This window comes from Protopterus annectens, chromosome 3.part1, assembly GCF_019279795.1.
Source record: "Protopterus annectens isolate FY-2018-M chromosome 3.part1, PAN1.0, whole genome shotgun sequence".
Lineage (NCBI taxonomy): Eukaryota > Metazoa > Chordata > Ceratodontiformes > Protopteridae > Protopterus > Protopterus annectens.
The window spans coordinates 1,168,924,487-1,168,996,575 of record NC_056732.1 but is presented as its reverse complement, the minus strand read 5'-3'; positions in this window follow the sequence as shown (position 1 = coordinate 1,168,996,575).

The window sequence follows — 72,089 nt, the reverse complement described above, 5'->3', positions numbered from 1 at the left end:
ATTTTAATGTTGAAGGTGGAGGTATCTGTGACTAAAATACCCCCTCCCTTGTCATGTTTCATAATCCTCCTTGAGTTATCATTTCTCAGCTGAACAAGGGCCTTTTGCTCCTCCTTACTTATGTTGTAGAATATCTTTATAGGAGGTTTGCCTAGCAGTTTTTGAATGTCCATCTCACATTTAACCTCAAATGCTGCTAATGTCTGATTTACAAGTGGGAAATATAATCTTGGCCTTTGTATAGTCTCCTCAATTGGTTTCTTCTCAGTGGGTTTTTTGTCATGGCATATCAGTTTTGGATTCACTTTCCTGACATACATTTTTAAGACTATTAAGGTCCTTGCTGTATCACACCTGATCACTGGAATAAAAGTAAGTCCCTTTTGAAAAACACTTTTCTGAGTGTCAGTTAGTTCTTTTTCTGAATAATTCCATATTGCAGGATACTTCATTACTGTCAGTGGTCTCTCCTCTTGTTTCTGGGTCCCAGCTTGTATTCCTGGTTCTCTAGCTGTTTCAGGTCTCTGACTCCTCTCCAATGTTTCCCTCTCCTGTCTCTTCTCTGTTGTTTCTGGTGGTCTTTGTAGAGTGTCTGGTTATAGGTCTGATCCAAATTGTCCTACTTGACCCTCTGAGGGCTGTAGTAAGATCTAAGTGATGGGCCTCTCTGTGGCTGTGGGACTAAGTCAGTTGACATTGGGTCTGATCCAAATGATCCTGCCTGACCTTCAGAGGGCTGTAGTAAGGTCAAAGTGATGGGTCATCTCTGGGATTGTGGGGCTGGGTTTGTTGAGTTTAAATATCTTTAGCATAGTCTGTTTACAGGTTTTGCTGTATCCAGATCTGCTTGTGTGATTTCTGCTTTTCGTGCTACAACTTCTTGTGTTGGCTAGGGCCTGCCTGCACTTAGTGGGAGTAAATGAACTGGTTGGAACTACTCTGGCATAGGGTGTTTATCTAAGCACTCCAGGACAAAGGTTGATTGGTCAATTCCAGTGTTTCTATTTTACTTTCATTTTTGTGGTATTTAAACCCCATGTTTGCATGGGTTTGTGCTTGTTTGCCAGAGATGGCCTTCATCTGTCTCACCTGGGCTTAAGACTTCTGGCAAAGGCTCTTGCCTCCCTCATAATGCCTTTTTTAGGCAAAGTCATGAGCACAAAATTACCAACATGAAAAATTCTAAATGAAATTTAAAGATCATGCTACTAAATGCTAGGAGTCTTAGCATGAAACTGCACTCACTGCAAACATTCCTCACCCTGGAGGATGCTAACATTTGTGCAGTCACTGAAACCTGGTTCAAAGCTGCGGAGTGCACCCCAGCCTTACTAGGTTACTCATCCTACCATACTTTCAGACCCCAAATGGAGGGCTACAAAGCTAAAGGAGGTGGAGTTTCAATATTTATCAAAGACATACACACCTCCATGCTTGTCAAACAGTATGACATACAGGAGACACTCCAAGTGCAGTTAACTGCTGACAAAACATTTATTGAAATCGTAGCTAGCTACAGACCACCAAACATGACTCAGGACAGCCACTCCACCTATTTGGACTTACTTGAATCCCTCAAGATTCAACCCTCTACCCTGATCCTGGGTGACTTAACTACTCAACCATAGAGTGGAAAACCTATTCTAGCCCAAACATGAACGCTCAGAAATTCCTCAACTTGGTCAACGCCAATGCATTGGATTAGCTGGTTGACACCCCCACAAGAGATGAAAATATCCTGGACCTGGTACTAACCAACATGAGTAGCCATTGTAGCACCCCTACAGCATCATTCTCCTTGGTAAGATCTGATCATAAAGCAATCACTTTCAAAATCACCATCTCTTCTGACCCTGCCCATCAGGGTCAAACAAAACAACTTTTCCAAAGCTGACTACAATCTCCTGTGAGCAGGTATAAGCGGCTTCACAGCCACCATCCCTTCAGTATGAACTAGCACTTATGTTCAAGCCTACACCAAAAAACGATATGAGCACCTACATAGCTATATGGACGCAGCAGTACCTGACAAGACCACATCATCTCCTCAAGGAAGAGTAAACTTGTCTAGTGGACAGCAGCAATAACAAGCTCTATAATAAAAGGAAAATAATTGCTGTCTAGGACCAAGAAGGAGCAGGTGCCAAGTTGGAAGAAATCTCTCCTTTGTCTGAACAAGCAAATAAGGTCACTGGTGAATTTTTCTCTTATTTGAACACCAGCACCTCCCTCTTAGGATTCACTATGGAGGTGAATACAGAGAGTATTAGTTACTTAGACATCCAGATTAAGAAAAATAAAGAATTTAAAAAGTATACATCTACTATTTACAGGAGACCAACATACTCCAATACTCTACTCCATTTCAATAGCGGCCACTCCCTGCATCAAAAAAGGTCCCTGGTTAAGACTTGCAAGAATGGTTAGTGAGTAAGATACATTTTGTGATGAAAGAGTCAAATTGTTAGGTATGGTGGAAAAAAGGGGATACCCTCAGGGATGTGTAAAACCTATACTAAAAGAAGTTACCCAAAAAAGAATATCAGGACATTTATATCCTTTGTCGAGTCTTGGCAATGGAGGTGGTACACAAGGTGCAGTCATGGATGGTAGTGACAGCAACCATGGTGTGTATAAGAAAGCTATGATCCTGACATATACCCCACAGTATTCCCTATTTAGGGATGTCCTTTTTAATAACTGGTTTATCCTACAACATGATGAACAACTAGGTAATGCAGTAGGTAGAAAACCATTAGTGATATATAAAAATACACTAGTCCTAAGAATATGTTAGAAAGGGATAAGGTGAGGGCAGGAACTCACACTAGTAGATACACCAGGAAATGTGGACAATGTTCCCAGTGTAAATTCAACTTAGAGGGTGATAGAGCGAACATTCCTGTGTATGGTATGGTGAAATCAGTACACAGAAATAATTGTGGTACCAAAAATGCAGTCTATATTGCACTATGTTAAATCTGCAATAGATTCTACTTTGGTAAGACAAAAAACTCATTCAGATTGCAGATATAACAGCATAGGTATGACATTGGGAAGGGAAATGTCAACAATGCCCTTGCTAAGCACATTACTAAATTTCCAGAGCATTGTTTTAAATTTACAATACTTGAACATCTTGAATGTAATGAGAGGGGGGGACCAACTGACCTATTCCTAGGGTTTAAGGAAATGATGTGGCAACTAAGGGTTAATGCCACGAGCCCCCCTGGACTGAATTACGTAGTTTCTCTATCTAGTTACCTTAAGTTAAAATCAGATTACCATTTGTAATAAAAAAAACACATTTAGTTATGTGTATATTAGTTATTCTGACTCAAATCTTGTTTGGCTATCTTTATAGTTTTTTAACGAAATTTCCTTAATAATTGTGGAAAAATACTTTTTATATGAATTGCTTTTAGGGAATGTGTACATATATATCAAATATAGGGTTTGTATTTTTGTAATGCAGCTTAATATTAGTCTTCAATTAATAGGGTTATGGCTTTAAAAAGGTTTTAAAAATGTTATTGGAGGTTGGGATAAGTTAATTGATGTATTGATTAAACATGTGGTATTATATAAGGTGGTTGTAAAGTGTGTTACAACATTCTGAAGAAGTCATTGTTTTATTAAGAGACGAAACCTAAGCGTGTGACCTGTTCTTCTAATTTTGCTTTGTTTGAGCATTTTGTGTTTTTTTGCTGATAAAAAATTTGTACATAGATTTCTCTCTTTTTTTTAATTTGTTTTGGTCCCTTGGACCTCGAACTATCTGCCTAGCACCAGTGCTCCACGTCTACATCAAGTCTATTAACCAGGGTCTATATCAGTTCATCGAAACTTCTGAAGTTTGAACACCATGTGTTTGAACTTCAAACCACGAACTGCACAAACATCAAAGTCTTAGAACAGTGATTTTTTTTCCTAGGGAAAAAAAATCACTGCTCCACGAAATACACACACACACAACACAAGCACACCAAAAAAACATCAATCCACACACATACACTCAAAATCCTACATCTAACCCTACACTAAACTGTACATACACTACCTATCCACTTACCTTAACCCAAACCCTAACCCTAAGGTCCATCACTATTGCACACTCACCTGACCCGTGCCCTAACCCTAACTCACCTATCCTGCCCTAACCCTAAAGTCTTTCACTATCGCACACCCACCTCACCCGCACCCTAACCCTAACTCACCTAACCTGTGCCCTAACCCTAACATCCACACAATTGCACACTTACCTGAACCCTACCCGTAACTTCCCACCACAGTCCTGATAATTGCGAAGCCACAGAAATGGCCCATGGAATTCTTTCCCTGGGAAAAAATTCGGTGTCCTGCGGCTTCGCGATTATCAGTGTTCATACTTTACAGTTCGAACATCTGGTATTCGATATTCAGCTGTTTCGACGGACTGATATAGACCCTACTAACCATCTTCCCACCTGCAAGACTGATCCAGTATTACTGGAGCTGGTCATGGATCCTAAGGGTGTCCTGAGGGCTTGGCCTTCTGTCCTTTCTTCCAGGAGGGCTCTTTTTTTATATATCTACCCACTACCTTTCCCCACCCCCTATACTTGTAGACTACATCTGAGGACAAATCCCCTAATTGAATGATGTCTCCCCTTAGGGAGCATCACCAACAAGCTGCTTCCCAATCAGGGTGGACATGTTCATCCCTCCTTGCTGCTCCATCAGTCATCAGAAATGCGAATCAATCCCAGGTCGTCTGGGATGTAGTCAGGTCTTTACTCCTCTATGCTTGCATTTCATATTTCTTTTGTGAGCAGATTGTATTACCTTTTACTGTTGGTTGTATTTGTTACATTTTTGCTAGTATTTTGAAAGCAACTCAATCTCAGCCTGCAGTTGGTCGTGCTGTGATTAATGGTCTATCTGAGTAACCAAAATATAAGTAAAATTGCCTCTCCAGTGGCATAGAAGGCTAGAGGCTTGATTATACTGAACCTGGATACAGCTAGGGGCTCAGGTAACTGATGGAGCAGCAGGGCATAGATGGGTGTGTCCATCTAAGAGGAATGCCTATTTGGGTTAGTGAAGAACATTGCTTTTCAGACATCATAATTTTATTCCATAATGAATGGTTAACTATGCTTTTAAGAAACTTGATGCTTTCAATGTACTTAATTGTTTTTACTTTATGTTTTATTACACAGTGCTGAGCAATAAGCAGCAAAATATTTTAAGATTAGAGAGACAAACCACACTTTAACAGTGTCAGACAAGCTGCAAAAGATCTGAGGATCATCCAGAAGGATCCCATAAACCACAATTTAAAAAAAGAGACGTCAGATGGCAGTTATTGTTAAATGCAGCTAGTTATCCAGGTATTAATGGCAGTGTTACTATAACGCCAGTCTTAGAAATGAGACAATAGAAGACAAAAAAGTCATGGCCTTTAGCACCCTAGAAGTGTTGCTGTGGCTCAGAGGATAGAGCGTTAGATTTTAGATCTAAGAACCAGGGTTCTATCCTGCGTTATGTCTTTTATGGAAATGTGCCATTTTACACTTTTTTCATGTTTATTGTGCAGATATTGGCAATAGTTGGGTTTACATTATGTTCTTGTGAACAATTTTATTACTAATAGCAAATATATGTTTTTACATATTTTAGTAAGGTCAATGTGAGTTGTATGCAAAGAAAATTATTGTAATGAGTTTTACTTCTGTTTCTTTAAATGACAGATTATTTAAAATTTCAAATATAACTGTTAGAGTGATTTTATTGGTTGTAAGTAACTATATAAGCACACTTAATGACATTTCTTATCAGATTCTGATGAAGTCTGCAGTTTGCAGATGAAAGCGCTTAATCTATGTGTGACTACTAAAGATTCTTATCTGCATAGTGAGTTTCTTCACTTTGTTCAGGACTGCTGCAGGGGAGTACAAGTGCTATCTGCATTGACCCTTAATTGTTTTATCTTGGTTTAGTTGTTTGGGAGCGCGGCATTTTTTGTGTACCTTTGATCTCTTGCCATAAGGATGTCACTAACTACCCTACAAAAAGTTGTCTCAGTCCTCTTTTTTATTTATGTTTTACATGCTATGTCATCCCAGGTTAAATATAAAACCAGACATTTGCCTTTCTTAGTGTCTGTATCATTCACTTATATGGTTATAGGTGTATTTATATTATTTAGATGCATAGTTTTGGAATTATATGGCTGTCTGCTCTAACTATGTTATGCTTGATTTAATACTATTTAGTCAAGATATATATATATTATATAATAATTCTCATTGTCTCCCACATTCACCAACACACTATTTTATGAAAGACAAAATAATTAGTTCATATTTTTCATCTTCATTAAAAATCTTTTTAGAATCTTTGACATAAATAATTGTTTTACTGTATATTGCATTCTATGTAGACAAAAGAAAAAAAAAACAATTATCCAGACAGACGGTGGGCAGTCACCTGCATTCACATTCACAATGAAAGACACATATTTTCCTTTTTTGAAAGATCTTTTTTTTTATTCTTTTGCCAGCAAAATTTTTATGAAAGCCTGGTGGAATGTATGAACCAGCACAAAGTGTTATTAGTGTCCCACTAAAACAAAAACAAGCAATGAAGTACTTGAATTTACATGATTTAATTTATGTCAATGCATTGGATTGCATTTATCTCAATGAAATACATCCAGCAATATTTTCAGTCTGGAGTGGAAATGCAAGAAGTGATATTTTACTGACTGAAAAATAAACAATTTAAAATATACCCATAAACTGCATGTTTTTCTTAACTGGTTCTGTAGACATAAAATAAGGAGAAGAACATTAAGAAGATGAAGAGACTGGTACTGTGTGCATATAATCTAGGAAGGACATCTCTCAGCCAAGCATAAATATTTTTAGTTTGATAGAGTGTGACAAACAAATTCAGCACAGAAAGTAAAGGCAGCCAGTTAGTGATACATTAGACATGATTCAGGAACTTGATAGAGAGAAACAACTTCAGTATAAAGTGAAAACAAAACACTGGCAGAGCATGCCAGCATGTAGTGATGCAACTATGAAAAATCTAGCAACAGAAACAAGACCCACACATATCATGCAGAATACTGTAATCTGTGCACACTTGGTGAGTAGCTCAAAGGCCATATAGAACTATATGATACAGATAAGTGGAATGGAATATATATACATCTTTAAATTCAAGAAAGGATTCATTCTAAAATAAGCAAACGCTAATGGGTATGATCATATTACACTCTTCATGGATGAAGAGTAACATCATGCTGCCATGGATACCCTAACTGCAATATGAACTCCCCTAAAACATAATAAAGCAAAATTTCTCTTTACAAATACTCCTTAAATATGGTGACATTAAAACTAAGTAATGCTGCCAATATATGTATATATATATATATATATATATATATATATATATATATATATATATATATATATATATATATATATACACACACACACACACACACACACACACACACACACACACACACACACACACACAGTTTACATGTACAGCATAGCGCCTAATGGTAAAGCATAATGACATCCAGAAATGATAACTGCAGGGTATTTAGACAGACATTAAGTAGTCCACAGAGAACCATATTCTGAATCAGCATTACAAAATTAATCTGCAGTATAATGGATCTTGTCTGAACCTCCTAAAATCCTTTACTACTTTATGTGATGCAAAGTCTGGAACAATCAGTGCATTCCCTCTAATGCATTACTGCATCTTAATACTCCATGCATAAGTAGAGAGGCTCATCTGCAACATATATTTCTGAATCACAGCAAAAATAGTTGGGAGTACAGCAGTAGGTATATTATAAACACAGACTGTAAGCTACAGAATTTGACAGAGACAGCTGGTAAACCCCTCCTACCTACATGAACACCTGTACATGTGTGTTTTATTCCAGTATTAACATACCATATTATTTACATCATCCTCAAAATAAATAGCATATTTTTATTTAAATGTATGTATTTGGAGCAGCATGTTTACACAGATTTTGCAAATTGTTGAATCCATGTGAATAGTGCCAAGGAGACGAAATAAATGGTAACAACTGAGGTGCCTCTATCATTTGGTGAGATACTCAGCAGGTACCTCTCAGCCTGTTTGGTGGATGGTATAATAACTTCACAAAGACTGACATCTGAAGGGACATGCAGATCAGCCTCATGTCACACATTGGCATTTCTAAAAACAAAGCACAAGTCCTTATTGGTATAACGGTGTAAGAAAAGTCAACCTGATCAAATGGAGCAGAGAATGGAGCAAAACAGGTTTGCATTACTGTTAGAGTTTTTCAGGAGGTGCTATAATTTATGTGCATGCAAGGTAATGAAATATTATTACAAATTCTGCCAAATGCAAGTATGCAACAGACCCTGATATTGCCTGTGGCTATGAAAATATTGCATTGTATAGGGAGATAATGGAACACATGGGGTTAGAGAATGGCATATAATGCCACTGATGTCAAGATGTCAATGTGCAAGTTTAGCACTGTTTTTTTTTTCTAATTGTACAACATTAGGGCATGCTCATACCATCAGCTTCTCTCCATTTTGTGCCCTGTCTGTAAATTAATTGCTAGTGATACCTGTACCCAGAGGGAGGAGCGATCATGTGTAGTAATCCTTCTATCCTATGGTAAAGCTGTCACTAGAGCTGCTGATGGGGTTTCCTCTAACAGCGTCAGACGCTCATGAGGATGAGGCTTCTGGGATTCCAATGAAGGCAGCTGTCATCCAGGCACTGTACTTCAGATAGGCTGATGTGTTCTATTTGCTAAAATAAATTCTTTCCTGTTGTCCTGGGCCCTGTAGCAGAAGCATGAGATAGAAGGGATTGGTGCTGGTAATGTGTAAGGTGTAAGGTGTGGGAGAACTTTCTGGAGCATCATGAACTGATGTGGCAACTGGTGTTGGATGCTACCAGATTTCCTGGTCTAAATGACAGTGTCAGTCTCAAAAGTGTACTTAAAATTAGAAATAATCAACTATAAGGGGACAAATATTTAATTCTATCATTTGGCACTTCTGTCATCATTTTTTTGGGCTCTGCTAAGATGTAATGTGGTATTTAGGGTTATTTATATTTCCAAGTAGTTGTACTGATACAAGGGGGGCCCCATTTTTATGCTAACATTTTTATGGTATCATTTTCTATGCTGGTATTTTGGATTCAATTGGTCCTGATGTTTAACAAATTAAACTTTGACAATATTTTCTTATGTATCATATAGATAGATATGTTAATAGTGGTGAAATAATACCCTAGTTTTTAGAGTTCTTAATGTTTATACAGTATTCATATATAAAAGGTTTTTATGAAAATGACTAAGTATATACATTTATGTTTGATGTATGTAGGCATTATTTGCCAAATTAATTGGTACACAACGTGTACTGATTATGTAATTTATTGTATTTTATGTATTTCTAATTATTATGTAGATAGAGGCATTTTAAAACAGTTATTTTATTGTTTAATTGATGTTTTAAATGGTTAATTAATCAATTGACTGGCCTATCTCATGGTATAAATAAAGGGGATGGCCACATAACACATTGTAACTTGATAAAGCCTGGGATCCCAGGCGGCTGTTTGTTGAATACTGGCGGTGGATTATTAAAGCAATTTTGACTTCCTTTCATTGACTTTTTCGCTTGGACTTGCTATTTGTGGTAAACCTACCTTGTGGCTAACATTTTTGTTGGATTTTGAACATTCCACTATTTTTTAAGCAATCTGTATCCGGAGTGATTTTTGTTTTCTGACCACAGTTTCCCTGCTCTTCTGTGGTCTTTTTTACAGTTTTTTGCTTGTGTCGCTTACTTTATCTATTCTGCTGTTTGCTTCATGATTCACCTTTATACTGTTCTTTTTTTCCAAATCCCTCCCTTTAACATTACCCGTGTGAAGCATACATTTTCATTTATGCCTCCCGACAACATTTAATTAATTTCTTTGGCCATAACATGGATGCAGAATTAGTAGCTACTGAAGATTTTGCTCATTTACTTTGATAATATTGTGCAGACCATGACATGCTCACTGTGTGTGTGTGTGTGTGTGTGTGTGTGTGTGTGTGTGTGTGTGTGTGTGTGTGTGTTGTGGGGGTTACATCTAATCATTCAGCCATGGTGTTATTTACAAACAAACAATATTTGATATGCTGAAGCCTGAGAGGACCAAACTCACAACATGGTGGGAGGTTGGCATAATGGTTAAAGTGTTTTTCTTACAAACAGAATGTGCAGGGTCTGAATCTCACATGGAGTAATTGGCTAGGCTTAAAATGACCCACAAGGGTAGTTAGCCTAGTACTAATCCATGAACCAAGTATGTACATTTACAACATATAGTGTATACATTTGTGTCTATAAGCATAACCTTTCCAGAAAACACAGGAATGCCTTTCCAACTTTATCCTATAAAGCTTCTTTGCATCTCTTACCCAGAATGTAAAACAAACTACACAAACAGCTCAATTAGATTCAGGATATTAAAGGTCATACTCAGAAAAATGTCTAGTAAAAGAGATGTACGTCTTCCTGGGCAGCGATCAATACAATGTTGGGAGTAAGACAGAATGGAATTGAGCTCAATAATTTACATTTGTAAGGTATATACCCTTCCCTCCCCATAGACATCTGAATTTGACAGAGGTAAGTAATGCATTGAACAGTGCTAGATGCATTTTGTTCACATAGAAGGGCATACAACTTTAGACACAGTACCTGCTGTATCTATATTCATAGGTTCATAGGTGTGTACTAGTCTAATGGCCCTGGAGCCTTTACAAGCCTAGCCCATAGAAGTGCCCTGGCATCGTGCTGCCCAATGTTAGTTCCCAGTGCCTCTATCCAGTAGAGCCACTGCAGTGATCCCTGTGGTGAACTTTCTATTTCCCATCCACTCATCAAGATTTTTCTTGAAGAGGGCCAGTGAGGTGCTCTGTTTGACATATATGGGAAGTCTATTCCAGAGCATGGGCATTCTCTGGGTTATGAATTTTGTAAATAAATTCTGAAAATATTTGACACAAAACTGAGACAGAATCTCTACTTAAAACTAATAATAGAAAGAAATACCATGATCAGCTGTGAAATAACCAATTTATTTCATACAATACAACTAATTGTGATCGTTCATAACTGTTTTATGATTTCCCATGTATTCATGTATACATTTACTTGAAACCACAAACAGATGCACAGGAGGACTTGCAAATTAATTCACACATACCCTTGCGATATACTTTTGTGTATTCTTTCTTCATCATTTGCCCATGCACTCCTACCTCAGTCTACCTTTGTTGTGGGTCAGTCAATTTTTCATTCATAACCAAAGTAAAAAAAAAAAATGTACTGAGATTACAGATTTGTGTTTTATAGAAGTGAATGCAGCACCTTATTTCCCCTACAATGCTGCTTGCGACAGTTAAATTATTGCTAAGCCAAATGTAAGCATTTGTCAGGCTCTATCTTTTCTGAAAATTGTTGGGTATGTCGAGAAAAAGAGAAACATGCAAACAAATCCTGTTATCTTTTAAAAGATAACATTGGACATTACATAAAAGATAACAAATGACTGATTTCTCTTAAGTAACAGGTTAGTAGAAAGAGCAGACAGGAGTATGAGATAAGGGAAAAGCAAAAGATAATCGCACTTGTGATGCATTTTGAGGCATCTTTCTCTTATATGTTTAAATGATTTGCCTAGTTTTGTACGTGCAAAAAAATGCCAGTGTTTCAGAAATGTTTGCACAGTAAACATAATGGGATATTATCCTCTATAATTATCTTTTAAAATGAATTAATTTCTAGTGTTGACAAACTAGATATGCTTTCACAGTGTTTGGTCACACAGTAAACAAGTAAAAAGGTTACAAGTTGTTTCACATTTTGCATTAGACTCCTGCTCTGGGCATCTGTATCCTGTGAAGTAAAATGAAATGTTATACATGTCCTGTCAATTTAGTGGAGAAAAAAGTTGTTATATTTAAATTTAGTTTCAGCAACAATATCTACAGTGCCCCATCTTAAACATATTAATGTGATATGAAATAGAACCAGCTAATTCCATTATGGATTCCCTACATATACTCAAGGTGAAATTGCTCAAGAATTAGTAGCATGCAGAAAAATCTGATGAATGGCATAATGCTGCATAATTTCCCCATAAGTAATCATTGCCGGTGTGGTTTCTGCTTGTTTGCTAGAGATAATTCACTTATTTAGGAAGATTTCTCACTACTTTCAGTTGGTGCAACTGTGGGCTTGGTATATATAAGTCCAGGGGCTTGCCCCCCAGCCAACAAATAACAGGAAGAAAATATGTTTTTCTCCCTCCTTCTGGACTTCAGATTCTTTTTGCTTGTTTGTTTGTTTTGTTCTTTTGAAATGTTGACTTTCAGGAAGTCATCATTTTATAGCAGACCCAAAATTATACAGCATCAAGTCTCACTTCTGTAAATAAAATCAAACCACTACTATCATAGACAGGCAAGCAGATTTTCTACAGAATTTTGGATTTTAGAAAAAATATTTTGGCACCTTGTTATAATAGTGTAAGTGGAAAAAAGATAACAAAAGATTTGATTACTTTATTGCCATTTTAGAGAGCTCCACTCATGAATATTTTACATCATCCTATGAGAGCATTGTTTCTTAGCATATCAATGGAACCTGAAAAAAAATCTGAAGTATTTGTGAACAATGTCACATAGAAACTAAGTGATACACGACTCACATAGTTACATATAAGAATACAGTTTTGGGACTCCTTTTTGAAACGCTGTTTTTTTAAATAATACAAATCACTCTTCCAAAGCACAGATCTGTCATAATAAATTTCTTTGTACAATGATTTTCATGAGACATGGTTTACTTATATTACTTAAATGTTAAGTCTATTAAATATGAAATTTTTCCTTCCAGTTTTGTTTTTGTTTTTCTGAGCTTATTTTACTATCTGCAAAACATCACCATATCTGTTTTTTTTATTTCTCTTCTGAGTACATTTAGATGTACATGTTAAACATTTTGACTTTACTCTACAGCAGACTGCTCGTTGCCTATAACTAACCAATGATAGTAACATATCTCAAAAAACTGCTGCAAAACTACAGGCTAGAATGTAGAACATAAAAATGAATAGATAAGCCTGGATGAAAGAAGAATGAAAATAAATATATCTATGTTCCAAAATATTATGTTTTCTTAGTATTTCTATTCTTAAAATCTTTGTTTAATATATCTAATCAGCTAGAAGTTATGCAACCTGATATTGCAATAACAAGCAGTACTTTATGTTTTCTTTCCAAATACTTAATATATAATAGCAAACAATTTCTACTAAAGGGCATAGAGTACTTATTAATTTTATATCCACTGAATACTCCCTTGGAAAATATATTGAATCTGTTTACACACCACCTCCTGCACTATTCAATAAATACACGACATTAAGATATTCCATTTCACAAGATATTTACTGTACACCATGTGACCAGAGCCTTTGTATATCTAATACAACCCACAAGGGCAAAGACTCAGTCCCCTGGAATGTAAGCTTAGCTCCCTTTTCTGGCCAACTGCAAAGAACAGTGGTCCATGATCAATGTCCTGTATGAGTATGTGTACTAAAAGAAATGCGTTTGTACTGTGATACAGGTTATAACTAGACACATTCTTCTCTGACTGAAGATATGTAAATAACTTCTGAAAATCATTTAAGACAATAATACAATTTCATTACTGAGAAGTAAGAAGAATTTTAGTTGTTGATAAAGTGAAATGTAATATACGCATCAGATTAAATGTGCTTGCTCTAACTTTTTATAGTTAAGAGCAGCTTGAATGAAAAGTAACTTTTGTTTAGTAGGTCTGTCTTTTGTTATGACAACTGATGCATTTGTACAGTTAATTACATATAGACAATTTCAGCAAATTAGTTCAGCCTCTCTTCCCTGCTTTTCGCCTCTGACAAAAAGTATAATTTTAATTGCACCAAACATGAAGACCTGTTTGCAAATTTTCTTCTAGCAGACAGAAACACCTTAGTAAGGTTTGTTGGAAATAGCTACTGCTCTGCTTTGAACCCTGTTTTATGTGGCACTTAATGTTGTGACTAGCTTATTGAAATGTTTAAAATACTCTACTTTTCAAATGAGGGATGTAGCGTTTATGTTTAACAGCTTTGTTTAAGCATTTTTGGTTGGTATGCTGATTAAACAAAAAAGTTAATTCACAGTGGATGCAAATTCCGGTTTTATCCATAATGTATATTCTGACTGCAGACAATAAATGAGGCATTAAATTTGACATCTTGCTTACAATAATGTATTTCATGTCTGTCTTTTCCCAGTGTAATCTTTGTATGCAAATAATTTTCAATACTAACTTAATAAGGTCTATATTTGCATTAAAAAATTAAAATCAGCACTTTATTTGGTATAACGTGATATGTTTTTGTTGTTTTCCATATTTTATATTTGCTACTCTTGGACTGCGATTTTGAATTCAGTTTGCATTTGCTTATAATGGCATGTCATTACTCTGCCGCAGTGTGCACTTCTCTTATGTGTTGACTTAAACTACAGGGTTTTGTCACCACGCACCAAGTCCTATGATTTGATTTTTGTCTAGAGTGCCTTCTATGTGGTATCTATATGTTCTCCCTGTGTTCACATGGGTTTTCTCTTGGTGCTCTAGTTTTCTTACACATTCCAAAGACATACAGTAGGTGAGTTGTACATTCTAAATTAACCATAGGTGTGACCCGCATGCATGCGTGCGTGCACGCTTGTGTGTGTGTGTGTGTGTGTGTGTGTGTGTGTGTGTGTGTGTGTGTGTGTGTGTGTGTGTGTGTGCGCATGTGCACTTGTGTGGTACAAAAGAAGGAAAAACATGGCAAGACTAATCACCTAGATGTGTAAACATTGGCTCTAAGTGATTCTCATTGTTTTTGCAGCAGTTATGTATAGCATAAACTTAAAACAAGTTTAGTACTTTTTACTTGACTGCCTATGCAGATAATCTGTCATAATTTACCAGCATTAAGTATGCACATGGATTTGTAAAGACCCATTATAAGTTTTTGTCAAATAAAAGTACAGTCTTCTAAATCATCAAGATGTTCAGCCATGTGGGGTAATATTTAAGCAATAGTGCTCTACAGGGTGGGTATTACAGGGATAAACAGACTACCTAGGGGTGTTTTGAGGCCCTCAGAAGGAGCATTTGGGGATGCTGACAGAACATAAAGAAATGCAATGTCGACTTGAGGCTATGGGCTCATATAGCAACAGGGTTAAACAAAGTTGTTATCCTAATGCATTAACTCAAATGAAGTTTAAAGGGGTTAGAGCACTGTAACTAGAAATAATTCAGATATGCAATTGTTTTAAGTTATAGTTATTTTACAGTGTCTTGATTGGAATGTGTTATATTTGTAAAACATATTGAATGTTATGGGCTATTTGAGTCACAAACTTTTTACAAATGTATAAAAAGGTGACTACTACAAGTGATTTTATTATATTTGATGAAGTCCAGATTTTGTTGTGGATGAATACTTAATTGGATTATATAGTACGGCTTTGTGATAGTTTTTGTTGTTTTATAAATTGAAGCTACAATGTGAGTCACACTTTGGGTTTGATTCTGTAATATACAAATACATCTAAAGTCATACACACACACACACACACACACACACACACACACACACACACACACACACACACACACACACACACACACACAGATAAGCACCCGCAAACACACACATTGCTTACATTTTTCTTAAGCTTGTAAAAGCTTTTGTACAACTTAGTTCACTTCTCTGCTTTCACCATTTGACAGAACAGTCTTCAAGCTTGTATCAACTTTTTAGGTTCCTCCCTACACTAAAGTACATTTTGCTAAGAATCTCTCAGATAATTAAAGCATGAGGATACACATGCATTTTTAAGTTAGTCTACTAATTTTGGCAGAAATATCAGTTGCACTTTTAATAAAAGGATAAGACTCTTTTGCTTGTTTTACTTGAAAGTTTTTACCCCAGCATTTAACCTTGCCCATTGTCCTAAGTGGAGTAGTGTAACAATGCGAGTTATGCTTATTTCTAACAAACTTGCTCGTATCAGTTTGGTCAGTCCTTCCATGGCAAGCTGAACGTTTTTGTAGTACTGCTTTCATTTGTGAGTAACAACAGCTCGTGTGACAGCCCTATCTCCTCTATTAAGGTATCCAGTTAAGTCCAACAGAGGTAATTCACTTCATATTATTAAGTACTAGAGTCTGTCTATTGAGGTATGTAAGGCTTTATCATATTAATGCAGTATTGTGCTTTGCCATCTGTTTGGCAACCACAAGACATAGTCAACATCTCTCTTTGCACAACAGTGAAATGACCCTGAATACTATGTTTACCTTACCCTTGTGAACAGGGAAAAGTACCATTACCCTTTGTTTGAATGTATCCTCTCAGGCTTTTGCTATCCTGTCATAAAAAGGTGTTTGTTGATGTTCTACTTGTGATTGGCGGTGTAGTCATCATTTATAGCACATACTCCATAATGGATTCCTTGCAAGAATCACATTCACCTCATATTGATCACAGACTAGATATATAGCTTCCTTGCCCAGTGACCATAAAGTAGCTTAAATGGTGAAATACGTGTGGATTTTTAGATCATATCCCTGCAAATAAAAAATAGATGAAGTAGGCAATTGCCTTAATTGCATTTATACTGATCTACAAGTGCTCTCAGCATGATCTTATAGAGTAGAGTTGAACCTGACTACCTGAACATTTGTTTATGGATTGTAGGTGAAATTGTTTAAGCAACTGCTTTACTGATAACATTTAAGAAACATGTTAGCACATCTGATAAGAAGATAACTCCACTGTCTGTTAATATTCTCTGGAGAACACTTACCCTGCTGACAATTTCTAACAGAATATTTGGTAACTTCTCCGTTGCTGTGGAGGGCACAGCCACCACTTGCAGGTAGGCAGTCAAATAATCTGCCACCACTGAGATATACCTCTTACCTGAGGTGCACTGGATTCTAAGATGCCCCTTATTATCTCTGGCTACTTCTGGACTGGTACCTTAGTAACAGTCATTAGAAACAAAGCACCCTTACATTTGTTCCTGCCTTACCAGGATTTTGACAAAACCTGCAAGCTGAGATACAGGCACTATACATGTTTCACCTTTCTCTCTTAAAGATCCTTCAAAGTTTCCCTTCTTGGAGGAATCTACTATTTTATGACAAATGCCTACATAGACTTGCTGCTACAAGTACTCTCTTCTCCTGAAGTTACTCCTTCCCAGGATATCCCAGAACCTTTGGAAAGCTATGGCTAAGGTTTTAGCTTCCTGCTACTACCCAGCACTTTCCCCTGAATTATCCATATTAGCAGCCTCTGTTGGAGGTGTAGACATTGGCTAGGTCTTCCCGTTGCTACTTTCCCTATGTGATTGTCTCCACTCCTGATGTGTATAACTGAGCATATACATGTTATTGTGCCATGAAACTCATTACTTAATCAGAACATCCACTGGGATATCATCAAGCATTGCAACTAGCTTACGTCTATTCCCTATTCCCATTCTGGACGAACACTGCCCAATGATACACGAGAAGGCATTTTTCCCATTGCCCTAAATTGAATGGACTGCCAAGGCATGTAATGCTCCTCTCTAATAACTGTAGTTTTATCTATAGTTATTAATTGATGTACTATAAAGCTTAACAATGGTTTCTTTACTCTTGATTAAGATATGCTAGAGGCTCTTAAAGTAATCTGGTAAATCCAGCAACTTTTTTTAACTAACAATCTCTCCTATTTATATGTGTTCCAGGCAAGATTTTCTCTAGGCTTTAGTTCTGAATTTCAATACACACATTTTTTTTTTTTGGGCGATATTGTTAATAGTTAACAATGTCGCACATTTTGGTCATTGCTTTTTCTTTATATAACAAAATATTCTTCTTAAAATAAGTGTCTGTATCCCATTATTCTAGATACTTCTACTGTGTTTGTATTAGCTATCAAAATGCAGGGTGATTATTGTATAATTTGATAATTATTTTATATAGGGTATTAATTACATAAATTGATCGTCAAATTTCAGGATGTTGTGTGTAATGTAATTACTGCTGTATAAAAATAATTTTGCTTCATTTATTCAAGATATAACACATTAACTTCCTCTAATCAAACTAAAATAGTACTCTGACCCAATAATATAATATTCAAATGAGATACCAGAAATACTTGGGGGATTGTGCTCTTGTGGTTTATTTAACACATCAAAAATTTCTATATGCCTGAAAAGTAAGTGACTAGATGTCTGATCTTTAAATATAATAACCCTTCATGTGTATCTCATTGTTATTTGCATGTCTGCTCATGTACTGACTGCCAGGGTTTCATTAACAGATGTTTCTGTGGTGTCTAATGTTTTTTTTGTATCTATGCTTCCACAGTTTGAGATCCTACATTACCATATAGATATAATTTTGTCTTCTGCCAGCCTAAACTAATGAGCATATTTGTGTTTTATCATGCTAAATTCTAAGTGTTTGCTGTGATGTATTTCTTCGTAGAGACATTCTTGATATACTGTTTTAATCCTTTTCTTTACCAGCTGCAGTTTTTCCTGAGATTTTTTTTTTTACATCAGCTACAACTAATGGACATAATTACTGTCCTCTCCATAACAATTAGATAAAGAAACCAAATACTGGCCAACTGACACCATTCATTTCCAATGGGATAATAGGAATGCCAGTTAGAAAAAACACAAAATAACAATGAACAAAGAACCAGTAGGTTTGTAGCTTTGAATGTGTTTGTATGATTTGAATGTAAATGTTGAAATCACTTTTACCTATCATATTATGTACAGCCATAAGTTCACATAAAAAAATATATTTTGCTTGCCATAGACTAACTAGCTACACCTGTTATTGCACATGGAGGGGTGGTCTCTTCCCCCTTCTTTGTCTTCCTACTTATACCAGAAGGATTAACAACACTGCAAGATTTCTATGAATTGTATTCAAGATAACTGCCATATCTTATGCCCATAGGCTTGATATTCAAACTGGCAGCTTTTGGGAAGCGTATGTACATTGATGATATTTTTTTAAATATTTATTTATTTATTCATACATGGGCGGCTGCGGTGGTGCAGCAGTTAGTGTTGCCAGCTCACAGCAAGAGGTTCTCTGGTTCAATTCTTGGCAGAGGTGCCTTCTGTGTGGACTCTGCATCTCCTCCCTGCAGTCACATGGTTCCCTTCAGGTGCTCTGGTTTCCTCCCACATCAAAAAGACATGCTGCAGGTGGATTGGACCCTAAATTGGCACTAGGTGTGAGTGTGCATGTGTGTGCCTTCTGTGCAAGATTGGGTGTCAGGCTGGCAACATGATACTGTAAAAACTTCGCTGCCAATTGTTCTTTTGTGGTGACCCCTAATGGGAGAAAGAAAAAGTATTTATTCATACATGAGTTGATTTCAACAGATGAAATACAACTGATCAAAACATTTTAGCTGTTTTGCGATCCATTAAATAGAAAAACATTGCACAGTCAGTCAAAAGGTGATGGTTTTATCTTCTGCTAGATTGTAATACAGTTGGCAGTGTTTCTTTTTTGTGAGTGTGCTGTGTACTGCATCTTTGTGTAAGTGGTGTCTGAGTTTGTGTTATCTATGATGTGACTATAAGGTATGTGGGTGTATATGAGCATGTTTCGTTGCATGTGCAGAGAATGTCAAGTGATAAGTTAGAGATAGCGTTTTGCAATGGCCTGCATTGTGATCATTGCTAGGTTAGATAAATGAATATCTATATCTGTATCTATCTATCTATCTATATATATATATATATATATATATATATATATATATATATATATATATATATATACACATATCTATATATAGGTTTACTATCAAAATGTTGAATGCACATAGTCTCATGTGCACTTCATCGAAGCATATCCAAAAAATCCAAACTGATCAAAGGGCAGAGTACCAAAATAAAACTGAATGGTGACATTTCTGACCACTCCACACCAGAAAACAAGTGCTAACACGAGTCAAAACGGGGACATGATTATGCAGTTCGAAATGTCTGTGTTTGTATTTTGCAGTAGTCAGGGTTTTGCATTCACGAAAGTGGTTCGATGTTGGGATCCTCAAATGTGTATATATATATATATATATATATATATATATATATATATATATATATATATATATATACGTATCTTAATATGTGTGTGTATATATATATATATATATATATATATATATATATATATTTTTTTTTCCCCTGACACTCAAAATTCATATAGTTGAGACAACATGTTTGAGTTTCCAAAAACTTGACTACAAAAAAAAATCCACATTTTTGCTGGATGGCAAGTCCCACTCTGCACCCCAACAGCCCCTACAAATTATATATTCTACTTCTGATATTGCACTACAGTGCAGAAATGGTAAATTTGCTGTTAAGGCATTTCTGTGTAGATCGTGGTACAGTGAGGATCAAGGAATTTACCCTTTTTCCCACTGTAGTGCAGTCTCAGAGTTGGAATATATAATTGAAAAGGGGAGTGAGGGGAGCAAGGGGACCTGTCCCCCAGAATAAATACAGATTTTTTTTTTTACATCCAAGTTTACAGAAACTTGAATACATGGTCTCAACCATATGAATTTCGAGTTTCTGAAAACTTGATAATATGACATAGATCTATATATGTATGGGTTACTTCCAGTTGATATATTCCTCGTTTTTTCAACAACTTTAGTGGATGTACCATTTTGTTGACAGGTGAGCTAATCAACAGTGCTGCAAGATTGCAATAATGCCTGAGCTGGGGAATATGCCTTTCTCTGGTATTATACAATCTCAGAATTGGCATACATAAGTAACTGAGGGAGCAGGAGACTTGCTCCTTACAAAAAAGATTGCAATTTAGTTTGCATGTTCCATGATTATGTCCTGCAGCATGCACAGCTTTTCAATCTTTTAAGATCAATGAGTATTTGTATATATATATATATATATATATATATATATATATATATATATATATAAATAAAATATATATATACATAATATATATATATATATATATGTGTGTGTGTGTGTGTGTGTGTGTGTGTGTGTGTGTGTGTGTGTGTGTGTGTGTGTGTGTGTGTGTGTGTGTGTGTGTGTGTGTGTGTCTCTCTCTCTCTCTCTATATATATATATATATATATATATATATGTGTGTGTGTGTGTGTGTGTGTGTGTGTGTGTGTGTGTGTGTGCGCATAGTTACCATGCAGTTCAGCTACTTCACAACTCACAGTTGCTCGATGTCCTGCAAGATTTTAATTTAAAAATGGATAAAAGTCTGATGGATTGTTGCTGTATTTGAGCTGGATGATGCCAACTTTATCAGCAGAGCTAAGGGCTCAAGTAAGATTATGGTGGTGTGACGGTGGAATTGGTATTTATATGTTAGGGGGTATAGGAAGGAACTCTGATGTCAGGAGTGAGAAGTGAATCCCCAAATAAAGCACAGTGTATTTATGTTTTACGAGTTCAGTGTATGTATTGGTGACTATGCTTACATTTTTAGTGGACAGTTTTCTAAAACTAATAACATGATGCAGTTGGTTTGGATGTCTTTGGTTTCATACTTGTGAACTATGGTATAACCAGATTTGTGTTTGTTTTATTTGTGTGTGCAAGTGTTAGTCTTTCAGCTTTAAATAGGGGTTAGGTGAAGAGTATATTGCTATACTGTGTGTTGTTCATGGTGATTTAGTGTGTTGTGTTTGCTTGTGTGGGAAATCCAAGTGTATACCTTATTTGATAGTATGAGATTCACTAGTGCGCATGCAATATTTGCTGAAATATGTGTGTGTGTGTGTGTGTGTGTGTGTGTGTGTGTGTGTGTGTGTGTGTGTGTGTGTGTGTCTCTCTCTCTCTATACATATATATATATATATATATATATATATACACACACACACACACACACATATATATATATATATATATATATATATATATATATATATATATATATAGAAAGAGAGAGAGAGAGAGAAAGAGATAGAGAGAGAGAGAGATTATATTATGGGCTTTGGTCTACATTTGCACTTGTTGACATCCAAATCACATAACACAATACATAGAAAATGCAAATATCTACCCACTGGTACACATGCACTGAGGAACAACCTTAGTGCATTCAAAACTGAAATTAAAAAAAAATTAAAAAGATCATTTTTTGCTGGGGCAAGCACCCCTTCAACCCCACAGCCCCTGTAAATTAAATATACTAACTGCAAGATCACACAAAATCAGGAAAAGGAAATATTCCCAAACCTTGAGAACTACTCGCACATGTGTTATCTAGTAGGTAATGGCTGACTTCTCATGATGCTAATTGGAAACTTATTCCATAGTTTTGGAAGGGATTATGTATGTATCTGCCATGTCTGTATCTTTGTTGCATAGTTTTAGTATTAGGTTCCTAAATCTGGTGTAAAGTCAAACAGCACTGCATTCCTAATTAGACATGCAAATGAAAGTAAATCAAACATTGGCAAGGATTCACAAAGCCTCCGTGTAAGAGTTATAACTCTTACACGGAGGCTGCAGTTAAACGGAGTGATGTCAGCATGCTTTGCATATTCATGAGAGCATGCTGAATCACACCTAAGTCTAACACGGTCCATGTAAGACACTAGGGGGCGTGTCCATAGGCCGAGCCCTGCAAGCGGACACGCCCCCAGAAGTGTAAAAGTGCCCAAAGTAAACACCCACAACAGAGTCCACGGAAATGTGAATAAACACAACACAACACATGCCCCCACAGACTATGAACATAAAATATATAAATGAACATGTTATATATATTTTTTAAATTGTAAAGATGTTTAACCATGAGTGCACTCGTTTGCACGGGTGTGCCCGTAGCGCAGCTACGGTTAGCAGTCAGTGGGAAAGCATATAAGAACTAAATATGCAAAATAAGCAAGGAAGCAATAGCGTAGCGGTAGAGATGTTGGCTGAAGAGCAGCCATTCATGGTTTGAGCCCCCACAACACCATTTTTTTTTTCAAAATAAGCAGGAAATAAGTCCCTGACAAATATGTACACATAAAACCACAATTTATGTAAAATGTAATGAAATAGCCCATTTATATTGAAGACATGTGAGGTAACAAAAGAATAAAAAATGCCAGATGTGCTCATAGCTGAGCTACAGTTTAACAGAGTGAGTGCATCTGCCCGTAGATGAGCAGTGGTTTAACTGGTGCAAAATGAGTGCCTGTAGCTGAGCAGTGGTCTAACGCGCTACATCTATGTGCCCCTAACTGAGCTGAGCGTAATATGCGTGCCGATAGCCAAATGAGGCTTAAAGCAGCGTACCCCATTTGTGCGGAGCTGCGCACCGCGCAAACAAGCTAACCGACGGGCAACGCTGAGCAAGCCGTATCAAAACTGCCTTTACACAGACACACCCCTCAGCATGTCTAGACAGTCATGAAAAATAAAAAGCAGTGGCCAGGTTCGAACCCAGGATACTATACACCATAGTCAAGGTACCAAACCACTAAGCCATGACAGCAGTACCTAGAAATGCAATAATAGCTAATATATAGGAATGAATACAAACTGGAGCATGACAATGCAGGTTTACTGAAGTTGATACAATTCCAAAATGGCCAATAGTCGGGAATACACAGCATAAACAATTGTAGAACTGACCTGCAGGCAGAATGACAGGAGTAGGAGAGGGTAGTTGCTTTCGAGCACAGAGGTGGGGTGTTGAGGAGTCCAGGTACATGGTCTGGCTCCTAGTCCATAATCATGAGGCCCAACTCATGCAGGGCCAGGTCCTCTGGGGAGCATACAGGGCCGAGGCGTGGGACCGGTTGGCTCATGATCTCACCAGTGCCACAGGGATTCCAAGGACTGGTGAGCAGGTCCGTCACCACCATGCGGACCTGAAGAGACGCAAGCAGGACCAACTGAACCTTTGGATCCAGGAGGCCCGGCAAACACCCAATGCCCCACTGCTGAGTAAGTAACATTTAATTATGTATGTAAGAAATTAAACTAGCTGATATTATGGAGATGTGTATTCCAATATTACTTCATTTATATTACAGCTGCAGGTGTCCGTTCTGCGAACCGCAGAGCCTATGGCGATAGGCTGGTGCGGTTGCGCCACCAGGCAGGTCAGTAATCCACTACCAGTAACTGTAAAGAAATATAAAAGTATGACAGTCAGCAAAAGAGTGCAGTGTAGTCAGTAAGGAATAAAATCTGCAAGTAACAGTGTGAAAGTATATGCAAGTATTGCTTGATTACAAAAGTGTGTTTCAGCCTATAAGTTAAACCGAAAAATGAAACTGTCTGACATATATTCTGAAATAAAAATGCCCTACCTGTAAAAAAACAGTACACAACCTGCAGCAGGCTGAAAAGTATAGCTGCAGAAGATGATGAAATCACATGTGTGAAATATATCCCTGTGGAAATACTGAAACATGACAGAAGTGAGACTGCTGGAAAGTATTGTAATAACTACAGGTAAAACATGTCAATAAAGCCTAGAAGTAAGTACCATCCTGAATAGTAAAATGAAAGCAAGTGAGAGAGTGTGGGAAAGTGTCATGAATCCAGCAATACAGTAGTAATATCCCCTGAATAAAGTATACTGCAGTCAAGACAGAATGAAATGCATGTGAGATTCAAAACCAAACAGCGAAATCTGTTCAAAGTGTTGCTGCATCTGGAATGTGTATCCCAAAATCTGGATATGTTGCTCTCAGTCTGCAATATGCAGATAGGATGATTGTCTGATATACCAAACATCCACACTTGTCTACAGCTATATAAAGCAAATGTAGGATGATGTAGCTGAACAAAGCTAGATATGAATGTGTATGAAGAACCATAAAATGTATATTGATGTTGCAGTAACAGTCCTATCACCAAGTTGAAATAGTTATCATATAGGAAACTGTAGTTAGAACAGTAGTGTGTATATAACTGTAGCTATTAGAAATGTACAGCATATGTATTGTTATTCGAAGGTGTTAATATTACTTTCTTTACCCCACCCTATAACCACATATAACCCATTCCACGTGAAAATGGTATGTGCAATCACAATTAACACCCCTGGACGTTTGTCCTGTTGGGTCATATATATTTGCATGTCCGTTGATGCATCTGCCCTGTTCATACATCCACACCTGATGGTCTGTTGCCATCAATTAACCCTGCATGTTGTTGGACTGTGTATTTCTGTTCAAATTATGCATGTGTTATGCACGCTGTTCAATGGTGTGAATATCTGGGTGTTTGGTTAATGGGAATACTAATGCATGCTGTTACAACTAATTGTGAATGGTATTATATGTCACTAACCCAAACTGTCATGACATAATGCAAAACATAGGACAACAGGGAAGGCGGGTTCCAGCGGACCCACCTCTCCCACCTCAGCTGGCGAGTGCACCTGGCACTAGTGCCGAGTCTGGACCCTCCTCCGGTGGCCCTGTGCCACCTGCGGGTGGAAGTGCTGCAGGGGATGGGGCTCGCCCCCCCCTCTGCAAGTGTGGCCAGAGGAGAACCACCACTCACCCTCCGTAGTGTCCGGACTGTGGTGCGTAGAGAGATTCGGGACTCTGTTCTCGAGCCCCTACACCAGCTCAAGGCACGGGTGGCGCAAATAATGGGCATGCCTGTTGCCCCACCTACACAGCCCCCAGCACAGCCCCGTCCTGGGCAGTGAAGGAACAGTGGCAACTGCCTATGGGTAAGGATATCAGTTCCACTGTTGTCATCTGTGGGCTCATGGGCTCTGGATATCCAAACCTCCGTCCCCGTCAATTGTGTAACCCCCCACACATGTCATACACCGCCCCTGTATGCGTCTTGTTTGTCTTGTCTGTTTACCTACCCAACCTACCTCCCCAGCTGTACCGACTTCCTTCACCTGACATACCACTCTCACCTGAAAAAAAAAAAAAAAAGGGCACTCTGTACCCACAAAAAAATTACGCCCCATACATAGCTGCCCATTCCGCTCACATGTCTGCTGGACATGGAACCTATCAATTACAATTGGCTGTACAACAAGTATTATTGTTGTCCTGACACCTCTCTCAGGGGTGGAAGGTTTCAAATGTCACACCAAATTACATACATATGCACAGCTGTTGCTGATGAAGAAATGGGCAGCTATGGGCCTTACCTACATCCCTCCTGCACATCCCAAGCTTGTTTCCCTACTGTCTTACCCTCTTTGTGACCCCTTTTTCACCACTTTCCTGTCTCCCCATTTTCTTTTCTTTCAAAGAAAATAGCGCAGGTGTGCGCAAGAGTAAGCACATTTAAGCGGTTGTAAGTGGGTGTGCGCTTGTGTGCACGGAGATAAACGCCAGTGCGCATGCGTGAGCTCCACGCAAACCAGCGCTAACCTGGTTACAACTGCTTAAAAGTGCCTTAGTCACTTTGATTGACAGGTCTTGTAGTCAGTTCAGAAGCAAAATAAAATTCCACTGGCAGTCACGAACCCAGGACCTTGGAAACAGTAGTATGCATGACTTACCACTAAGCCATGACTCTTACACAAGAACATTGTGCTAAAATAAATATATCATGTAATAGTAGGAATGAATGTAAAGGGAATATAGATGTGTAGTACACAAAGCATGCCATTTAGAATTACTATCAAAACTAGTGGATTTCCATAATAGTAGTGTGTGAACAGAAACAGCCATGCTAGTTGGTAGCTAGTAGGTAATAATGTCACTATAGCACCTTGCAAGCCACACACATACTCACAGCAGGATAATCACTGCCCATACCCCACAACCTCTTACAGGAACACATCTGGACCAAGTAATAAAATATGTGGAGCAAAGGCCCAAAACCAGGGACACATTACAAATAATGCTACAACAAACGCAGACAGTTCAGAGAGTAACAGGGTCTGCATTTTGTGGGATGTTTGGAAGAGTATGAAGTCTGAAACTTGAATGTTTGTCACCATATTCTGACTTGAGCCCAGAGTGATTTGCCAGAAAAAGGTGTGCATGAGATATTGACCAAAATATGAGGCAGAAATGTGGACAACCTGCAAATATCTGTACACATGACGGGTCTGACACCACCATATTTGAATAGTTAAGAGCCTAGACATAGCAACAGTGAATGACTTACAGGGATGCCCCACAGACTCCATGTGAAATGTACAAACAGTAGGCAGAAAGGTGTAACACATGCAATGGTAACTATGGAGTCCTGAAAGTATTCACCACTTGCATGGCAGAGAAAGTGTAGTAATACATATGCTCATGCTAACCCACAGTCACAACTGCAGCATACCAGACATTTTAATGGGTGTACCCCACTGATATGTACCATTCCATGAGGCAGATAACAGATGAACCTGAAAGTCTCTGGGGCCTGCTCAGCAGCATGCTCAAATACCCTAATAGATGTCAAGGCCCACACCATGGCCAGACCACACTGCATGCTGTAACACCCTAGCAGATATAGCAAGCATTCCAAGGTGTGAATGTACATGGAAAATAGGAAAGCTACAGCAGCACACTACAGTCAGGACACCTAGCAGGCATACAAGTAGTGACTGTAAAGGGCAAATATTGAAGCCTTAGCAACAAAGTGCAAGCAAAAGTGAAAGGAAAGCACACACACACACATTAACAGTAGTAGTAGTTGTAGGTGTCAGTGTACATACACAGTTCATACAGGAAACTGGAGAAATGAATGGAGGAATGTTAATCTACAACACACCTGGAAATATGAGAGAGATACCAACCTTTACACTCACAGAACATTGTCCACAGCATAACAGCATGGTCCCTGCCCTTAAAATTTGAAAGGGCTACGCCTATTTCACATACCTTTTTATAGCACTGTCCTGAAATCACAGTGAGAACTGCAATCAGTACACAACTGGCTACATGCAATTAGCAAATGCTGGCTAACAATTGGTGCAGAGGCCATCACATGGGCATATGCAGATACCTACAAAAGTATGCTGTACTCCCAGTCCACACATGCAATACTTTCATTGCACCCTGAGAAGGACTTGAGAGACAGACAGACAGACAGAGAGAGAGAGAGAGACAGACAGAGACAGAGAAAATTGCAATTAAGCAGACACAAACAAATTGTTCAGCAACAGCCACCTGAAAGCTGACAACTGGGAAGTGGAGCAGCAGGACAGAGAACCAGATGGCAACACAAACAGCTGTGACAAACACAGGTAATGTAAAGTAATACTATAAAGGTCTACATACTGTGAGCCCTCCATATGTGTCATTGGTCTGTATCCATATGTATATGAAGATGTGTAAAGGGCAGGGGACATACAGCAACTATCAGTGAAAGCTGTACATACATTTGTATGTGAGAGCATCTATGTGCACATATCAGTGTTGGTTGATTGTAGGTTGTAGTGCCATGTACAAAGTAGGTTTCACAGTTATGTATGTTTAGCAGTATGTTAGTGTGTGTATACAGTATGGTAGACAAACATGTTGATATACCTGTCTATCATATGGATACGTATGTATGTCAACATATGTATGTATATATATATATATATATATATATATATATATATATATGATATGCATTATATGTATACATACATAGAGAGAGAGTTGTAGGAATACATAGACAGATGTAGATAGCATATTGTACAAACATATATATGTAATGCACACATACAGATATAGATATATGTAGATACATATACATAGACAGACTGATCTGACTATCTACAGGTATGACTGTATATGACGACCTTCAACACACCCTGTCCCACCCCCTCTGTCACTCTCACCCCTCTGTGTCCCCTCCACATCTATAGCAATATATGTACATCAATATATATATATGTGTATATGTATACAGACATATATATATATATATATATATATATATATATATATATATATATATATATATACACATATATATATATATATATATATATACATATAGATATATGTATAGAGAGAGAGAGAGAGAGAGAGATGTATATAAATTCTGAGTGAAGCACATGTGTACAGATGTATTGCAACAGGTGCCTGGTGACAAAGGCATGGAGTGAACACCAGTGTCAAAACCGGAGTACCATACCACATTTCAAATCACATACACCAGTAACCACCAGATATGTGATTGGCTGCCCACCACTGCATGTGTCAGGGGTGAACAGGGTCATAAATGTGTACAATAGTGGCCCCAATGATATTCACAGTGGCACACTATCCCTGGAATACCTGCACATGGTATGTGTCAGCGAACATGGTGTGTCAGCAATGGACATGTAGGTCGGTGTACCCCTTCACACCACATAATGGATGCCATGGTATGGACCTCACATGACAGCTACAGATATGGAGAAGGACACAGTGACATGTACAACACTGTGACAATGCACTCAAACACATTACCAATGCACAGTGACTGACAACACCACAGAGTACACATATACTACCCACATAGAGGTTACCACTCCCGGATTTACATATGTAAGTCACACCCATGACAGATGTCCAACAACCATAGTAACACCTCACGCCATCCACAACCTAAATGACTGCTGTGTGTCGTCCGTGCCACTGCAATAGAGTGCACATGTGGAGGTAAAAGTTCCTACCCACAGATAAGACATACACTGCAATAAACCACACAGTTTTAAGAAGCATGACTCCCCATGAGTACATGTCACACATACCCCTGCTGAATGTTAGTCAGATAGGTAATATGTCATATGAGTCACCCTGTGTAACTGTGTGACAGCAGCAGGCACCATCACACCACATGTGTCACAATGGTCAGGGTAGCAGAACAGTACGCTGCTGTAGTCCCAGGGGCAATAGCATATTGTATAGTATTGTATTGTAATGTAATGTATTGTGTTGTATTGTATTGGTATGTTGAGGTGCCTCCTTCGTGGAGTGGAACCACTGCTGCTGTGCGCCAGTGTACAGGTACATATCCTGTAGTCAGGCTAGTGTTACATAGCACTTCTATATGTGTGTTTAGCTCCTGTCAGAGTTTATGTAGCATGCAACTGGGGATACCATCAGGTCCCATTCATGTTGTGTATTCTGCTGTCCTGAGGGTGGCTCTCACCTGGACATCTGTGATGACAGGGAGGTTACAGTCAGCTGGGATAACTATGTCTTATTTTGGGGGAGAGGGTGGGGTGACACCTGCACTGAACCTGTCTGCCACAATGTTGTCAATATCTGTGGTGTCAGTGAAATATTTGTTGTTGTGTACTAACTATGGGCATAGAGGATGGATCCTGACCAGGTTGCTAACATAACTGAAGAAGGCCTTCTGGTTATCTGTAGTGTCCCTCTTGATTTCCCTCTCAAAGTTGCCCATGAATGTTTGTATGATGGAAAATAGATCCTTACTAGTGCTGCTCAGACATGCCCTCCCTTTATGGAATTATGCTCTGTCTTGCAGTAGCTTCCATCTTCTGTAATACAATCTGTCTGTGGCTGGGGTCCACCAGACAGGATGCTGTCCCTTTGTGGAGAGTGTCTTGGTCATATATGGGATTGCATGATCCATGCATTCTCGGAGATGTCTGTAGAAAGCAATTGTGTAGGGGTCAGCATTGTGGGTTGTATCTGCCACTGGCCCAGTGGGCTGAAAGGATACCATGTCACTGTTACAAAGTGTAAAGTTTGCATCTGTAATGTTATTCACTATAGTCGTTTGTGCTGGTGGTGGAGGTGGGATATGTATATCCAGGGCAATCAGTGTGTGGTCAGCTCACAGTAGTTGATGATGTAGGCCATACAGTACCTAGATACAAATGCCCAGAGTGAGGAGGTGCTCTTGACCTGAATCAGTGTTCTGACTGCTGGGGTTTGGTAGTATGTCATATGGAGTGTGCCAGGTACTGTTGCACAGTTGCTGGCTGAGCACTGATACCTGGCCATTTACATGTGTATCCACCAATAGACAGACAGATGCTATATATGTGAGATATGTTGTATCATAACAGTCGAGTAGCATGTGTAGTATGTGTGCCAAATTCTGCTGACATATATTGCTGATATCAGGTTATTTTCTTTCTCAGGTACATGGCCCACCTGCAGAATCCCACTTACTCCACAGTTGAGGATGAGGAGATACACCAGAGCCTGGTGCGGGATTATGCAATACTCTTTTCCCGCACCAGCCAGAATCAGCAGGAGAGGGCTGCACTGTGGCAAGACCTTGTCCGTCGGGTAAGTGACATAGGCACGCATAATAGGACATATGAGCAGGTACGACATCACTGCAGTGATTTAATCAGACATGTCCGTCAGCGTGCATTGGATATCCACAGGCAACAGGTCGCCACAGGTGGTGGGGTGGCTACACATCCCCCACTCACAAGACTGGAGGGACTACTCATGAGTGTAGTGGCTCCAGTCCGCCAGCAACAACAACAGCAGCAGACATGCATTATGATGGAGGCTGGAGCCACGCAGCAGCAAGACAGTGAACGTGCAGGTAATATGCCATATGTATAGTTGACTGTTGTGTACACTGGTAGTTAATGCATGTGTGAGGTGTGTCCTTGGTTTGTAGCTGTCACCATAGTATTTAATGTGCAAGTGTGATATCCTCAATATTAGCAGCTGACCTGTGAAAGGCGACTGTTGTACTACTGACCTGTATCATACTCAGTAACAATGGCACAGTTGTGCCCACTGACATTAGTTTCTTCACGTCTGCAGGTCCATCTGGTATAACAGCAATGCAGCCTATCCATGCTGGTGAGTGTGTATTAACAATTCCTGTAATAGTCTTGATAGTAATAGTACTATTTGGCTCACTAAGTAGTGCTCTTTGTATGCATGTAGGTGTGTCTGTGTCTGTGTGTTGATATCACACATACTGAGTACTGTACAATTGTGTGAAACTGTGTGCATGTGTGCATGTGTGCACCTGTGCATGTGTGCACGTGTGCATGTGTGCATGTGTGCACCTGTGCATGTGTGCAGCTGTGCATGTGTGCACGTGTGCATGTGTGCATGTGTGCATGTGTGCACCTGTGCATGTGTGCATGTGTACATGTGTGCACCTGTGCATGTGTGCATGTGTGCATGTGTACATGTGTGCACCTGTGCATGTGTGCATGTGTGCATGTGTGCACCTGTGCATGTGTGCACGTGTGCATGTGTGCATGTGTGCACCTGTGCATGGGTGCATGTGTGCATGTGTGCAGCTGTGCATGTGTGCATGTGTGCACCTGTGCATGTGTGCATGTGTGCATGCGTACATGTGTGCACCGGTGCATGTGTGCATGTGTGCATGTGTGCATGTGTACATGTGTGCACCTGTGCATGTGTGCATGTGTGCACCTGTGCATGTGTGCACCTGTGCATGTGTGCATGTGTGCATGTGTGCACCTGTACATGTGTGCATGTGTGCATGTGTGCATCACTGGTAATGTGTAGACATTGTAAACTGTGTTTCCTGTTTCCCTCCCACAGGTTCTGGTGCTGCTGGTGTCATGTAGCAGGGAACCTGAATCAGGTGCCGTGGGTACTGATAATGATGACATCTGTGTAATGGCACAGGAAGGTATGCCAGGGTCCGCCATTGGTCAGCCAATTGACAGTACACAGCTGTCGACCCCATCAATGCGCATAGTTATCCTGCCAATACACCCTTTGTCACCAATGTCCCTAGGTGATGGACAGCATACAGTGGGCATTGACCAGGGTAATGTGGTATCTGTGGCACATGCCTCCCCACACAGCAGCCATGGGCATGGCCCAGAGATGGTACCACACAGACAGATGTCCAGGGGTTCTCGTGGGAGCATCCGTGGGTGTATTGCCCCTGTCAGATGTGCCCACAGAGGTCTTACAACCTCAGCTATGTTTCGGGCTGTCATGCAGGCACAGTCACGTATGGAACGGTACACCAGACAGGGTCTGAGGGAGCTGACAGCATGTCGCACAGCCATGACTGACAGTATGCGTGACATTGCGGCTGCCATCCGTGATTTCACCGATGTCATAGACAGACGTTGTGGGGACATATTAGACCGGTTCCACAACTACATGTCCATGAGCCAGGGCGATGGTGGGCTGTTGAGGCATCGATGTGGCCGTATGCCAGCAACAGCAGCAGCTGGCAGTTGTCGCGGATGACAACAGGGCCGCGGCCACCCCCGTAGTGCCAGCAGCAGCCCCAGCAATGCTGGGTCTGTGCTGTCATCAGACCGCCCCAGGAGACCACGTGCGCATGGCTCTGGCCAGGCCCAACAGGGATCTGTGTCCAGTAAACGAACACCTGCTTCTGATGACAGTACCAAGTCTGGGTTGGTACCGGATATGGTCCGTAGCACTCCTGCAAGGCACAGGTACCATGTCCGTGACCAGAGACACTGATCTGTATGACCTGGCAGGTACAGTCTGTTGCTGTCCACAAACACCAGTATATGGCAGCCATGAGGTGGAATTGTGTGCATCCATACACACATGCAAATTGACAACACCTAGGGCTACCGCATACACACACACACTGCATCAACATTGCCCCACCTTCTACTACTGTCCCTCACCAACACACATACACATACATGTCAATCGGTGGTATCGGTGGCTGACTCAGGCATACCAAGTTCACACCCTGTGCATATGATGAAACTGTGCCACCTCCTGCAATCTGTAACAACTGTGCAGGTACAGGTTAACATGTTGCTGATGCACAGGGTGACCACATAGATGTGTAGTAATAGTATCATGTTGTTAACAGTACTGTGTGCTGAATTAATTGTGGGTATATCACAGCATGCCTGATGCAGTAAGTGTGTGATTGTCATGTACTGTTGTCTACACCCATGGTAAGTACCATAGTGTATCATCTGCACATGTTGGCATACTGGTGGTAATGATGTCAACAGAAGGCTACATACATAGGTAGCACAGGGGATAAGGTAATGAATGTAGTAATACGCAATGATGGACATGTAAATTGCAAGTGGCATGTTGCCCACACTGGACTCTGCAATGCAGATGTTTGAGGATGTTGATATGTGTGCAGTACTACACGACTGGTACAGGACACACAGGAGCACCCTAGCACTGCATGCTCACATCTCATACCATGCTAGACAGCCCCAACACACAAAACTAACTGTCACAGGAGGGAGAGTCCCCATATATGTCAGGGATACTGTGGTGGCAGGCCAGGTAGCATACATCCTACTAAGTATGGAAACACTGAGTGAAGGCTCAGTGTCTGTTATTTGACATGTGTATTACTGCAGGTATGAGCACATGGGTTTCCATCCAGTTATTGTACATCCTGACAGTACATGGTCTGTACACTTGTGTGCACTGAGACTGGACCCTAGCCATCTGACCCGTGTATTTCCATGTACATGTGCATAGTGCCTGCATATTTGCAGTGTTATCTACTGGAAGTGGTACAGCTTGTTTGTTGTACAATGGACTACATGCAGCCCTGTTTACTGTAGCTTTGTTTGCATGCATGTTTGCTTGCAATTACCCTGGAATACTGATCACACCTGCAATGCATAGTTATAGAGCTTCTGTGGACTCCTAGTGCCATCTGCATAGCTTACTATATGTATGTCCATGTCCCACTTGACAGGATGTCACTGTTTGTCCTGTTCACATGTGCATTGCCTGTGACACAGTGCATATGACTTACCTGGCATGTGTCCACGTGAGCAGTCATATATGCTACTGCTAACTAATCACAGGCACTACACCTTCACATATTCATCTTCTGTTGAACTACCTGCTTCGCTAGGGACAGCCTGCACCTGTCACCCCTGGGCTTTCAGATATTGGCAAAGGCTCTTGCTACCCCCATAGTGCCTATGTTAGGCAAGGCTCAAATGACAAACCCACCTTCATAGGTATCACAAGGGATAAGAAACTAAGAGTAATGCTACCCAACGCCAGAAGTCTAAACCTCCAGATGTATGCACCCAAAACTCTCCTTGGCATGGAGAACATTGATATCTGTGCAGTAACAGATGCCTGGTTCAGGGCACACCAGCACTACCAGGTTTAATCTGGTTGATTTCTTTGAAACAGTCACCAAGGCCATTGACGAGGGGAAGGTGGTTCACACAGCCTACCTGGACCTCGCAAAAGCCTTCACAACAATACTCCACTTGGGCATTCTAGAGAAGCTCACCAGCTTAAATATAAGCCCCTATGTCACTAGATGGATTGCACAGTGGCTCAAGGACAGAACCCACATGGTTAGAATTGCTGGAGCCATGCCAGACTCCAAACCAGTTACGAGTTGTGTCCCACAAGGCTCAGTCCTGGGACCTCTCTTGTTTTGTATATATTTATTGGAGGTACAGGCCAACACGGACGGACTGTGGCTGACCAAATATGCAGGTGACTGTGAACTGGCCACCATAATCGACTCTCCAGCCGACACAAGCAACTTCCAAAGGGGCATCATAGAAACAGACAACTTGTGCCAGAGCCATGGCCTTCAGCTGAACAGTGTTTAGAAAGGGAAATGTGCATCCTGTAGTCTGTTCACCTAGTTGCCAAAAGGGACATTTCCCTCACACACACTAACCCCCCTCAGCCAAAAATACACACTTGCCATTTGCAGGATTCAACCCCCTATCTGACTATGTTATGACACTCGAGACAAACACATTAGCAGAGTGTGCGATTCGCATTACTGGGAGGTTTCCCTTCTCTTGCTGTACTTATAGGGTGCTGACATCATCAGTGTTTAGAAAGGGAAATGTGCATCCTGTAGTCTGTTCACCTAATTGCCAAAAGGGACATTTCCCTCACACACAATTGTACACACACTATCCCCCCTCAGCCAAACACACATACTTGCCATTTGCAGGATTCAGCCCCCTACCTAACTATGTTATGACACTTGAGATGGACGCATTAGCAGAGCGCGCTATACTCATTACTGGGAGGTTTCCCTTCTCCTGCTATACTTATAGAGTGCTGACATCATCGGTGTTTAGAAAGGGGAATGTGCATCCTGTAGTCTGTTCACCTAGTTGCCAAAAGGGACATTTTCCTCACACACACTAACCCCCCTCAGCCAAAAACACACATTTGCCATTTGCAGGATTCAAACCCCTATCTGACTATGTTATAACCCTTGAGACAGACACATTAGCAGAGTGTGCGATTCGCATTACTGGGAGGTTTCCCTTCTCTTGCTGTACTTATAGGGTGCTGACATCATCAGTGTTTAGAAAGGGAAATGTGCATCCTGTAGTCTGTTCTCCTAGTTGCCAAAAGGGACATTTTCCTCAAACACAATAACCCCCCTCAGCCAAACACACACACTTGCAGGATTCAAACCCCTACCTAACTATGACACTTGAGACGGACGCATTAGCAGAGTGCGTTATTTGCATTACTGGGAGGTTTTTCCCTTCTCCTGCTATACTTATAGAGTGCTGACATCATCGGTGTTTAGAAAGGGGAATGTGCATTCTGTAGTCTGTTCACCTAGTTGCCAAAAGGGACATTTTCCTCACACACACACTAACCCCCCTCAGCCAAACACACACACTTGCAGGATTCAAACCCCTACCTAACTATGACACTTGAGATGGACGCATTAGCAGAGTGCGTTATTTGCATTACTGGGAGGTTTTTCCTTCTCCTGCTATACTTATAGAGTGCTGACATCATCGGTGTTTAGAAAGAGGAATGTGCATCCTGTAGTCTGTTCACCTAGTTGCCAAAAGGGACATTTTCCTCACACACACTAACCCCCCTCAGCCAAACACACACACTTGCCATTTGCAGGATTCAAACACCTACCTAACTAGGTATGTTATGCCAGTTGCAACGGACGCATTAGCGGAGTGCGCTATTCGCATTACTGGGAGGTTTTCCTTCTCTTGCTATACTTATAGAGTGCTAACATCGGTGTTTAGAAAGGGGAATGTGCATCCTGTAGTCTGTTCTCCTAGTTGCCAAAAGGGACATTTTCCTCACACACACGACTCCCCCTCAGACAAACACACACACTTGCCGGATTCAAACCCCTACCTAACTATGTTATGATACTTGTGACGGACGCATTAGCAGAGCAAGCTATTCGCATTACTGGGTGATTTCTTTTCTCCTGCTATACGTATAGGGTGCTGACATCATCGGTGTTTAGAAAGGGGAATGTGCATCCTGTAGTGTGTTTTCCCAGTTGCCAAAAGGGACATCTCTCTCCCACAGGCTTACACACACACCAATCCCACTCACACACACACACTGAGCATTTATAGGATTTAAACTCCTACCTAACTATGTTATGACACTTGTGACGGACACATTAGCGGAGCGCGCTATTCGCATTACTGGGAGGTTTCTTTTCTCCTGCTGTACTTATAGGGTGCTGACATCATCGGTGTTTAGAAAGGGGAATGTGCATCCTGTGGGGAGGCAGACGCCAAGCACACTCTGGCTAAGCTGTCATTCCCTAGGGCAAACAGCCTAGTGTTGACCTATACACCCATATGTTTAATTGTCAAATGCACATTATTTGTTGCTGATAGACTGTTTGCACATCTTTATTGCCATAGCATTCCCTGTTTGTATGAACAACTTGTGCATCTGTGGAAGATGTTTGCATATGGGAGGGATCCACTATATCACATATGTCTCTGTAGTCATTTAACTGTGTGCACTGGGCAGACTGCTGTAATGTGGTTGGTTCCTGGAATAACACGTGAAAATACCAGATATGTGTGTCCAACTGCTAAACTGAGATTTGGCCTAAGTGTGTGAGCATGCCCAGTTCAGCCTTCCCATGGCATGTTGTCTGACATTTATCAAAGTGTGTGAGCATGCCCAGTGTGAGCATTCCATATGTTGAACTCTGCAGCCCACCACATTTGTGGATGAGTGTGAACCTCAACAAATATCACCCGTTTATGGTTGTGTGTTGTGTGTCATGTTGTGTAGTTACTGTACAACTGCTTTGTGTGTGAACACAACAGGATTATACTGTGCCTGCAGTGTTTGCATGGGATACTTTGCATACAGTTGTCAACATCCTTTCACACTGACCTAACACTGTAGTACTGTATAGTGTACTGGTAGTACTTTGACTGTGGTGGACAGTATCCTGGGCTTTAGTGCTATCACTGCTTTACATTTTGATAGTGAGCACAACAGCCTGGTTAGGGGCCAGTTGTGTACATCTGACCATGTTGCATTCTGTTCAGATATGAACTACTTAAACCAGGCTTGTCCAACATTGGTAGTGTATTCCACAACATAGGTGTACATTTGCAAACACTAGCGATGTGCCCTAGTCCATGTCTAATGCTAGTTGGAGAGTGTGTTTGTCCTTCAACACACATTGTAAGTGGAGTTTGCCATGACATATGTCATGGTTAGTATACTGTGCCTCTGTCTACCTGTGACATGACAGTGATACCCAGGATAAAGCTACCATCTCCCATCCACTCATCAAGATTCCTATTGAGGAAAATTGATAAGTGACTCTATGGGTAGCCTGTACTGGGAGTTCACTCATGGGTGGGGGTGGCTTCTGTGTTATGGATCATGCAGTACAGCTTGTCCTATGTAAGTCAGTGCTGGGGTTCAGGTCGCTCATGTGCATAGCTCACTGCCATTCAGATTGTACAAGGTGCAGCATGTTTATTGATACCAGCAACACAGGCAACACATGGCATCTGTGCAAGCTCTTTGATACTCCTGGTGAGGTACTGTTGGGGACTTTATGGTTGATGGAGGTGTCTGCTGAGGTACATCCCACAGGGGCTATTGTAGTCAATTGTACCACTGATGAAGGATGACTGCAGAGCCACAATGACCTCTCCTTATCTAGATCTGACAACCTTCATAATTAGGTGGGTATATGGTATGTTTCTGTAAACACTACAGCACATGTTTGTCCAATGCAGGATATCTATCACCTTGTGTCCCCAGGTCTCTCATTACATGTTAACTACATAATGGGTTAACACCTATGTGGTAATTGGTGGGCACTTACTGTATATCCATGGGGGTTGACTATACACTTTTCTGCAATTAGCTTGCTGACATGGCTATGGCACCAGTTGTCTGTTTCTATGTGGCCCTTTTGTGGGATGCTTGTGTCAACTGGTGGATCATATATGGTGAGCAGTTTGTAGTCCTCTGCAAACATGTTCAGACACAGTCCTTCCATGTTTGCCTGTACCTATGGGACATATATACCAGACGAGGGAGATCCCAGGACCAAGCCTTGTGGGATGCCAGTTATATCTGGTTTGTAGTCTGACATGGCTGCAGCATGTCTGACCATGTCTGTTCTGTCCTTGGTCTGGTTTGCAACCCCTCTACTGACATAGGGGTTTATATTTAAGCTGGTGAGCTTATCTATAATGAACATGTAGGGTATTGTATAGAAGCCTTTGCAAGGTCCAGCTACGCTGTGTGGACCACATTGCCCTCATCAATGACCTTAATGACTGTTTCAATTGAGTCAAACATGTTTAGGGGCAGGATCTGCACTTAAGAAAGCCACACTGGGTAGGGTCCGGTGTCAGTAGGTCCCCAATATCTTTATGTCTGTGGTACATGCTGATCCTTTCCATAGCTGTGCAGACCGAGCTTCTCAGGATTCTGGGGTAGTAGTTTTCAGTATCCATTCAGGCAACACCTTTGTTGAGAAGGACCACTGTTGTTGTACACTGCTCTTTGGGTACATATTCTGTGGTAAGGCTGACATTAAGCAGTAGTGTGATTTGGCATTCCATTCATCTTGGAATCCATGTTGCACTCAGCCCAGGACACCATCTCATACCATTGCTGCTGTGTGTTTTGCTTTGTAGATGCTGGCTGTTACCTCAGCATCTGCAATGTCAGGGGGCCAGCAGTCTGCTGGGATAGATATTCTGCATTCTGGGGGGGGGGGGGGTTGCACTGCTCCTGTCAGGATGTATGTTGGCAATATGTGTGTGTGTTTGTGATATGTGTGTGATTCAGAGCATATCTGTGAATTCCCAACACGGTTCCTACCATCAGTTGTGAAAGCCTTGGGATTATCCTTAGTGTCCTGTACAATTTGTATCTTCATAGGTTCATAGGTACATACTAGGTTATCCACACTAGGGCATTTGTTAGCCTAGCCAGAGTGTGTATGGCTTTTGCCACCCCTTGCTATGTGAATATTATGGCCATTTATGATTTGCTTTGCTGTGCCTCTGTCTGGACATGACACAGTGAAGACCCCCAGTGTAACTCTACAATCATCCATCCACTTGGCAAGATTCCTGTTGAAGAGTGTCAGTGAGGGGCTCTGACTAACATGGAGTGGGATTCTGGTCCAGGGTGTGGGGAGCCTCTGGATTATGTATCTGTCCGACCAGCACATCCTATTTCATTATTTGTTGAGGTTGACATCTCTCACTCTCACAGCTCTGATGGCTTTGAGTTTTCTGGGGTGGAGCATGTCCATTACTCCTGTGTTGGGCATGGCCTTCTACAACAGGCATGCAATGCCTCTGTGTAGGCAGTATGTGACTGCATTCAGCTGGGGTGTCTACAGCCAGGCAGCATATGACATATATTTGAGACCCTTTATCCTCTTGGTGAGGTACCTTTGAGGTCTTTCTAACTGCTGCAGGTGTCAGGTAAGGTACATCCCATATGAGGCATTGTACTAGATTATGGGTGTGATAAGAGAACAGTATAGGGGCACAATGACCTCTGTTGATGTAGATGTGAATCCTTTCCTGATATGGTGTCAAATGTAGACAGTCTTCCTAGCCACATTGGTAATGTGAGTGTTACATAACAGGTTACTGTCCACTTGTGTCCCTAGGTCCCTGATTACTCCTTCCATACATAATGGTTTACCACCTATGTGGTAAATTGTGGTACCTTCTTTGGTATCTGGTGGGACATTCATACTGTCCAGTGTCTTCAGGACGGCTGGGTGGGGTTCCTGTGTGCGAGAGTGTGGTCTGTAGCATGCTACAGACTGTACAGCAGTCTTGCCTACAGTTAGTTGCACATGGGTGGACTCCAATGCCTTGTGCATTGTCAGTTACCTGGATGTATGGGTGTCTGTGCTGAATATGGATACTCACCCTCCTTTTATGTTTTGTTCCAGGTTTTGGGGCCATGACACATGATATGTGGTATAACCTGGTAGTGCTGGTGTGCTGTCAGGAGGCTTGCAGCAGATTTCTGTCACTGCACAGACATCGATGTTCTCCATACTGGGGATGGCCTTGGGAGCATGCATATTGGGGTTTACACATCTGGCATTGGTCAGCATTACCCTTATGTTTCTTTCCACTTATGTTTTCTAGGGTGGTGGGTTAGTCTTTTTAGCCTTGCCTACAAAAGGCTCTATGGAGGTGGCAAAGGCCTTATCCAATATCCAGACGCTCAGGGGTAACAGGTGCAAGCCATCCCAAGAACAGCTGCCTGGCTTGTCAAGCATGACATCCCAAGCAGACAGACATTGGATCCCCTTGGAATGACACCAGTAAGTGTGCCACTTGCTATGACTGATCATTCCGTGTTTGTACTGTGGCATTATTCTTGGTAAGGGTAGGATGCTGCAAACAGTGAGTGTCATACCGGCCTGGACTACATAATCAGAGAGATCATCTATGTCTCTTTTCATGTAGTCTAGGGAGGTACATCTCAGGTCATTCACACCAGCATGGACTATGACTGCATCATATTTCTACTTGCTTTGGAGTGACCTGCATACTTCTGTTATGTGGCGTATTGTGGCAGCCTACAGGCAGCTTACTGTACCCTTTCCCTTGTTCAGTCTGGTGTGCGGGACAACAGTGTGTCTGACTATGGAGTCACCTATTACAACTGTATCAGGCATGTTGTTTCTCCTTCTGGCCTGTGACTGTTTGGCACACCAGCTTTGTGTACTATGTGTTGCATGTGCTATATTTGGAGGTTGTTTGATTGGGTGTCTGCTTTAGAGGCCTCTGTTGGTGTGCTGTGTTTGTAATTTGTGCCTCCGGGAATGTTTTTCTGTGTTTATGTGTTTGGTTTGCAGTTGTGATAGGTCTATGTGGGACTGTGTTTGTGGTGTGTGTGGTTACTTTCTCCTCCTGACTAGTTTTGGGAGTACTGAGTTGAGGGAGCTCAGCCTCCAGTTTGGATAGATGGTTGCATCTCTCACATATATTTGTATTTCTTGGGTGGAGTTGGGGTTGTCTGTGTACTTGGGGCAGGTGTAACATTGCCTCAGGATTCACAGATTCAACTTGTTGTGGCTGGCCTTAGTGGATTGTATGTGTGGACAGATTGTATTGCCATACTACTGATCAGTGATTACTTCATTGTTTATGTTTGCTCTATCATGTAGTAGCTTCCTCATTCTCTTGCATGGTTTGGTTATGGCTGGTGTCCACCATGCCAGATGCCTGCGTGTATGGCATTGTGTCTTGTTTTAATTTAGGATTGCATAATCCAAGCATTCCTGGCAGTGTTCATGGAATGGCTGTATTACAGGTTCTGAGGTGTGGCCCATATTTTGCACCTGCACAGGACCTTTAATGGATTCCACATCAGTTTGGAGGAGTGCAAATATTGCTTTACACATGTTTTCCACTGTGGTTTTCTGGCCATGGACTGTGGTCAGGATTTGTATATCCAGTGTGATTACTCTATGGTCTGGTTTTACCAGTGAGCAATACACTTCTCGTCTTGCCATCCAGTACCCATGTTGCTGATTATCACATCCAGTATGCTTACCCCTCTTGTGGGAGTGGTACGTTGTTCCTGGGCCTTTTGGTTTATGGATTCTATGAACTTTTGTCCTACACTGTTGGAGCTAGTATAATGCTCCCAGTCTATGTCTGGGTATTTTCAGTCACCCAATATAATGTGGTTTGGAGGACTTGATATATTCATGTATTCCAGCATAGGCCAGGTGCAGTTCCTGGTGTTGGGACAGTAGTCTGTAGCAGGCTATAAACTGGGGGGCAGTTTTAGCCACTGTTACTTGACCATGGCTAGTTCATGCTGCTTCTTGTTGTAGTACCAACATGGGGGTGTGGTTATCCTTGACAATTCTTGCTAGTCACCCTCCTTTTGTAGCTTGTTCCATGTTTTGAGGCTGTACAGCACTGTATGAGGTGTAACCTGGTAGTGTTAGGGTGCTGTTGTGAGCCTTGACTCAGTTTTCTGTTACAGCGCAGTTATCAACATTCTCCATACTGGGTGAGTTTAGACTGCATGCATCTTGCTGTTTCGACTTATCCCTTATCTTATTCTTATCCCTTCTGATACCTATGGAGATAGGTTTGTGTTTTGAGCCTTACCTATTCAGGGCACACTGTGGGTAACAACAGCCTTTGCCAGTATCCATATGGCCTGCACTGATAGGTGCACGCCAGTCCTAGCAGGTGGAGCATCATGTCATGCTCAGCATGTCATCCCAGACTGGCACACATTGGATCCCCTTTGACTAACTGCGATACTTCAGTCAATTATTGCACTTGATCATCTCATTGTCATATTGTGGCATGATGCTTGGTGAGGGTAGGATGTTAGTCAGGGTCCTCAGGTGTGCATATAGTACATGGTGTTACATAACTTAACACATGGCATTCATGCCTCAGGTGGTGCTGCAGGGCTGCCTCTGTCGGATGCGCATATTACACTTCCCTGTACATGTTTGTGAGCAGGTCATGTCATTGTAGGCATCCATGTTATTATTTGAGTGAGTCAGAGGGGTATCATTCCCAGGGTTCCTACTGAGCCAGTGTATGTGCTATGCGTTGCCTCTTTGCCAAGGCCAGGGCATACTGGGCACGCCTCCTTCTGCCTACTGGGGCAGGCTCAGGTTGTTCCTCCTCCGAGTCACGCTCTGCCTGTGATGGCCTTGGCAATGGTGGGGGCTGTTTGGCCCAGCCCTATGCTGGTCCTGCTGCAGCAGTTTTCGCAAGATCATATTATGTAGCATAGCACATACCATGACAATTTGGGTACATGTAGTTGGTGTGTACTGCAAGGCTCCACCAGATGTGTCCAGACACCGGAACCGTGACTTGAGCAGCCCAAACACATGCTCTATTACATTACGTGTTTGTGCGTGTGCCTCATTATGGCGTTCCTGTTCAGGTGTGTGCGTTTCTGATGGGTGTCATCAGCCACGGCTCCAGTGCATAACCTGCATCCCCCACTAGGTGTCCGTGCGGGATGTCCCCAGTGGCAAATGTCTGGTACAGCTGCATCAAATGCCAGATGTGGGAATCATGGTAGCTCCCAGGACAGCCAGCACACACATTCATTATTATGCCCTGGGCATCACACACAACCTGGCAGTTGATGGAGGGGAAGCCCTTGCGGTTGATGTATGCCCTACCCCACTCACCGGCTGGTGCTTTGATGCGTATGTGCGTGCAGTCTATTGCACCCACTACCTCAGGGTATTCCACTATTTGCTGGAAGAGATGCATATTGCTGGCCAATACCTCATGGGCATTGGGGAAATATACATGATCACCAACATGTGCTGACATGGCATCCAGGAACTGGTGCAGTACCCTGGAGGCTGATGCCTGTGATATCCCCATCATATCACCAGTTGGTCTCTGGAAGGTACCTGTTGCTAGTATTCTTAGGCCAACACATACCTTGGTTTCCACTGGGATGGGTTCCCCTCTGTTGGTTCTGTGTGTGAGGCGTGGCCTGCACAGCTCCACTATTTGCTGCAGGAGGTCTCTGTCCACTCTATAGTGCTCTACTATCTCCAGCTCATGTAACCCGTGGTAGGTGACCCTGGGCCTGTACACTCTTCTCCATCTCCTCACTGTGGGTTGTCTGGCACCATCTGCATTGTCATCACCCTCAGCAAGTCGCCTATGTCTCATTATGACAGCTATGGCAGCCCCTAACATTTCTGCTCTGAGTTCAGCTTTTTCAGTTTTCACTTCTAATAGCTTACTCCTGTCTTGCAGTGTCTCTTGAGAGAAACATCCTGAACTGCTGTTTGCAGAGTTTTAAGTGCTGGGCTGGACTACTATTCTGCCTGTGTAATTGCCTGCTTCTAATTGTTTTCACCTGCTAGCTCCAGCAGTATTCCCTGCTAGCTTCCTACTAAATCTGTTGCTTCCTTTTTCCTTTCTGTTTCCTCAGGGAGGAGCCGTGTGCAAACCAGCAGAAACACGCTCACAGTGGCTTACACGCGCGCACACATGCTTACACGGTTCAGATTCTGCTTATTCAGATTAAAACGCGTGCACACCCGTGCAAACAGTGTTAAACATCTCCCAACATGCTCCGACATGCTCAGTCTGCCTTACACGCGCGCACACTGCCTTACTCGTGCTTCATGGCGCACACACGTGCGCATGCACACCCAGCAAGAAACTTTGGTGTAGGCAACAGTGTACACCTTCCATTTCTTGACTTTCTCATGCTTATCTAGTGGCACACCTCTTTCCATGATATCTGTCTAACATCTGTCATGTAACTCTGACCTCCAATGAACTGTATTTCTTTCTACCATTCCCCCCTATGATGTCACCTATCTCCTACTCTGTTCCTCCCCCTTCTGTAACTCTTACACTACTCAGACTGTGCTCATTTGCTATGTGACAGTGATATTCAGTATCCTAACACTCATTTGCATCAGATTGCCTACTAATGCTTAGTTACATCTCTTAGACTCAGCTTCCCCCCTTAGCAACCACTACACGGTGGCCATGTTGGTTTTGGTCTGCTGTTCCCTGCATTGACATTCCATGTATTGCATAAAACCCACATTTGTGGGTTTATAACCTTCGTTTTTATGTTTTATACAGCGCGGCCTGTTTGCGCGGGGCTGCGCTGGGTTTAAACATCGTCAATCGCCGAAAAAAAAAAAATGATATTTTTAATATATTTTCATCAGGTTACCTTGCCAATGGCCACATATTTGGCCATTGGCATGCTGCCTGACACATATGCACTCTTTATTTGGAGCTGACATGGCTCCATTGCGGTTTTTGCAGAAACGTACTCAGTTGTCAACTGAGTACATTTCTGCAGCTAAAACGGCTCTTACACGGGCTGTTCTGGGCTTCCTGGATCACTAATCATCCTCATTTGCATGCTATTCGGCTGCAAGTGAGGTGATTAGCTTATCCATGCCCACTCCGTGTAAGAGACGTTTTAGCTTGTCTCTTACACGGACTTTGGGCTGTTCCTGGATCGCGAAGGCTGCATGGAGTCTTACACTACTCTTAGACTCCGTGCAAGCCTTCATGAATCCTGCCCATTATCTTGTAGACTACGTACAGATCCCCTCTAAGTAACATATGAAAACAGAAAATAGTAGTTCATAAAGCATTTTTGAATACTTTTCATTATGTAACTTTATGGCTTTTTTGTTAAGGCATCTTCAGTTCTATCAAGTTGTTTAAAGGCTGCAAAATGCAGTATGTTGTAATAGGCTGGATGATGTCTAAATTGGTACAATGATCTACCTGACATTACTATACATGCATTTTTGAAATAGATGGGCTACGCAATGTGCTGCCCTAACTTCTTATTTATTTAGTGGTTTTGATTAACTTGAAAAGTTGGACTAGGCCATGACAGGCCATTTTTTTTCAGCGGAAGCCCAGGGGGATAAGCTCCACAGTTAAGAAATCTCACAAGATGTCATACAATATCATGCAATAAAAGGCAAAACAGCAAATCTTAGCTATTACATACAAGAGACAACAGCTAGTATATAAAGAAAGAAAGAAAAAAACCCCAGAAGATATAGAGCCAAATCATTATATTTCACAAAGGTGTATTTCAGTTTTACTGTAGGAATGATAAGCTACTAGGTTGTCAGATGAAAGCCAGAATCTTTGATAATACAAAAAGACCAAAAGGGAAATACAGCTAGTAGACAAATGGATAGGTTGTAGCAACATTTAACCAGGTGACCTTTTGGGCCATTAAGGATCCAGTTCATATGTTCAAAGGCTCATAGGAGATTACTAGGCTAACAGCTTAAGAGCCCTTTCAAGCCTAGCAAATACAACCAAATTTACCTCAATATATGGCCGTTAAGGCATGAAAATGTTGCAGGTTTCTGTCAATGCCTTGAATATTTTATAGATTGCCCCTGTCCATAAAGGATACAGATACTACCCCAGGTGTGAATTTATGATTTTACATCCAGTTATGCAAATTTCATTTAAAGAGAGCCAGGGAAGGGCTCTGCTTAATGTGAAAAGGAAGTCTGTTCCAAAGAAGGGAAATCTCTGAGACACATATCTGCCACTCCAGCATGTTTTGTTTGAGCCATTGACTAAGTTTAGATCCCTAGATCAGATGATGCTTCTGCTGTTTGTCTTGAGGATGTGTACCAGCTACATCAGGGCTGGATTTTTGAGTGCTTTATAGGTCAGACATGGTTCATCCCAAGATAGTCAGCAGAAGACAGTGTAAAGGGATAGGGCTATTAGTCTATCCACATAGGACATGTTGTCTATACCCTGCATTTAATTTGTGAGGCACCTCTGAGGTTGCTGTAGCCAAATGGTACATTGTACTCAATTATTGGTCTAACAAGGGCTGAATACAGTGGTATAATAATTTCCTTGGATTTGGATGCTATGCATTTACTTATAAGTTGGGCCACATGGAAGGACTTTCTCACCACTGTGGACACATGGCAGTCAAAGTTCAAGCTATTGTCTATGTGTGTACCTAGATCTCTCACTTCTGAGTCTACTTCTAGGGGTGTGTTGTTAATGCTGCAATTTGTGGGGGTATTTGACTTCCCAAAGTGTATGATAATGCATTTTTTTGCCCTTAGCTTTGGAGGCTATTTTTACCTCAAAGGCTGCTTTCAGAGACTTGCCTAGTATCCTGATTTGTTTGTTTATATTAATGAGAGTTTTTGCTTTCTTGTGCACATTCCCTTCTACTTCTCTACAGGACTATCTTCCTTTCATTGTACAACCTATTAACAACAGGGGTCCACCAAGGTAGCGTGTTTCTGCAGTTTAACCTGAGTTTATTTTGGTCTGGTACTGCTGATTCTATTTGATAGTAAACTCTCAGTTAACCAGCACCCATGTGAATTGGTAGATGCCAGGTAACTGTAGTTTCTGGTTGCTTGATAGTTAATATTAAAAATATGCCTAGTACCCTATACTATTTGTTTAGTTTGACTTGTTCTTAGGTTGGGAAGATAGGGAATTTATTCCTATCCTCTTTTTTAAAACTCTAAAACTCTAAAAACATAAGGTATGTTTCTGCAAGGGGGAAACAGAAAGTGCAACACATGAAAATTGTACTGATTTCTTTGATTTTGTTTTTCTGGTTGCTTGAGAGTTCTAGTTGCTTGAGTTCTGGTTAACTGAGAGTTTACTGTAGTTGTTTATAAGGCTGTACAGGGCTTTTGTGTATGCCTATGTATAGGATTCTGTGTTTTCTTGACTTGGGGTGGCTTGGAAACTATGTATGCCATTATTTAATAGGAGGTAGTTTGCTTTATAAAAGTTCTTAAAGTTTTTGGGGTTTAGGTGGAGGGGATTCAGTTTTACCTTAATTTCAAGGGAGACCACTTTGTTATCTACTCTTACCAGTGTGGACATCACAGTAGTGGGGGTGCAGATTAGCTACTATGGGTCTATATCATTACATTGAAGAGGTGTTTAATTGAACGCCTCTTCGTTGACACATAAATACTGAACGCACTAAAGCGTGAACGCTCAGAACACCAATTTCTTTCCCTGGGAAAGAAATCGGTAACACAAACACACACACTTTCAAACATCACAATGTGGGGGGCTTTGCCCCCCACACCCCCCAACATGGAGAGCTGTGCCCCCCACACCCCTAACTAAATATACCAACTCCAAGATTGCACTACAGTGGGGAAAGGGGCAAACACACGGGGAAAAAAATCGCTGTTTTGAGCATTTGCGCTTTAGTGCATTCATTCTTTATGTGTATAGACAAAGAGACGTTTGATTGAATGCCTCTTCAGTGTTCTAATATAGACCTGCTACTACAGGGTATTTGAATTTACAAAGTCAATACATTTTTGGGCCTGCATGTTAGTGGTTGTGATTGCCTCCCAGTTAATGGAGTAGTAGTTAAAATCACCCATAAATATGGTACTGGGCTGGATAGTGAGTGATTAAAGTAACTTCAGTAGGATGTATGGGTTTCCAGGTTCATGGTTGTAGACTTATAGCCAGTATGAATTTGGTAATGGATTTTTCTCAGTGTTAGTTGGACACGGAGTAGCTCAAGCATGTCATATTGTTTGACCAGCCTTGAGTGTAATTAAACTTTATATAGATAGATACACCTCCACTTTTGCTTTTTCATGTTCAGTGGTTGGCCTTAATGTATGAAAGGCATTATAGTCATGCACTGTCAGAGTGCTTTGAACCAAGTTTCAGTAACTGGACAGATGTCAGCATTCACCAGGGTGAGGAGAGTTTCTAGGCAGTGCAGTTTCTTGTTGAAACTCCTAGCATTGAACATTAACACCTTTAGCTCGTCCTGAGTAGCTTTTGTTACGTTGAAAGGTTTATCTCTTTGGCAATTCTAAAAAAGCACTATAGGGATGGATAATGATTTGGCCAATATCAAAAAGCTTAGAGGTGACAGGTGAAGACCATCCCTGGCAGAGCAGCATGGCCTGTCAACCATGTCCTCCCAGGCTGTCAAGTATTGCACCCCTTTGGAATGACACCAGTAGCTAAGCCAATTATTAAAGTCAATCATTTTCTGTTAGTATTGTGGCATCATCCTTGGAGATGGTAGTCTTAGGCTCATACCAGCCTGAGACACATATTCTGAGAGCTCAGTCATGTCTCTCTTCATATAGTCCAAGGAGGCATGTCTCAGGTCATTCATGCCCATATGGACTATGACTGAATCATTCTGGTATTTAGAGGTAAGTGACATGAGTGCTCATGTGATCTGATGGATCTTGGCCCTTGAAATGGACAGAAGGAGTACAAGGACATTATTTTCTGGAGACTGATGATCACCGGAAAGCCTAGTAACTACTTCATAGGTGGTAGCTTGGAATTTGTGCTTTTATATGCTCCTGGTGAGAGAAGGAGCAGAGTCCATTGATTCCTGACTGTTTCTGGTTGAGCAGTGAGTGTCTGTGCATAATGTTCCTGATTATTCTGGTTGCTATTCAAGATATCTACAAGGAAAAGGCTACAACAAGCCTAAAGACCTCTACATCATCTGTGACGACTGTGGATCACCAAACAGGCTGTGGCCTGCTTGTCATCTTGGGATCAGTGCTAATGTTTTGCTTCTGGTGAGAGAAGAAGCAAAGGAACACTGTATTCCAGCACAGTGAAGCTGTGGTGAGTCCAGCACTAGTGGTAGCCAGGTAGTAGCCATTCACACGACTCCCCTCTTTTCATTATTCTTGACAAGCTAATTCTTTGTTTTCAGTGAGTACTGCTTCATTTGTTTCTAACTTCAGAATATCTGCCTAAATACTTCATCCTTAAATTATCAGGGTCTACTTATTAGTTTTCACTCATTGGCATAGACACAGACACCTTCAGTGACATTTTTCCTGTAAAAGCAATATTGAAATGTCACCATTACCTAATTGCACACAGGACAACTAGTTTACAGTGAAAAGCACTGTCTCCAGAGTTGCAAACCAGATACCCCTGACATTATCACTATCTAATCAATAAAAATGGGTCTGTTGCCATGGATTTGAACTTTCCCACTGTCTCCATTACCAGCTTGGTGGATATGGACATCCTGAGGAAATTGCCTCATGTTTGCTAACAACCAATTAATTCTCAAACAAACTGATATGGTATGTGAGAGATGTACTTACACAATGTCACTGGAGGCAAATATCTCACATAAAAGTACTCCTAATGTCAGTAAGGTTGTCAGTAGTACACATACAGCACCCATCACACACAATTCAAAGCAGACATATAGACACACATATGCTGAGGCACTTAAAAGTAACCTTCCTAAACCTGAAATACCTCCCAGATGAAATACACATAATAGATACCCCCAGCATCCCTGAATGCACTCTTCTAAAGCAACACCCACATCAACACATACAGCCACGTCTCATGGAGTCTCTACTTCTAAGCCCATAAGGCAAGCCACCACGCAGTCTGACATTGTGGTCATTGGAGATTGCATCATGATGCACACTGATGTTCTTCTCAATAGGCTGAGTAAGGAAAAAGTCATGGTCATTTGCTTATCAGGGAATAGGATCTGCAACATTAACCATTCTCTCAGGTCATTTGACCACAAGTACCATTATGACTTAGTCATAGTCCATGTGGGTGTAAATCACCTGAGACATACCTCCCTAGACTATAAGAAGAGAAACATCATGGAGCTCTTGGAATATGTAACACAGGCTGGTATGAGCCTAGCACTGAACAGCATTTGACCTTCTCCAAGCATGATGCCACAATATGAACAATGATGATTGACTTTAATAATTGGCTTAGTTTCTGGTGTCATTCTAAGGCGGTGCAATATTTGTCAGCATGAAAGGAGATATTCAACAGACCACTCTTCTTTGCTAAGGATGGTCTGCACCTCTCCCCTCTATGCTTTCAAATATTAGCTAAAACATTGTCTTCCTCCATAGCGCCTTTTTAGGCAATGCCAACGTGATAGTACTTCTGACATTGCAAATCAAAACCAAGAAAATGTAAAAGTATTACTACTCAGTGCTAGGAGTCTTAAACAAAAAATTCCACTCCCTAGAAGCTCTCTTCACCCTAGAGAATGCTGATGTCTGTGCAGTCACTGAAACATGGTTTAAAGCTGCAGAGACCACACTGACAGTGCAAGGTTATATTGCCTTTCACACATTTAGGCCAACTACTTCACAGACAGGGACTATAGGTGTAGGTGTCTTGATTTACATCAAAAACAAATATACCTCAAAGCTAGTCAAACAGGACAATGCACTTAAGCTACTCCATGTTCAAATCACCATAGGCAAAATCCAATACCACTTCCTTGCAAGATATATGTCCCCCCTCTATGAGCTAGGAAACCCATACCATGCTTTTAAACTTATTGGAAACATTCATCATCAAACTGAATACCATACTCATGGGTGAGTTTAATTACCCCTCTATTAAGTGGGAATCTTACATGAATATAGGCACAGAGATTCCTGGATTTTCTAAACACAAACTCCCTGGACCAGATTGTCAATACACCAACCAGGGGTGCAACCCTACTGGATCTGGTTCTCACTAATATGGGAAAGTGCTGCACACCCCTTAGTGTAAAGTCTTCCCTGGTAAGGTCAGACCACAGAATGGTCTCTTTAAAGTAAAAATAATACCTGGGCTCCCAGCTAACCCTGGAATATTCAGAACTGCTCTAAAGCTAACTTCCTGCTATTAAGTGATAACCTGGCCAAATTTCAAGCTCCCATAAACCCTGAAAACACTGCTGCCTATGCAGGACTGTTAACACACTCCTAATACAAGCATGTAAATAGCTGCATAGAGGCAGCTGTACCCACCAAGAAGAAGTACAAAACTATCTCAAAAAGCAAGCCAACCTGGTCGAATCACAAAATCAATAGGCAAAAATCAGGTGGTGTGGCATCCGACAGGATAAAAGCACTATCATCAAACCAAACATTTAGATGACAAATCAAGTCTAAAAACTTAAGGTAAATTTTGCCTTCTTGGCCAAGGACAACCACAAGGCATTCACCTCAAAGGCAATACACAATTGTGTACAGAGCTCATTGTAAATGGAACCACCTATACTGAGCTTTCCAAAGAATGCCCACAGGAAATGGAGAACAAAGAATGTGCCCTCAGTTTAGAAGAAAATGATCTAAGAGAAGAGTTGCTTGGTTTAATAGAAATGGGCAGACATATTAAAATCAGTGAAAGAAATGTACTGCAGAAAGTTAATAAACCCCCAAATGGTAGAGGTTTGATAAAACAAATGAACACAGTAATTAAGACTGTTCATAGAGATTCATGCAATATAACAGAAGTAAATAGGATATATTACTGTGTAGCTAAATTAATAACAAATAAAGTCTTACCATAAAAACACAAGGTAGTAAGAGAAGGAAAGGGGGGAATCAAATACCATCATGGAATTATAGAATAGAGAAAATTATAAAGCAATTAAGACAAGAAGTGTCACTGTTAGAAGAGTATAGATGAGGGAACAGATCAACAAAAATACTCAGAAAGATAGATGGGATAAAAGCAATGCACAGTATCAGAACAGATTGGGATCTATCATGCACTATCACAAATAATATACTAAAAATATTAGCACAGGGAGAAACACTTAGAAGAAATGCAGATAACTATAAATGGAAAATGCAAAGTAAGCAATTTTTGATGACCCAAAAAAGGTCTTACAATGAATTGTGCAACAATGCAAAAAGAATTGAAACACCACCAAAAAAAGAAGAAACAGATACGTTTTGGAGAAATATTTATGAAGATCCTGTGGAACATAGCAAATATGCTAATTGGATGAAAGAAGTAGAAGAAAGAATAAGATGTTCAAATGTACAGGATATGAAATGGGATAAAGTAAAGGCCAGAGAGACTGAAGTCAAGTTAAGAAAAGCTCCTAAATGGAAAACCCCAGGCCCAGATGCAGTACCTAACTTCTGGCAAAAAGTATTGCCATCTTTACATGAAGATTTAGCCAGGAGTAAGAACTATTTATATGCACACCTTGACCAGATACCGGCCTAATTAAAAATAGGGAGAACAATACTCCTACTTAAGAGCGATCCTGCAAACTATCCTAAAAACAATAACCTGCTTTCTGACGACATATATATACTGGAATTGATGCTGTGGAGTTTACAGTCATTTAGAAGAAAACTCAATCATGGCAATAGAGCAAAGGGGTAATAAAAGAAAGGCATATGGATCAAAGGACCATATGCTGTTAAAGTCATAATGGAGAACTGTAAAAAGGGGAGGGATCTGGGTATGGCATGGATAGACTATAAAAAAGCATTTGGCAGTATCCCACATTCATGGATAAACAAGTGCTTACAAATGTATAAGATATACCTTACACAGCTTGATTACATTACAGCAGTGATGAAACAGTGGCAATGCACTTTGCAGTTAAGCCATGATAAAGGACAAATTATTACTTAAGGGAAAACAACTGAAATGAGGATATTGCAGGTTGACTCTCTGTCACCACTGCAATTCTGTCTTTCCCTAATCCATTAAGGTGTCTACTTAACAGATTAGGTTGTGGCTACAATTTGGCTCCCAGAAAGCAACAAAGTGTAAAGACTTCTCATCTTCCTTTTGTAGATGATTAAAAAATGTATATTTCATCAGACGAGGAACTGAAAGCACAACTGCAAGTGGTTAAAACTTTTTCAGATAACAGAATGTCATTTGTTCTTGATAAATGTGCAAAAGCAACTTTAACAGCAGGAAAGCTGCACCAAGAAAACATCAGTTTGGGACAAGGATGTGCTATAAAAGCACTTGAACAAGAGGGAGTGTATAAATATTTGAGAAATGATGAAGGATCAGCAATAAAACATGAACAAACATGAATAAAACTTAGTAAGGAATATTTTAGAAGATTTAAATTAATATTGAAAACAGCAAAGACATCTAGGAATAAAGTCCAAGCTATAAACCAATTTGCTCTTCCTGTCCTAACTTATAGTTTTGGAGTGACTGACTGGCCCCAAAAGGTGTTTCATAGGTTGGACAGGAAAACAAGTAGGATGCTTCATGCTCATCAAATGATTAAAAAATCACTGCATACCAAGATTATATATTTCCCTTTCTGAAGGAATGGACCTCCTCAAAATTGATTACAGGTACAGATTTGCAATCGTGGGATTGCATATATATCTGCTAACATCACAAGTCCAAACATATTGAATGTTTTGAAACATGAGTAGAATAATTCAAAGACTTCCCTGATTAGTCTAGCAGAAGCATATTGGCATCAAGTTGGAATGGAAATCAAGCCAGAAGTAGATAAAAATTAGGCAGGAACTGAATGTGCCAAAAAACAAAATGAAGAATATAAGGTGAAGGATCAGATGAGAAGGCAAGAGATGTGGAAAATGCATAAATCTACTTGCAATTATAGAAAAATCTTTGAACAATCTCATGTTGATCAGGATTGAAAGGAGAAATGGTTAAGGAGAGGTGAATTTAAGCCAAAAGGTTAATATTGATGTCCAAAGATAGTGGACTACATAGACAATGGTTTACAAAGTCCATTGAACATGTGGGAAAAACAGACAAATGTAGGTTTTGTAAAACAGAATTGGAAACAGTTGCACACCTTGTTGCTGGTTGAAAAATAGCATGCATTGTGACTGAGCCGCAAAACTTCCATCCATTAAAAAACAGAAATGATTACTTTTAACTCCATAATAGAATGTAACATCTATTAAATATAAACCATAATTCTCATGCTTTGGAATCCAGTCTTTGGAGCTTAATCAAGAAAAAAGCAGGTTCCTTGATTCAGTCCCCAGTTTGTTCTTGGGAAATGTAGGTACTTGACACGTATTTTACAGGACTTAGTCCAGTCTATTATTTTCAATATTTGCTACATGCCAAATTACATTTTATCCTGCCTGAACTAAATTGTACTTCAAAGACCCTTTTATCTTTATTTGAAGCCCATATATTTACATTAGCTCTAAAAAATATTAACTGACTGTTTTAACGTATTTCAAGGATGACACTACCTACTGTCTCACTATGACTAATACAGTCCAGTTCAGGGAGCTTGAAATCATTACATCATATGTCGTAAACAATTATTTGACCACATGATGGGTAAAGTTAGTGCTGAAGATTCAAAATCACTTGTAGCTTATAATAAAGCATTTACAGATGTTTTAGATGCTCTTACCACAGGAAGCATATGGTCTTAATCTACAGTACGCCAGGAACCATAGATAGATCATAAGCTTAGTACCAGGCAATGACTGCTATGGTGGTTGGACCATTGCTTCTGCAGGACTAACCTACCTGAAAAATAACTTAATCTGGGTGATTATATTAAGCATGTTAGCTTGAAATATTACATAAGAAAAGATTGTTGGCGTTCAGAGAGATGTCTAGTCCTTCATAGTGGCTGACAAAACTCTTGTTGCATAGTTCACAAAACCTTTGCTACCTTTCTTGGGTTATGCTGACTAAATTCACCAGGAAGAGTTTGTATGTGTACTCCCAGCAGTTATTGAACTTGTTCCCAATATGTATAAATTTATTACAACTCAGTTGTGTGGGACCAGTGCTTTTCCAGGCTCTTCAGTTTTTTTTTTTTTTTTTTTTTTTTATTAAATGTTAATAAATAAAACATATAATGAGAAAAAAAAACTTTAAAAACCAAAGCCAAACACAACTATTTAACTATTTACAAAATTCCACAACAAGATTCCTTTGAATAATGAAACAATTAATACTTTCTTGAAAGAGGTGTATTCCCATCATTGTTAAAAGAAGATTTGGTGAACCCCTTTCTTGAAAAGCTGTCTCTGGGCCCAAAGTTTGTGGAAAATGATTGCCCCAGTTTAACCCACCATGAATTAATAACATTACTGAGAAAGTGGTTTATCTGCAAACAGCATAATTTCCAGCATCTCATTGTTTCTTAGAACCTTGTCAGTTAGTTTTTCAAAAGCGACAGAGTACAGAAACAACACTTATTAGGATTGTCAATCACCTTCTCATAGCTAGAGAGAAAAAGTTATATTCCATTTTAGTTTTCTTTGACCTGTCAGCTGCATTTGTCACAGCAGACCATGTGATCTTGCTTGATTGTCTAACAGCCTACTGTGGCTTTGGCAGCACTCTCTTCAGCTGGTTTACCTCATACCCTTTGGAATTCCCATTGAAGGAGATTCTGTGGATAAATTCTTCTGCTATCTACCAGTGGTGTGGGAAGCTTTTCAATCATCAGTTCTCACACCGTTATTCTTTATAATGCACCTGTTACCATTCGAAAAAGTAATTTAGATGAGGGACATTTCTTATCAGTCTTATGCTCTTGATACTCAACTTTATTTCTCCTTTACTTTTGAGAAAGACCCATGCTTTACTCAGACTAAGAGTCTGCCTGGAATCTATTTCTCAATGGACATTAGGATACTAAAGATCTTTTGCAAATGGCACTCTGTGCCATTCTCTAGTTCCTCATCTTTTTTTCAGATATACGTTTTGATGCAAGATTCTACTTGCACCTAAACAAATGTATTTACATGGCAGTTCCAACTAGAGCCAAACAAAAAGGAAAGTATAAATGAAAACCAGCATGGTGCTCCACCAACATTAGGAGACTATATAATAAAAGAATGAAACTCCTTAACACATATGATGCAACAATGTCCGTCAAATCAAGGAAATAGGTTCATAGGTTCATACGTTGGTACGAAGGCCCTCGGGCCTATAGAAAAAAAATCTCCAAAGCCAACTTCACGCTTCTTAAGACAGAAGTGGCAAACTTCACGACACCCATGCTGAAGGACAATAGAGGTATGACTGCTGAATCCTACACAAATGCACTTTATAAGCACTTACAAAAATGCATGGATCGTGCAATCCCTAACAGAACCAAGATGCTATCCTCCAAACAGAGGAAGCCAATCTGGTGGTCACCTGCCATAAACAAACTCTACAACAGAAGAAAGAAACTGTTGCAAAAAAGAGTAAAATCCCATGACTGGAGAAACTCCATAGTCAGCCTCAGTAAGAAGCTGAGATCCCTGATAAAATCCTCCAAAGCTAGTTATGAAAATAAAATTGCCACTGACTCTAAAGACAACCACAAAGCATTCTATAGCTATGTCAAGAATCTCAATGGCAACACTCAGATCTGCTCTGAGTTGCAGCACAATGGCACTAACTATACAGAACCAACTGATATTGCCAACATCCTGGCAGATAGGTCCAGTGCTAACTTTACCCCCCTGTCATCCCCTAAAGGGCCCATCTCTACACCAGAAGAATGCAAAGTTCCTGTAATCACGGCTGGACAGGTAAAAAACACTATCCAAAGCCAAGAACACAGCATCCATGGGACCTGACAACATCCCAGGCTGTGTTCTACATGAACTACAGAATGAATTGGCACCCCACCTAAGTACCATGTTCAGTCATAGCCTCACCTCAGGCTATGTGCCCACTGAATGGCACACAGCGATGGTTATTCCACTCCACAAAGGGGGAGCCACCATGGACCCCAGAAACTACCACCCCATTAGCCTAATGAGCCTGGTCTGCAAGGCTATGGAATGTATCATCATGGAACTTATAAACAATGACATTGATAATCTCCAAACTCAGGACCCCATCCATTTCAGGTTTGTAAAAGGCAGATCATGTCTCCTAAACCTGATAGACTTCTTTGAAGCAGTCACCAAAGTCGTAGATGAGGGTACGGTGGTTCACACAGCCTATCTAAATCTCATCAAGGCTTTTGACACCATCCCCCACTCTGGAATTATAGATAAACTCACTAAACTGGCATAAATCCCTATGTCACAAGATGGGTTGCCAACTGGCTCACTGACAGAACCCACACTGTGAAAGTAGCAGACTCCAAATCCAACTTCAGACCAGTGACAAGTGGAGTGCCACAGGGTTCAGTCCTGGGTCCTCTACTGTTTGGTATCTACTTCTCTGAAGTACAGGCTAACACAGAAGGTCTTTGGCTAATGAAGTTCACAGATGACTGCAAACAAGGAGCCACAATCAAAACTCCAAAAGATGTGGACATCCTACAAAAGGACCTCACTGAGACAGATGCCTGGTGTCAAAGCCATGGCCTCAGGCTCAATGCCAAAAACTGCATTGTCATCCCTTTACCCTGAACTACCACATAGGCGGTAGTCTACTTAACACTGAAAGTGTGATAAGAGACCTTGGGACACAGGTGGACAGTAGTCTTGCCTTTTATAATCACATCACCACAGTAGTCAGGAAATCCTTCTATGTGGCACACCTCATCACAAAAGGTTTCTCATCCAGGAAAAAAGAGGTCATTTTTCCCCTCTATTCATCACTCATTAGAGCCATTATAGAGTACAATGCCCCTTTTGGTATGTACCTCACAAGACATCTACAACAACCGGAAAGGCCACAGAAATTCCTCACAAAGAGGATTACCAGCCTCAAACAGATGCCCTACGCAGACTGTCTCAAAAAACGGCAGCTTTACTCCGTCCCATATCGCCTACTCAGAGGCGATCTCTGCCTAACACACAAAGCTGTGTCAAACCCAGAGCTTTTAGACATGCTCCACTTAAAGAAATCCCAATCCCTATGAGCTACATGCTCTAGGGACCTAAACCTTGTCTCTACAATAAACAGAACATGCTGGAGGGATAAATTCCTGTCCCAGAGACTTCCCATACTCTGGAACAAACTACCTATCTATATCAAACAAAGCTCCTCATTAGCACTCTTCAAGAAAAATCTTGATGATTGGATGGGAGATAGGAAATTCACCCCGGGGATCACTTCTGTGGCTCTGCTCAACAGTGGCACAGGAAAATAATTTTCTTGGGTGGCGAAAGTCAGGGTACCTTTTGGCTAGGCTTATATACGCCCTAGGGCCAATATCCTAGTACCTACCTATGAACCTATGAACAAGCCTAGACATAACAATTCCCTGGCTATTTCTTCCCACAGTATTTCCTGTCAAACAAGTTAGCTGAGGAACTCATAAAATATATACTATCAAGAAAACAAAGGCATCCCACAAACTCAGCCTGACTACAGAAGCTGAAGATAATTATAAATCCTTGTTTAGTTATCTTGGGGAAAGTAAGTAAAAGCATCAGAGCCTGTTCATGACAGTACTGCCTACTCTGATCAAGTATACTGGCAAACACGTTTAGTGCCAACTTTTCCCAACAGACAATTATTCCAAGCCCACATATCCCCAACAATTACCAAAGAACATGTACTAAAAGTGTTTTCCAAAAATAAAACACATACTAAAAGTTTTTTTCAAAAAAAAAAAACATCATTCATAGGACCCAATAACAAACAATGTTGCCTGATAAATAACACTAAACAAGAAGTGGCAGACCCATTCCTTGATCTGTTTCAGCCTAAACCTAACAATGGGCTTCTTCCCACAGGTGTGCTGCACAGATGATAAGATGCTACTTCATAAGTCTGGTCTCACCGGTGACCCATTAACTAAGTCTTGCATGCTAAGTCATGGGGCATATCATTACTGACCCGCTAAACTGTGATATCAAAAATCTTATCAGACTTGACACCCAGCTAGTTGGCTTTGTTAAGGGCAGATTCTATTTGATGAATCTCTTTGACTTATTTGAGTGGGTGACTCAAGTTGTTGTCTGTGGGATAGCTGTGTATAGAGGTTACCTTGACCTCGTCAAGGCATTTGATACTATAGTGTATGCAAACATAATAGACAAACTAATAGGGCTCCAAACTGTTCCACACATTGTTAGATGGAAAGCAAACTGACTTAAGGACAAAACTCATACTATCAGGGTAGGGATTCTGTTCTCTGACAATATGAAGGTGACCTGTGGAGCCCCTCAGCAATCAGTGCTGTAACCTCTGCTGCTCAAAATCTACTTCTCAGTACTCCATGTATCAAATGCGGATTTGTGGTTAAGAAAATCTGTGAAAGGTTGTAAGCTGGGATTTACTGTTAAGTACCCTCTAACTAACCTACATGCACTTTCTGTCTGATGAATAGGCTCTCCAACAGGAGTTTTGCACTTGTCAGTAACTGATGTATAAAAATTAGGCTTAAGTTTAATGCTAAAAGGTTCAACATTGTCACTTTTACTAAGCAACCCCTTGCCCTAGCATACAGCATAGTAAGCACACCTCTTCAAACTGAGAAAGTTATGAGAGCTCTGTGTTCTTGAAGAGATAGTACTCTCATTTTTGACCATTATGTTGTAATGGTAGTTAAGAAATCCTTTTACCTTTCAAAATGTATACTTTAATTATTCAAACAGTACTAAATATTTTTCAAGAATAGATAACATTTTTATAACATGTGAGCATTGTTCTATATTGTGGAACTTCCTAGTGCCCCAATATGCATTTCAGATCATGCAACCCCCACCCCCCAGCTTATCTTCCAGTTTTCTGTGAGCCCTGGCAATATGCACTGGAAGTTTGATGTTTCATGGTTGAATGGAGACATTAGTAATGAAGTAGTAATGAGTCTTTGTAGGAAAGAAGCATCTAATATTAGGGAGATTGACTTGCTACCTGGAGAGCTAGGATGCCTTCAAGAAAAAAAGAATAATTTCTTTGCTATCCTATGTCAATGTTAGAAGGTATAACAATAATTATAAACTTAGCCACCTTCAACAACAGTTCTTGGCAGATGTATGTTGCTGCAAAATAAATATATGGAGCTAAATGGTGAAATTGACCCTCTGCTTCATTATAAGGTTGAGCAGGCAGGCTGAGCTTTAAAGCTGAGGGACTTTGGTCTCTCCCCATCGGCTGCAAAGTTCTTGGTCCTTAAACTGAAGAGTCTGGCAGTTGTGAGGCAAATCTCTCAATTGATGAATCCTGCAACTAATGTCATATACAGCACACCAAATGACAAAATGGTGGCAGTTGCAAGTGATTACTCACAGCTGTATGCTTGTCTTTAGATGGAGGTGGGTCAGACAGAAAATTTGGTAAGTTTTTTTTAATTTCTTACATTCACCAAGGTTAAACATGGAGGATGTGGATATGCTGAGGGCCCCAATCACCCCCAAGGAAGTTAGCATGGCCTTTACGAAGTTCCCTTCAGGAAAGATGCCAGGTGTGGATGGAATATCCATGGACGATTATAGGGAAGGTTTAGACCATTTTGCTAAGGTCTTTGCTCACATATGTAACAGTCTTTCATAAGATGGGGTATTGCATCCTCAGTCTTTGAAAGAAGCAATTATTGTAGTGGTTGCAAGTCAGGGTAAGGATCCTTCCCTGCTGTCCTCCTGCAGACCCGTCTCCATCTTAAAGCATAACTATAAATTCCTTTGGCTATTCTGACTGCCAGGCTTTTGGGAGGTAATCTCTGAGACTATTCATTTGGATCAGACAGGTTTCATACCGAGTAAAACAACATAACACAGCTTAATTTTAGCATTACTTTTGATAGAGTGGGCAATCTTGGAAGGGGTAACTATAATGCTTACTAGTTTAGATGTGAGGAAGATATTTGACAGAATTTCTTATTTGCAGAACCCACTTCATCATCTTAAGTTCCCTCAAGAACTGACATCCCTTTTGGGATGGTTGTATAATGGGGCGATGCCAGAGTCAAGATTCAATATTCAGATGCAGTATTGATAAAAGGGGCACTAGGCAAGGCTACACCATATCTCCCCTTACTGTTTGCCCTTTATTTAGAACTTTTGGCTGTATGTATTCAGGAATTAGAAATAATAGGGCTAAAGGTAGCAGCAAAGAAGCATAAGCTATCATTGCATGCTGATTATTTAATGGTTTGCTTAACCAACCCAAAAGTGTACCTGCCTGTATTATTCCAGGAAATGGAATCATTTGGTTTTCTTTCTGGATATAACATTAATGCTAATAAGACTAATGAAATACCTTTACATTTTACCCCATCTCATTATTAGGAGATACCCATTTTTAGCCTCATATTGATTATTGTCACTTATTTAGGCATTCATCTTGAAACATCACTAGAGTCTGCAGTAGTGTTGGCTTGCAGTAGCATCTTACATAAAGTTGAGAAATATGTTCTAGACTGGAAAAGGCTTTGTATAGCTATGCCTTAAAGAGTGATGGCTTTGAAGTTGCACATATTGTCATTAGTACTTTATGCTTTTCAGGCTCTTCCCCTCCTCCCAATAGGTTTTTGGTCTAAGATGAACACCTTAATTAGGGAATTAAAATGGCTAAGGGAGAAACCCAGGACAAGTTGGCAACAAATGACTCTTCTTGCCTTGAAATGAAGAATAGGGTTAACCGACTTGCAGTTATATGCCCAAGCAGTGGTTTTAAAGACCCTAGGTGTCCTGACTAACCCAGGAAAGGTTGCCTGCTGGTGTGGACTTTTAACTGCATTAATAGGTGCAGCAAGCGACTTCTTTGAGCTTTTTATATACTCACTACAAGTCACGCCTAAATTGCAATTCCCTTACTCTCTGGGTACTTACTGGATGTGCTTGGAAGGCTTTTGAATTGATTTGCTCCCAGTCCTTAGCATGATAAATTTGGGCCCCTGGCAAGTTAACATAGCACGTTTTTTGAAAGGAGCCTTTACAAGCTTAGCCCATAGGATTACCCTGGCATTGTGCCACCCGACCTTAGTTCCTTGTGCCTCTGTTGAGTAAAGCCACTGGAGTGATCCCTGGGCTGAATTTTCTATTTCTCATCCACTCATCAAGCTTTCTCTTGAAGAGGGCCAGTGAGGTGCTCTGGTTGACATGTATTGGAAGTCTATTCCATAGCATGGACAGTCTCTGGGTTATGAACCTGTCCCCCCAGCATGTTCTGTTGAGTGTGGTAATGAGGTTGAGGTCTCTGGAGCGTGTGGTGTGGAGGGATTGGGATTTTTTTAGATGTAGCATTTCTAACAGAGCTGAGTCAGACATGGCTTTGTAAGTCAAGCAGAGATCACCTCTAAGAAGACGATATGAGACAGAGAATAGTTGGAGTTTTTTGAGTCTGTCCATATAAGACAAATACTTAAGGCCTAGGATCCTCTCTGTGAGGTACTTTTGTGGCCTCTCCAGTTGTTGCAGGTGTTTAGTGAGTTACATGCCAATCAGGGCATTATACTCAATGAATGGCCTAATGAGGGAAGAGTAGAGGGAGACAATGACCTATTTCTTCCTGGATGCAAAACACTTAGTAATGAGATGTGCCACATAGAAGGACTTTATGACCACAGAGGCAATGTGGTGGTCAAAGGAGAGGTTGCTGTCAACGTATGTTCCCAGATCTCTTATAACACCTTCTGTGTTCAGTGGACTACTATTGATGTGGTAATTCATGGGAACCATGTTTTTCCCAAAGGGGATGACAACACATTTTTTGGCACTGAGCTTAAGGTCATGGTTCTGACACCAGTTGCTGATCTCAGTGAGGCCTTTCTGTAGGATGTCAACAGCACTTGGGGAGCTAATAATATCTCCCAACTAGCAATCATCTGCAAACTTTGTCAGCCAGGGTCCCTTCATGTTGGTCTGGACTTCAGAGAAGTAGATACCAAACAGGAGAGGATCCAGGACCAAACCCTGTGGGACTCCACTTGTGACTGGTCGGCAGTCTGACTTGGAGTCAGCTACTTTCACACTGTTGGTTCTACCTGTGCACCAGTTTGCAACCCTACCTAATGATTATAGGGGTTGATGCATAGCTTAATGAGTTTTTCTATGATGCCTGAGTGGGGAATGATATCAAAAGCCTTGGCCAGATCAAGGTAGGCTGTATGAACCACCTTGCCTTCATCCACAGCTCTGGTGACTGACTCAAAGAAGGCAACCAAGTTGAGCAGGCATGATTTACCCTTCACAAAACCAAACTGTATGGGATCCAGAGTTTGGAGATTCCCTATATCCTTGTTGATTAGGTCCATGATGATGCATTCCATAGCTTTGCATATCAGACTCATCAGGCTAATGGGGTGATAGTTTCCAGGGTCTGTAGTCACTCCTCCTTTGTGGAGAGGGTTGGCTGTAGCAGTGCGCCATTTGGTAAGGACAAAGCCTGAGGCGAAGCTGTGACTGAACAGGGCACACAGGTGAGCTGTCAGTTCACTCTGTAGTTCATGTAGAATACAGCCAGGGATATTGTTAGGTCCCAAAGAAGCTGTGTTTTTGGCCTTGGACAGTGCTCTTTTAACCTGTGCAGCAGTAATACTGGGTGCCTGGCAATCTACTGGTATTTTGAATGGTCCCTTGGGGGGGGGGGGGTAAGGTTGGCCAGCATATTGGCAATATCTGTTGGCATGAATTCTGGACAACAGGAATTCATTAGTGCAAATGGGAAACATTAGTTTTCTATATAAAACTTTATTAGCTCCTAAGGGGTCTTGTGCAGAGAAATATAGGTTGGATTGGGAACAATTCTTACACTCAGATAGATAAGCAAATGTGGGACGAGATACTATGATGCCAATATATGCAAAATCTGTCATAAATTCAGATACTTTGGCTGAAAATGTCAGTTCAAATATTTGATATGCCTTATAGGATGGCCAAGAGGTTCATCTGGTGAACCGCTCACACTGAAGATGTTCCATGTCTGAATTAGGGGATTAGCTTCACATCTTTTTATGAATAACCTGTCTTAAATAATATTAAAGCTATTTTGGGGTTGATCTGGGAATGTTTAGGGGATACTCTTCCTTCCTTTTCTAAAGTCTGTTTCTGCCTGGGCTTGTCAGATGAGCACTCCAGAGATTCTCACCACTAGTGTCTCCTGAATTTGATTTTGCTAGCAGCAAAAAAAATGTATTACCAGAATATGGAAATCTAGTTTCTTTCCAATTTCTGGATTTAGTGCAAGGAGCTGTCTGAAATGGAACTCTCCATAAGTGACTCAAGAAGGAACACTTTTTCTCAGAATTGAAATGATGTATTTGGATTGATTTTTTACCTGACCTACATGATGCAATAGCCAGAGGCATTTACTTAGAAGTTTTCAAGAAACTAGGTACTTTGTAAGTGTAATTGTTTTTTTTTCCAGTACCCTTATGGATTTTGACACATTGGAAAGCTTGAATAGAAGATTTGTAATTTTGTTATTATGTTATTATGTTAAGATGAAATGAATGATGTTTTGGACTTAACATGTTTTAATCTTAGAAAGGGTTTTAAGCTCCATTAATTTTTCTCTTAGTATTTTCTGATATGAAATTTTTTTTTGTCTGTTGGACACATATTTGTGGTTTAGTAAATATTATTACAAAAAAAACCCTCTTAAGTCGCACACCTCATCAAATGATATTCTCTCTAAGTCATAGGTAGTTCTCACCTCCTTGTAATCCACACTGATTACAGGCCTATCATAGGGTACAATGCTCCCTTTGGGATGTACCTCAAAAAAGCATATTAGGGAACAGGAAAGACCAAAGGTTCCTGACTAAGAAGATTAAAGGCTTAAAAGACCGGAAGTACCAGAAGGGATTAAAAGATACATCTCTTTATTCAGTACCATATAGAGTCCATAAGAGTGGCCTGTGCCTTGTGTAGAGGACTAGAAGTGGTCCAGTAATCCAATTACTTATATTTTTTCATAAATCAAACAGTCCTATTAATACCAGGGCTAGAGATCTAAACCTACTCCCAAAAAATGAACAAAACATAGTAGAGGATATATTTTCTACACAGTGCCTACTCCCTTTTATGGAATAAGGTTACTCTCCAAATAAAGCAGTATGAAATACTATTTACCTTCAGAAATGGGCTAGATATCCGGATGGATATTCAGAAATTCAACACTGGCATGATTAGCTTGTCCCTCCTTGCAAAGAACATAAGGCCTAAGGGTAGGTACTGGCAAGGCAAGAATGGTCAGTTGCCTCAGTTCATACAGCTCTCACTTAGTCACTGGTATTTTGGCATTGATAATGTCGATTTGAAAGGATGCAAAATTCTGTGGTTAGATCACTGACTAGGAACATTTGACCCTGTCATATCACTTCTATCCTTCAGGAGCTTCACCGTTTACCTCTCACATACAGATTTGTTTATAAGACACTAGCTCTTACTCAATGGCTACTTCACAATGTTCACCCCCTGCCCCCCAGCTTTAAAGAGTTAATGACTCCCTATGTAGCTATTAGGATACTCACCTCAACAGACAGGGGATGCTGCGTATTCCACTGATGCATCTGGACATCTTTGCTAAGGTTCGGTTTACCTACCTTTTCCTTCAAACAGTCTTTTTCCTCAGCTCTGAGTCAGCTTTGAGTATATATCACTAAGGCTTATTTCATGAAATTGCTAAAGCCATACTTTTAAGTTTTTCTATTTAAATCCCTCCCAGAAGAAATTCCTTCTTTGGCTCTTTTGTATGCCCTCACCCTGTCTGATATATCTTTGTTTAAGACCATTTACTACTTTGTTTTGATGTATGTATCTCCATTTGTAAAAATTATTTAGTAAATTAGCTTTTAAATGCCGTTAGCATCATATGAGCTATAAGGCAAAAAAGACTGAAAACCATGTGTACCTTGCTAAATACCACCTTTGAAATGTAACCTCAACATCCTGGGAACAAGACATATCAGGCCAGGGGTAATCTTGACTGCACCCATTGTGGACAAGTTATCCATGCTAAAAGTGAGTCATTGCTCAGTTTCTGAGTTTTATTTTTAGAGGATGATAAAATCTAGTCACCTTTCATTCATCCGATGCATTACTATTTTTTTTTTCTACTACCCAAATCATTTTATACTTAAGTAAACAACAGCTAACTTTCAAATTAGCACTGCATTCTTAATAAAAAAGCACTCCTTATTAGCAGTCACTTTCTAAACCTCCCATTTCCTGCTAGCGCGACAATGGCTTTGTTATATAATTTGAATACCAAAAAAAATAATGGTATCTGAAACTGTATCAGTGCTGACCATATTTTACTACAGTTCTTGAGCTATACTACTAAAATTATATTTTCTCAATTATTTGACGTTTAAGAAAAAATAAAAAGTGCATATAACTGCATGAGTCATAATAAGATATACATGTAGAAAAATAAACAGACCCATTAAAGAGCTAGATGGCACTATAAATCATAAACATATTTCCAGAACCAACTGACACATAGCACTTAAAACAAGTGTTACTGAGATAGATCAAAAAGCATAATAAATGTTAAATATATGAGTCTAAGTTTATATACTAAGGTAACAATAAAGTATACACGAAATATAAAGCTTTTGGCTACAAGAATCAGGCCAACACTCTCCACTTTGCATAACCAGCATTTTCCCTGAAGATGCACGTATAGTTTTACCTTTAATGATGCTGTGCATTTCCATCACTGTCCTTCCTTTATGTAACAAAACATTCCATTAATAAAAATAAATGTTTATATATTTATTTCCCATTCTATTAGCCATTTCTGCTATGCTTGTAATGCTAACTATCACACTACAGTCATTATTGTATTGATTGGTTAATTATACTGCAGATGGTGTTAATTGTACAACCGGCTTACAGTATTCAGAATGCTCCATATACTTCTATTATTACTTTTTAAAAATGCTTCTGCATTATTAATTCAGGATATACTTCATCAACTTCCTCTAATAAAACTAAAATTGTGTTCTTATTCAGTAATTTAATGTTTGTAGGAGATGCTATTAATATTAGGGACAGTGTGTTCTTATAGTTTATTAACATAGCCACAATTTCCATATGCTTGAAATTCAAATTATTACCCTTTTGGTCTTTAAGTAACATAATCTTTCTCATGAATCTCATTGTAATTTACATGCATATAATTCCATTGTCAGGTGCCATGATAGCTAATATTTCTTTTTTATCTGTGTTTCTACAAAGGACACAAGCTAGCATCTTCTTATTACATTAACTTTTACGTGTATATTGCAATATCTAGCCTCTCAGGGGTAGTCCGTATGTTATTTTTAATGTTGTTCTTTATTTCAAGGAGTTTTTACTCTGTTAGTCTACTTAAACTACAACTGCCAATGGAGATAATTGCTACCCTTTTGATAACCCTCAGTTAAACAAGCCAAACACTGTCCTGTTGAAATCATGATGTTACAAACTGCCAAAGTGTGATGATGTCTGTTAAAAAATGCTTACATATGTTTTTTGTATGATCTACTTGCAAATGTGGAAAATACCATTGACTTCTTATGTTACGTACAGCATGACACTGATGTTGGCCTACAGAAGGTTTTAGCAGTCCTTGAATGGTATAGATTCAGATGAAGTACTAACTACTGTTAATGTACAGATAATGTTCGTCTCTGCATATGCAGAAAAAATATAATAACAAGAGTGCTACAAATCCTATATGTAAAAACAACTGTTAATAAGGCTGACAACCTACTGGCCAAGATTAATTGCTGTAAGACCATTTTGAAATTTTCTAATATCTATCTATCTATCTATCTATCTATCTATCTATCTATCTATCTATCTATCTATCTATCTAATCTATCTATCTATGTTAATGGCTGACTAATGTCTTCTGATGGTAAGTTGAAGCCTATAATCCTATTTGATAATATTGGAATGCACTGAGAAATGCATCGGTCACTTTTTCTGTTATTAATATTTTAGCAATTGGTTTCTAGATTTGGTATATGCTAGACAGCAGTACCTTTCTGGCTATACTTGCAAAGAAAAATTTTGTTAAACATTGCCTTATAAATGAAGTAGAGTTCACCTCTTTGCAACCTCTAGAAATATAACAATGCTGCTCCTAAAGCTTTTTTAAATGGTTACATTTTACAGTCATTTGATTTTTTATTAATGGACTGTTTTTCCATTCAAAGTTACTTCACGTAGCTTGTTCAAAGGCTACAAAATGCAGCATGGCACTCAGCAATAGCTTTCACAAAGTGAAATGTCATACAATGATCTCCTTGACATGATAAGATATTCCATTTAGAATTTGAGGGGCTACAGCATATGTTTTCTTAACTTTGGTGGATTGATATTGGGCAAAGTTAAAATTATTGTGCACCATTGCTACTAACACCATGGTGGTGCAGCGGTTAACATTGTCGCCTCACAGCAAGAAGTTCTCCGGTTCGATCCTTAGCTGGGGTGCCTTCTGTGCAGAGTCTACATGTCCTCCCTATGGTCACGTGGGTTTCCTCCGGGTGCTCAGGTTTCATCCCAAAGACATGCTGTAGGTGGATTGGACACTCTAAATTGGCCCTACGTGTGAGTGCGTGCATGTGTGTGCCTCCTGTGGAAGGTTGGGTGCCGGGCTGGCAACTCAACACTGCAAAACTCCACTGCCAATCATGAGCGGAAAGGTGATCTGCTGTGACGACCCCTAACCAGGAAAAGCTGAAAGAAGAAGAAGAAGATTGCTACTAACACTAGGATTCAAAAAGGATTAGAACAGTGGGGAAGCCTTTGCTCTGAATGATTTCTCATCTCACTAAGCCTTTCCAATTCATCTCTACTGCTGAGATGTTCCCTTTTCAGAGTCCTCAATATGAATCGTCATCTGTGGTCTAGCAGGTGGAGCTACAAACAAATGCAGTAGTCTGGGGGAGTGGCTAATGCTAATTAGTCTTGTGCTTCCCTCTGGAAATGTCCATGACTCTCATTTTGCTTAGCTAAGAAAATCCAAGAATTGATATACAGAATAAAATTTTACTTGAGAAAGAAAAAGTCACCACTTTAAAATCAGCAGTCACCCATTCAGTCCTACAGGATTGGTCGCAGTGCAGGCCAGTTCAGCTGGGGTGTGTGTTAGGGGTCTATATTAAATCAACGAATGCTTAAAAAAGCGAATGCTGATTTATCGACCCCATGTAAGCAAAAGCTTACAATCCTGAACACTTAGAACATTGATTTTTTTTCAAGGGAAAAAAATCGCTGCACCGAAAAAAAAAACTTTCAAACATTACACCCCCACCCCCCACTACTTAAATATACCAACTCTGAGATCGCATTACAGTGACGAAAAAGGCAAAGTAACAGATGCGGCCAAATGATTTCTTTCCCAGGGAAAGAAATCGCTTATATGCCGTTTCACTATTTTGCCATTTCCTGCTTTCAAGTTCGATCAAGACGCATTCGAAAGAATGCATCTTCGATCATATAATAGGAACCCTGTGTTAGCCTGTGTATGAATGGATGAGTAGGTGTGTGTCTGTGTGTGTCTGTGTGTGTGTGTGTGTGTGTGTGTGTGTGTGTGTGTGTGTGTGTGTGTGTGTGTGTATTGGGCATGCATGTGAATAAATGGGTTAGTGTTTCTTTGAGTGTGAACGAGGGCATGAACACCTTATTTATGAGTGAGTGGATATGGGTATGTGTGTGTGTGTGTGTGTGTGTGTGTGTGTGTGTGTGTGTGTGTGTGTGTGTGTGTGTGTAGAGAAGATATCTGAAAGTGAGTATGAGCTTTTGTGTGTGTGTGTGTGTGTGTGTAGAGAAGATATCTGAAAGTGAGTATGAGCTTGTGTGTGTGTGTGTGTGTGTGTGTGTGTGTGTGTGTGTGTGTGTGTGTGTGTGTGTGTGTGTGTGTGTGTGTGTGTGTGTGTGTGTGTGTGTGTGTGTGTGTGTGTGTGTGTGTGTGTGTGTGTGTGTGTGTGTGTGCCTGCATGCACGGACATGCATGGGTATCAGAATGCCTGAGTATTTGAGTTTAAAAAAGCGCCTTTTGTTAGCACAATACTAGAGATGATACTAGTACAGTCAAGTCCGCCACCACAATGTTTGATCAAGTCTAACAGCACAATGATTGATTCAGAGACATGCTAATAAACAGATGCTTTTTCATTGTGATCATAGCAATCTCTGAATCACACCAATTACTAAACCTACAATCTTTAATGATAATAACACTTTATAATCTGTCCATTTATTCTTCAATCATAGCACATGTTCCTCTGATAATGTCTTCTGATACTGCATTAATTGTCCTTAATGGTGATGTCCTTACTATTACACCAGGTGTATATTTTTGTATAACATCTTGGATAACTTCAGCTTATTTTTCGAAGTAATCATGACACCCAGTTTGAGATGTGCAACATATTTGGTAATCGAAAGGCCAATTTCCACTTTTATATGTTAGAGGAATAGTTCATAAAGAAATAGACCCCATGCAGAGCTATGTGGGATACCACTGGAAAAGATTATTTGGGTAGATAGATAACCATCTACCGTTACTTCTTATCCATTTTGCTGCATGCATACTGACATTTAATGGGACCCATTTGTAAGTGATTCCCTTATGCTGGATACTGCTGAGTGCCTTTACAAGTCTGAGATAACCAGTATGCAC